The following is a 72089-nucleotide window of genomic DNA, read 5'->3' on the forward strand; positions in this document are numbered from 1 at the left end:
CTGCTTTGCAGAAGCGGCAAGAAAAGCAACAACAACGTCGGACGATGATGCGGAGAGCAGTATTTATGTTTGACAATATGGAAAAGATTGTGTTTTTAAGGTTGGGAAAGATCGCCCCGGCACTACAATCCTTGTGTACTTCTGTCAACACAGAGCATGCCAGCTTGTGACGTCATTGCATCCTCTACATGCGGGACACTTGCGTTGCATATATCTGGAAATGTGAACGACAACACAAAAAAATTGGATTTTACAAAAAAATCGGAATTGGGCTTTAAGGCCTGCAGTAACGTAGCCTGAAGGCTGGTTTATACTCAGAAACCAGGTCCTCTGCGTGTGTGTCACAGTGAACGCAAATGTGCACCCGCCCCTTCCGCAGACACAAACTTGCCCCTTGCGTTTTTCAACTTCCTCACCATCTCGGCTGTATCTAGATTCACAGCTAGTTCGTGATTGTCCCTCCTGTGTTGTGGTGTGGAATAACATAGCGCAGACCATGCTTCAAAATTGGCTATAAATCTAAAATATCTGCGACAAGCCAGCACTTTAGGCTCTCGATTTGACGTTATCCGCTGTGAGTACCAGATCTGCTTGGGTGCTCAGGTCTGCCTCTTCCGATGATGTTAAAATATAACAACGCAACTGGGACAAACTGTATTGAACCAGAATGCAATCTTCTCCGTCATCTCTATTTATCATCGTGATCATTTGTACAAGCAGCAGTCAGGAGTTATATATTATAGAAAAAATATTTTAATTTAGAGTGGAAATAAAAACTTTGAATTGTCTTAAAATGAAATACCCTAACAAAAAATATTTAAAAATGGCAATTATCAAACTTGCAGTGTACAGCTCCTGCAGTAGGATACCTCTACATTTCTCAGCCTTGCTTTCACCTATATTTTTTCATCTGTAATTTGGCGTTACCTCTAAAACACCTTTATTTACACAATCAGGACTTTCTATACTCTTCTGTTGTATTCTATTTTATTCTATTGAGCTTATGGTCCCTAACTTAAAAATAGCTGATTAGCAGCCCTTTTAGGTTTTAATGATTAGGATTTTTATACTACGTACTCTGTTTCTTTGTTTTTGTTCCTGTTTCATCTTTTTTAGGTCAACATAAAACCTGACATCCACCAGTGGAAAAATGTTAATAGTTTTAATGTCCTCCCCAACTGTAGAGCTTGATCAAGTGTTTACTAAGAGATAAGTGATGTCTATAAATATATTATAATAGTACTGTGGTCCTAAAGAATAATGTAAAACTTAACAATGTCTGCTGCATTTAATGAAAAGTCTGTTCAGCAAGAAATATTAAATGCATCATTATCTATACCTAAAATTAATTAAAAAAAAATAATAATTTTCTTTGCGATCACTGAGTCTGGGAGCGGATATTTTTGCCCAAATATAGTAATAATGTAACAACTAGCTGACGTAATACATCACCTCCCCCCTGCCATCTTCCTGCAGTGACGTCACGGTGCGGTAAGCCTAGCGCCATTCTCCCCGCTTTACAAGCTAAATCAATGGGAACTACTAGACACATCTGCAATCAACAACAATTATTGAAGATTTCCAGAGGACTTCACTATTGAAATTCACCAGAGCTATAGTGAAACTGACAATGCCCACGTGCATGGCAGCTGGATGCTGGAATACATCGGATAAAAGAGAAAAATAAAAACAAAAAGAGTTATTTCACCTTTCTGATTCCTGATCCTCCACGGACGGGTTCGTTGTTGGATTACCAACTTGAAAAAGGAGGATTTGCTATTGAACTTCTGGCCAGAGACAACACACATAATATGTAGCCAACATTTGGAAGAAGAATGTTTTCAAGATGACTTGGATAATAGCGCGTTGTGACAAACACCAGATACAGCACTGGGACTTGATCAACAGCCGATACCGCACCGTGACATCACAAACCAGTAGGTGGCAGTAGTGTTCTTTGACAAACATGGAAAAGCACATTCAGATGAAAATTACTCTTAATTAAAAACACTGATCATTTATTCAACAGTATGTAATAATTTCATATTTAACGTACTTTCAGAAGTTTGAATTCTAAATATGACCGGACTTTTCTTTTAAAACCACCGCATTATATAAGCATTAGATTAATTTCATGCAGCCATTGTTTTTTTGCAGCATTTCTGTTTCAAATAGAAAAGGTTTGATTTGGAAAAGAAACTGATGACTACATTTGTCATGTACAGCTGATGACTATTTTATATATCTGTTACTGTTAGCATGACATTATTATTATTATTTAGCATGGATGTTAATGAAACAAACAAATAAATTACATGCATTTTTTTAAATCAGCTTCATATTTTTCCCGGATGTTTTTTTTAATGCTTTTTTAATTCATTGTCAATGTTTGGTTGACAGTGCTAATGTGACATTTAACCCACATTTGAATTGTGAAATATGCGTCACACATGTAATGAACAATGATGCATTGTCACATGAAGACCAATCCCTGGATGACCAGCAAACCTTAGCTAAGAAAGAAGTCTTCTAATGTCTATTTTGAGGTATGAAATATAATGCTGTGTTGTAAGCAGCCGCACAAGCAGGTCGAGACAAAATCTTCTTTGCTGAGGTTGTGGGTTAGAGTCCACAACTAGCTGATCAAGTACTCACCAGCTTTTACTTTTTTTTTTTTACATTTTATAAAATTGCCACAAACTTGAATGTATTTTCTTCACTTAATGTGACAGATAAACGAAAAGTAAATGTGTTATGTGTGGCAGAAAACTATGGAGCTAAGTAGGGGTCATTATTCTGTTAAAAACAACTTATTTTGAAAATAAATAAAATAAAAACATGAGAAAGGATTTAAAAGTAAAAAGATTTAAAACAAAGAGAGTAGATTGAAATTGAAAATAATTCAACTTAAAAAAAAATAAGGATTAAACTCTCTCGCCCTCTCTTGGCATAGCCATGTATGAAGCACTGCAGACTCTGAAAGTGGTATTTTATTTTTTTTGGCAAAATGTTTGTTTTGTTTGCGTTTATCTGACTGTGTTTATCATTACTTCCCAATAAATGAAAAAGGGTTAATTTATTACTATCTCAGACATCCGAAGTTCCAAAAACTCATTTCAGGAAGAAATTACTTTCACAGGATGCAAAGCTTTGAGTGGTAACTAGGTGACTGTCAGCGATTAAACCAACAATTATTGGCTTTTTATTCTGACTAAACCAATCAGTGCTTTTTTACAACCAGTTGCCTGGAACACTTGTTGAACAGAGCATCACTTTGCACAGGTTTCACAAGCAACCTCCTCCCCACACCTGCTCTCTCTTGTTGTCCCTGCACAATCGAAGTTGTTCTAATCCACATATTATGCATGAATTATTGTATTTCATGCACGCTCTCAATCATATTAAAAAAACACCACCTCGCCTAGTCTAAAATCAGGGATAACTTTCGGCCAATTTATGCAGCTCTTTTAGGCCCCGTCCACACGAAGTCAAAACAAACACGAAACGCTGATATTTTCCAAAACGTTTGCCGTAAAGACGGAGACGTAAAATAAATGTGAGCGTCCACACGAATGCATGAAAACGCTGCAAAATGTATGCCAGGCCTGTAAGTGGCCCTGTGGTGCCAAAGCAAAAATAGGCGACGAAATGTTGGGCATGCGCACTAATATTTATACATGGTTGCCCTGCGGGTCCATTTTCGTGGTTCAGTCAAATTCAGGTGCTGAACTATGTCGTCGATATTGCTCTGTTCTTCCTGGAGATATTCCAGAAGAAGAAGATTCTGTTATAAGCCAGACAGCAGGGTGAGTAGCATGAGCAGCAACGGCGCCATTGTTGTTGTGATACTGGTCGCGCATGCGTGTTTAGAGGCGACGCTATGACGCATGCGTGTAAAAAAAAATATGCGGTTAGAGCGTAAAGATGGAAACGCGAAAACGGCGTTTCGAAATCTTCCCACTCTGAAGGCTGAATAAAAAAAAGATCGTTTACAGACCCCCGAAACGCCGGCTTCGTATGGATGAGAGGCTGGTTTGGTGAAAAATTTGTGCGTTTAGGCCAGGGTTCGCCTTCGTGTGGACGGGGCCTTAGTCTGGGTCCCATGTTCTCAATGCAAAGCAGAAGAACCACCAGGCTGCAACAGCAGCAACTCAAACAGAACCATAATCTAAAAAATGAAAAATTCTAATCTGAAAATACATTTAAACATTTCTTTTCAGACTTTTTTTTGTAATTTCATAAACACTTAAATTTTAATGCTTTTTTTCTCCTCCAGTTTTCAAATGGTTAGTTTATGTGAAATAACCTTTTTTCTGTCAGTCTTTTTTTTTTTTCCTGTTTCAATGTTATTTTTTCACTTTCAAAAAATGTTTTTGATCAAACTACTTGGCCCCTATTTGGCTCCGTAGAACAAACCATACATGTCCCAGAACACATCATTTTCCAGGACGTAACATGGTGGTGGCTGAATGATGATGATGTGCTAAAGCTTTACATCAGTCATAGGGATGTAAATCACCAACCTATCATGATACAACATTATATTGATTTGCTTGAGGAGCAAAAAAGATGCTTTGAAATATCACAAAGTCTGTCACAATACAATATTGGTAAGTCTGAATTTGATTAGAGGGGATATCAAAAGTTGATTTAACCCCTAACAACATCCCGTAAGTTGACGTCAATTAGGGGCTTCTTTTGGATTCGCCCGTTTTATGATGGAATTTTACAATTGTGAGATTTGCAGAGAAAGGAGGTGTTGATGGGGTTTGAACTTCTCTCTACATTCATTTCACCCACTGAACTATTGTTATTCATCTATGACAATGGAAACTTGGTTTTGCATTCTATGACCCCTACAGATTGTAATAGTTACAGGGACTAAATGACAGAAATTCAATTATTATCCATATGTATTTTATTTCTTATCATCAGCAAACTGAAAGTCTACCTTCGAAATTGCTATTTATAAACACATAGGAACGGGTCTCACATACGTAAACCGAGGCAGACGTATTTTTGCTTTGCTAGTTCAGAGCTGACAAACTACTCAATAATGAGATTGCCATTAGGCTTAAATGTGACAGCGGCAAGTATATAAAATCTATATCCTATGCAGACCATTGAAATACTTTTTATAAAATTGTATTTGTAAATGAACCTTGTTATCACTTCACAAAAGGGTGTGAAAGACATTTTGCTAAATGTCAGCTTCTATGGACATAGGTCTCCATATTGTTGGAGGGAGAGAAGCAGTGGGAGTGGTTCATGACGCTGCAGTCCACAGTCTGACCATTAAATGACACTGAAAATTACACACTGTACCTTTAAATGTGGCAGTCAAAGTACCGACTTGCATTCTTCTGTGGCAAGGCTTAAAACACAGATTCTGAAAAAACAGTCTGAACATTGTTTAGAAGAAGAAGGGACTAACTTTTTTGTCTCTAGGGGCCTGATCTTTAGAGATTCCATATAAGATATCTTAAATTGTGTGGGCCATTTTTTTTTAGTACGTGCATTAAGTGGTGTATGGTGGTGATCTACAAAGCTTGCTGTTCAAATATTAAAACGTGCAAACTAATATGGTTCCTCCCAATAAAATGAGCAGATTGTGGTTTTTCAGGCAGTATGAGTCTGGCAGTAAAAGAAAGATGAGGTCCTAAGCCATGTAGTTGGAGATAATGATAGAAATAGTTTAAAAACTAATCATGATAATACCACATAATATTTCTAGAGCACTTTACATAGGTAACCTATCTTTAAGTGCTATGAACAAAAGTCAAACATAAAATAATAAAAATAACCAAAGCTAGATATAAAAAGATAAACAATTTTAATATAGGAAAACAGTTATCTTTGCCTGCTGATTGCCCCCAAGGTTTGCATGTCCTAAAACAGGTGCAAAAATATAAAACTCCGTGCTTCGTGTTAAATCACTGTTATTATATTTGCTTACCTATATCACGATACCCCCCGGGAGTGAGTGAAAAAGGACGACACAAAGGAGGTAGATTCAAAACCTTCTTTACACTTCTGATACTGAGAGCAATCGTACAGTTAAACACCTGAATATACACTACCAAAGAAATATAGGTTAGAACTTTTCCCCTGAGTGACAGTGGAGCCCCCTAGTGGTCTGCCACATGACCCCCCCCCCTCCAGAACACTCAGTAGGGTTAAAAAAAAGAACAAAAAAAAAAACAGATCTTTGGTTTTTAACAAATGTCCAAAGCGGCTGAACTTGGGCTCTGTAGAATGATCCTGGAACATCTGTGCCAGAGGTTGGACTGCAGAGGGATTGAGCCCCAATGAATGAGGATCCCTGGAGGGACGACAGCGGTCCATTAAAACAGTGGAGGGAGGTTTTCCTCTACAAGTAGCGTGGGCTGTTACCACCTGATCGTCCACTAGGACATGAGCGGGTTTGAGCGTGCTAATACAGATACTTTCTCTACGCCCCCTAGTGGTCCCCCATACCACAATTATTAATTTATGTAATTAGTTATCGTTTTCTTGCATTAATTTTGTGCCGGTGTTACATTATGCTCTGAGATCTTTCCAGCTGTTGTGGATTCTACTCAGCAGTCTTCTATCTACTAACCCTTATATCCCAGGATTTATAACTTAACCAATGTCACAAGAATAATACCTGAAACCCACAGAAGTCTCTGAAATGCTCTTGGGTCACAGTCTATGATAGGTCACAGAACTTGTTGTTAAACCAGTCTGCATGGATGTTTCCCTTCATTATTTTCATTCCACTGTTATTATTTTATTTGTCTAAATCTGTCTACATGTGCACTGACTCCCTCTCCTCATCTAGTCACCAATGCCTCTTTTATGGCAACAGTAACTGCAGATATTTTTGCATGTCAGTTTGTACCTGACTTTAAAAAGTACTAAAAAAGACATAAAAACTACAACAGTTGAGTTTTAGATTTGGAAAATCGCTTTACACGTGGTGAAAGTTTACATTTTCAAATCTTCCACCCATGGATAACTGGCTCATTGAAACATGATATGCTGAAAATAAACAATTAAAAAAGAAGGTTTACACATGCAGTCTGCTGAATTGCTAACAGAGATTACTCTGCTCCGCTTTGCTCCTTTTAAAACATGTTTGGATATAAGATGCTTCTAAATATCAGGCTCTAAATGGACAGGTATTCCTTGAAACTGCAGGTGTAGTCAAATATGGCTCAACAAAGGAGCTTAATAGAAGCGCATACCACAGCTGTCAGAAATGTATTTGTGAAAAACTTTAACCCACTTTGCATTTCACAGCTACACTGCAAAAATGTAAAAGTACATTTTTTTTCTTGAATTGAGGAGGTAAGTGAGACACTTTACCTATGAAACGAGACAATTTACATTTAAAATAAGACAAAACATCTGTATTGTCTTATTTGAAGTGCATATTATATAACTATCTTATTCTAAGAGTAATACGCATTATCACTCTCTTATTTTCTGCTCAAATTAAGAGTATTTCAATTCTCCAATTTTCCAGTGTATGGCCTGTAATGTTACCAACTGTTATAAAAAAAAAAAAAAACAATGTTTACATCATCATCTATCCCTGTTATGTATTACTTATCTTCCTGGTATCAGATTTGAATTCTAAATATCTCCAAGAAAAAACAAGTGTTCTTTGAATGTAGCAGCAATATCTCATCGTCACTGATTTATTTACTCTAGCGTTCCCTCGGCTTCCTCTGTTCTCTTTGTTAACGAGTTGCAATGCCTATAGAGAAAAAAAAAGGTCAATTTACCGGCAAGTTAAAAATATCCGTCAATCGATTATTACCTTCAATAAATCACACAAGAAATGACACAAATGAGTTCTTGGAAAGCACCGTCAGCCTGCTGTGCTCTGCAAACATTTGTCATGATTATATCTCACACAGACTCAGAATAACTGCTACAGCTAGTAATCATTCATTAACTAAACTGCATTTGTTAAAAACTTGTGGAAAAATACATGTTTCAGGACCAAATCACTTGTGGGAGCCAGGAGTCCTCATATGAAACAATCATGTTCACACACACTTCATGATGAGCCTTGACATTTATGTTAATATTAAATGGTTATAATGTGTATTGAGAAAAAATGTTTGTAAAATGAGAACTCCAACTTTAGGTCCCACCTACTTTATCGATGTAGTTTTCAGAGTGGGGGCCACTAGGTGCCTCAGAAAATTGTAGAAAATATTACTTTAAAAAATAGCTAGGTATAAAAAAAGATAGTATATTGCATTTAACATGAAAAAAATGGGATTAAGAGCTAAATATAGAGACTCTTCCCCAGTGTCACCATCTAAGAAAAAAACAACCTTTCTGACAGGTTATATAAAAGCTTTTTCCTTGTGTGAATAAATTATTCTAGCCTTAAAGGAATTCAAAACAAAACACAGAGCATGTCTACAAGGGGTAAATGACATCTGCACGGCGCTGACAGACATTTAACACAGCCCTCCGTTTACACACACACTTGAAAGAGGTTTGATATATTCCTTTTTCCTGTTCAGGGTCACAATTTGGCAAAACCAGGCCGTTTGCTGGGGGACTCTGAGTTTCTGAGGGGTCCATAAAACTCCTCATACGACATGTTTAATGCAATTATTACTTGTTTGCATGTGTTGTTGATTAAAATACTTTTGTTAAAATGCCATCAGAATGCTTATTGTTATTGTTATGCTCAAAGGATCCAGGAGGAAAACAAAAAGCTGGTCTCCAAATTACTGACAGTAACTTGCTTCCTTACTGCGGCAGCAGCTAGAAACAGCAGCCCACATCTGGCAGCAAATGCAGCGATAACGTCAGTTCAATTCAGTTTATTTATTTGTTTTGTTATTTACAAGGCATGTCATCTCAAGGCACTTTACAGTTCACAGATCATACAGTCATATTAATAAAAATGTTCTATCTAAGTAAAAGCAGTTGATTGCATCGACTCATTGACTCAAAGGCAATCCCTCACATTAAGCATGCTTGTAGCGACAGTGGAGAGGAAAAACTCCCTTTGAACAGGAAGAAACCTCCAGCAGAACCAGGCTCAGTGTGAGCGGCCATCTGCTGAGGCCGACTGGGGTTCAAGGAGACAGAAGCAGAGATACAAAAGGCAGCTGTAAAAGGCGGCCCCGTCCAGGAAACACACAGCCAAGCAGACGAGCTAAGAGCCAGCTCCCATGTCCCAATACACTGGAAAACAGGTTGATCTCTAATATCTATAAACAAAGGTGTTGATGGCAGCAGCACAGCTGATATTTCTCTCCAGGATGATGTCACAGCCAAACAGGAACAGACCAGATGAAGCTACTATGAGAAACAGCAGAGAGAGCAGAATATTAGACTTTCAGTTTGCTGATGATAAGAAATATTAGAATATTGAACTAACAGATTCTGCAGAGTGGGAGAATAGAGATAAAATGAAGCAGAATGACGAAAAAGATGGGAAAAATTATGGGTCATTTTAAATGAGAACTACTCCTCCACCCGTGAACATCTATGGACGCGCCCAGAACTGTTGATAAACTTCCATCTCATCAAGGACAATGGACTGTGGACAGCATTCATGGACATATTGAACGCACTCATCATACACACACAACGAATGTCTCAAATGTCAGATTGACGTCATGTGACTTCGGCTCTGATGTGTTTTTTTCCCTCTACTTCCCCAATGTGGTTCCTGAGATTGAGGCAGCTCTATAGGGAACCGCCTACGAGCTGGGGCCCTCGGCACCCCCCCATCCCAATGTATGTCATGTAATTTGATGAATGGTTTGTAACGGTTTGAAAAACAGTTGATTGAAATGATTAGCGAATTTTGTTTGTTGTTTTGTTTGCTACAGACAGAAAAATTTGAGAAGTTATTTGGTTTTATTATTTTTTTTAGGTTAGGAGACTTGAGTTGAACTTTTAAGAAAACTCCAGGCTCTTTCTTAACAGTTCGAAAAATACGATTTAAAGGATATAAAGAAGCAAAAAGAAAGATGGACAAAGAGAAACACATGGAGAGGAATATAAACTGAAAAAGAAACATGGAGAAATGTGAAGGGGAAGAGGAATAAAGAAATAAAAGGACGAATGGGGAAAAATATAAACACTGAAAAAAGGGAGAAGTAGGGAGAGAGAAAATACAAAAAAAATGGACAGACAGAGGGGGATAAACGGTAAAACAAATAATGCATGTGCATTCTGTTAAAATATCTGTATGATTGACCAACTGCAGTGCAAGAGCAGTGATCCAAGTCAACTACTATGTAGTCTTCCCTTGGCTCTCTAATGTGCAGATATTTTCATATCTAAGGAAAAGATATTCCAGGAAATTACTTTTTTCTTTATTTTTTCTTTATGCTCTTTTGTACTATACACACTGTTTTCATATTGTTGTATTTTTATTATTGATGGCATTTTGCGTTAACTCTTTGTACTCTATATAAGCCAGTGGAACCAGAATTTCCCTGAAGTTGAGTCTACAGTGTTAAACAAAACAAAAAATGTCAGTAGATATTTTAAAAGTATTCATTACTAATTTACTAATAGAAATTTGACAAAATAAAAAAAATTCTAAAAGTTGATTTGTCTTTAAACATGTTGCATTGAAAAGTTTGCTTCATTAGACCGACAGTGACACCAGTTAACTAAAGTTACCTCGGTATCAGGGATGATGAGCAGAGGTAGCAGCTATATCATCATCCTGTGGTGATTATATGCTGACAATGTGACCACATCTGCATGAAATCCCTCCCTGTTTGTAAGCTGTTATTAAATGTAGATGTCATTGACCAAAATGAGCTCTGTGCGCCACACGTCAGCAGAAGGGAGTATTAGGCTGTGCTGAAGGCACCCTGACACAAACCACGGTTCACATGTCACAATTATTTTATTTATAAAATGTCATTTCTATGCAAGAGGAGGAGGAGAGGAGTCATAGAAACTTTATTTAGGTGCACATATAAACTCTGTTAATAGAAGAACTAGATGACCTGATAATGTTGTGTAATCTCTCAGCATTGGTCATCATATTCCTGTTTAAGAGGCTTGGTAATAGAAGCGGTCAGAAACCACAAAGGGAGGGTCGAAGCAGGTGATAGGTAGGAGGAGGGCCAATAAAACAAACCTGCAGAGGGGATTCAGTTTTCCTGTTTTAAAGTTTTAACAGAGAGGACATGAGGGAATACGGCTGGAAAGGTTTCAAGGATTTAATTCTGAGGAATCCTGCCGTCGTTGATCAGGTAAGTTTTTTTTCTTTGACCTTTTCTTTTGTTAATGGTGGGTAAAAAATGAAATGGGAGACATTCTGCCTTTATTTTCACTTTAAATCCAATTTAAATCATAAGTATTATTTTTTATCCTAAAGGACAATATGCTGGCTACAAATGTTCTGGTTCTTTGGATTGATTTTTACTGTTGGTCATTTTTTATTAGAACTAAGCTTCATAGTAATTATAATAACCAATTTGTTGCATTTTAAACTCTACATCAAGCAGGATCCACATGTAGATCCTGGGGATGAAAATGCTGAGCGTGGAAACTGGTCAAGCAAGAGGGATTACATCCTCTCCATGATCGGCTATGCTGTTGGACTGGGGAATATTTGGAGGTTTCCATACCTGGCCTACAAGAATGGCGGGGGTATATTGGTATTATCTGATCCACTATCCCATCCAGTGGTGTTCCTTTTCAGTTTTGTTATTAATTCTTATCTGTTGCCATCAAACAGGAGCCTTTCTTATCCCGTACTTCACAATGCTAGTGGTGACTGGGATTCCTCTGTTCTACCTTGAAAGCGCCTTTGGTCAGTTCTGCAGCCAGGGTCCGATCAATGTTTGGAGAGCGTTGCCGATCCTGCAGGGTGAGACTTTAAAAAAAGAATGTCATTTATGTCAGTGAGATGATAGACAGCTGTGGTTTTGGTGGTTAATGGTCAACCGTGTAACTCTGAATGATTGCTATCTGCTATTTAATGAGACTTGCTGTTAATGAATAATCCTCTTAGCAAAAATTAACTGGAGTTCAGCCGCTGATTGCTTCCTACTTTCTTTAAAGACATATGCAGTTAAATCTTGAGCTGAAGAAAAAGGAAAGGTAATAATACTAGAGCTATAAAACAGAAGTATTCTGTTAGGTACCAAGCAGTTAAAGTCAGATTCAATCGTCTAACAAAAAAATAAATCTTGGTTGCAAAGTTCGTCAGCCTCCCTGGTTTGAAGCTGAGCGTACGCTTGTTCTTCTTTGTGGAGTCTGTATGTTCTCACCATGCATGAGATCCCCAAAGATAGTTGGGTATTAACACCAGATAGCCTTATGGCTAATAGACCTTTCAGTGAATGAGGGAGACACAATGGACTTTAAAGCTTTTTCCTAACTAAATTTGATTGCAGGTGTGTTCGCATTTCTGGTCTCAGACTGGTTTTAATTTCATTAAGAACAGAATACATTGGTATTTAATATGTACTGTAATCTAGGTCTTAAATCGATAAGCTCTATGCTTCCTCTGTGGTCGTTGGTATGTGTAAAATATGCAATTACAGGCATTAGTGGTATGTTTATATCTTCTTGGTTGTGCAGAGGTTTGCATTCTTTTTATGTTTATTTACTAATTGCATTGTTGCAACAAAAGGCTAAAAAAAAAGTAAAATAATGAAAGATTGGCTCGAACAGTTATACCCAAGCAGTTCCACATATTGTCTCATTGCAAACACAAAATATATTGTAGGTATTTTAGGTCTTTTGTGCTTAACGCTCATGCAGAACAATAGAGATTAGACTTTGTTCCCTACTCCAGAGGAAAACCTGTCCCAAGGAGCAGAGAGATTTTGGATCTGTAAAAGATAGATTTCTAAAACTCAAACTGAAAGAGACAAATCTGAAAAATAAGACGTAAAAATGATTAAATCTGTTAAACAATTAAAATGTATAGAAATGAAAAATGGAAAAAAAGGATGAAACAATTGTTGGAAAAATTCTATCTGAGCAAATAGAAACATCACTCTCAACACAAAAGTTTCATTTCTGGATTGCAATTGTTTCAAATTTCAATTTGCAAAATTAGAAAATTTTTAAGTTCTATTTACAAAATTTGTTTGTCAAGTTTCATGTCACAAAAGAATTCCATTCAAAAAAGTGTTCTGTGCTTGCACCAATAATAGAAAAAGATTTACACTATAAATTGGCGTATTCAGTTTAAAAAAAAACAGAGATTGGTTTCAGCTACACACGTTTAGGCATATAGACTAAGCCAAAAAAAAATCTACCGGTATATGTTCTTATTTTGAAATCTGGAGTCAATCGGCTACACTGGATTTTATTCATCTGAAAAAAAGAAAAAAAAACAACTCCTAAAGCATTTTGCAATCACACTTTCATATTTAACTACTGAAAAAAAAAATTGTTTTGATTTTTCTTCCACATTGCAATATCCAAAATCGTTGTTCTTAACTTAAGGAAAATATAATATACAATCTTGATAATGAAACTATTGAAATCGCTCTTTTTGTAAGTTGGTTTAGGTTTTGAAGCCCCTTAAAATGCCTTGAGGGGCCACAGAGGAATGGAGGCGATTGACAGAAGAGTAGAAATGTGACGAAGTGATGGTTTGGTTGGTGGAAGTCTATGGAAGAGTTTGGCACAGCGGCTTGGCGGTTCCACTCCAACTTTTCGCATAGTTCAGATAAAACTAGGGGAGAAAGGAGTGTGGCATTAGAGAGAAGAATCTCCTTTAGTTCGCCAACCGCTCTCACCCTCTTCCAAGGTGGGCTGAGAGTGGCAATGGTGTCCAGAGCATTGTTTAGGTTAAAAAATAAGTTTGTCAGGGTGTCCAAGCCGGGCTCTGCTGGGTCCATAATGGCTGGTTCCTACGGTCAGCAGGCATGGACTGGTAATCGGGCGTACTGGGCATTTGCCCGGTGGGCCGACAGGCTGTTTGGGCCGGCAGACCAGACATGTATATTATTATTATTATTATTATTATTATTATTATTATTATTATTATTATTATTATTATTATTATTATTATTATTATTATTATTATTATTATTATTATTATTATATAACGGCTTCGTTATATTTGCATAATGCATGAAGAAAAATAAAATCAGCAGCGCAAGAGTCTGTTCTGATCATCCGGCCCTTACCACAGGCTCCTGCAGCAAATTGGTTATTATTCCTGACAGTCTAAAGGCATAGGCCAATCAGAAAGTAGAGAAACAACTTCACTCTCCATTGGAACTTTGTGCAGCGATGTTCACAGTAGTAATGGGAGGCACAGAGAAACTGCGCGGGAAAAAAAAAGTTCAATATGGGTTTCCGTTAGTGCCAAAAATATGTTTATGTGTCTTCTGGTGTGTCCATGTATTGTGCTTATGTAATGGAAGTTGTATATGTACAATATGTACGCTACATATACAGCTTCCATTACATAAGCACGATACATGCACACCTTACATAGACACATGGACACACCAGAAGACACATAAACATATTTTTGGCACTAACGGAACCCCATACTTCAAACGGACGCTGCGAAATGTGTCAAACTGACTGACATGTTCCCAACAGCAGGCCCTTCATCTGCTCCGGTGTCTGATGTTAAATATAATGGTGGTGGTGGTTGCAGACATCCCAAATCTCCCGGAAGTTCCGGGAGTCTCCCTGATATCGATAGTTGTTCACGGATGCCCGCGAGTCGGATAAATTATCCTGGATTTTAGACTATGGGAGGTGAAGTTTTTTAATGCCAGTGAGAGCGAACAGGCAATACAATAATTCATGCATCATGTGCGGATTAGAACTACTGTGATTGCTGGTGAAACCTGTGCAGCGTATCTGTCCAAAGCGATGCTCTGTTCAACTAGCGATCCAGGCGACTGGTTGATCAGAGAGCTGATTGGATCAGTCAGAAAAATAAGCCAATAAGTTTCAGTTTACTTTTTTACAGTCACCTCAGCAGGAGGAAATAGATCACTTTGCCCGTCCTGAACCTTGTCTTTTACAAAACTTTTTGAATCACCGCCCACAACAAAGCACAAAAAATCGAGTTATTCACCACTAAAAATGCAACCAACAGGAGGTGGCTCACATATTGTGAGAAACGTCATGCTTTATTTTGTTTTGTATGTATTGCATTTGGAAAGACTTCTGATGGAAGCTCATTTATTACTGGGATGTCTGATTGGAGGCATGTGCACCAGCGCACAGAAGAGCATGAGAAGCGTAGAGTAATTTGTGTGGTTGTCTGTGAATTTTCTCTCTCTCTCTCTCTCTCTCTCTCTCTCTCTCTCTCTCTCTCACCCTGATCTAAGAATTTTTGCTGTGGTGGAGTTTACATTTTACAGTTTTAATAAATTAAGTTTTTCGAAGTATTTTAAGTGTCCACTCTCACTAATTTCCATGAACCTGGCCTCAAAGTATTGCACAGTTGGTATACACATTCAGTACACCAAAAAAAAAATGTGGTGGGTCAGTCTAGTCCAAAATGCCAGGGCGGTCAGGGTTTGGTTTAGGTTTTGAGGACCCAAATGCAGAAGTGAGGAGGCAGAGTTCTTGTAGATTTAATTAAATAACTGAGAGAAAAATCCTAAAACCAAAGTACACAATACATGGAATGGAGCCAAAAAACAGACAACTTCATGGGAAAACTCATGTGGGGAGCCAGGGAAAGACGAGGAACCAGCCCTGAAGAACTGCACAGAGTATACACTCACCGGCCACTTTATTAGGTACACCTGTCCAACTGCTCGTTAACACTTAATTTCTAAGCAGCCAATCACATGGCGGCAACTCAGTGCATTTAGGCATGTAGACATGGTCAAGACAGTCTCCTGCAGTTCAAACCGAGCATCAGTATGGGGAAGAAAGGTGATTTGAGTGACTTTGAATGTGGCATGATTGTTGATGCCAGAAGGGCTGGTCTGAGTATTTCAGAAACTGCTGATCTACTGGGATTTTCACGCACAACCATCTCTAGGGTTTACAGGGAATGGTCCAAAAAAGAAAAAACATCCAGTGAGCGGCAGTTCTGTGGGCGGAAATGCCTTGTTGATGCCAGAGGTCAGAGGAGAATGGCCAGACTTGTTCGAGCTGATAGAAGGGCATCAGTGACTCAAATAACCACCCGTTACAACCAAGGTGGGCAGAAGAGCATCTCTGAACGCACAGTACGTCGAACTTTGAGGCAGATGGGCTACAGCAGCAGAAGACCACACCGGGTGCCACTCCTTTCAGCTAAGAACAGGAAACTGAGGCCACAATTTGCACAAGCTCATCGAAATTGGACAATAGAAGATTGGAAAAACGTTGCCTGGTCTGATGAGTCTCGATTTCTGCTGCGACATTCGGATGGTAGGGTCAGAATTTGGCGTCTACAACATGAAAGCATGGATCCATCCTGCCTTGTATCAACGGTTCAGGCTGGTGGTGGTGGTGTCATGGTGTGGGGAATATTTTCTTGGCACTCTTTGGGCCCCTTGGTACCAATTGAGCATCGTTGCAACGCCACAGCCTACCTGAGTATTGCTGCTGACCATGTCCATCCCTTTATGACCACAATGTACCCAACGTCTGATGGCTACTTTCAGCAGGATAATGCGCCATGTCATAAAGCTGGAATCATCTCAGACTGGTTTCTTGAACATGACAATGAGTTCACTGTACTCAAATGGCCTCCAAAGTCACCAGATCTCAATCCAATAGAGCATCTTTGGGATGTGGTGGAACGGGAGATTTGCATCATGGATGTGCAGCCGACAAATCTGCGGCAACTGTGTGATGCCATCATGTCAATATGGACCAAACTCCCTGAGGAATGCTTCCAGCACCTTGTTGAATCTATGCCACCAAGAATTGAGGCAGTTCTGAAGGCAAAAGGGGGTCCAACCCGTTACTAGCATGGGGTACCTAATAAAGTGGCCGATGAGTGTATATGGGACGCCTGAACAAAGACAGGACTAATGAGCTGATTGGGAGCAGGTGTGAACAGAGGGTTCTAGAAAGAGTTAGGGGAAAGAAGAACAACACAAGAGGACAACAGAGGGCCACCAATACATACCTAAGAACTCAAATATATCCAGAAAACACCACAAAATAGGAATTAAACCAACAAAACCAGAAGACAACAAAAAACATGGATCAAAGTGAAACTGAAAACTCAAAAGAAAACAAGAACCAAGACAGTGAAACTTTTCTAATCCTTTATATTCTTGCCTCTCTTTCCAGGTGTTGGCATAGGGATGGTGATAGTGACCCTCATAGTCTCCATTTACTACAATGTCATCATTGCCTACAGCCTGTACTACATGTTTGCCTCCATGCAGTCGGCTCTTCCCTGGTCCAGCTGCCCCAACAGGACGGACAACACCTGCAGTGACACACCTATAGGTACTTATCTGCTTCCTGCTAAAAGGTTTTAAGCCTTTTGGAAAGATAATCAGATATCTAATGGTTGCATCGGGACAAATTAATTGATACAATCGAAGGAAATTTCATTCATTGATTGGTTGTTGGGTTTTTGTTTAGTACATTGTAACATTAGTGGTGTTTTGGTGGCCAACTGGACCCAAGAAAACAACACTTGTGATTCATCCAACATAATCACAACGGTGGTCCAGAGCCCAAGCGAATACTACTGGGAGTAAGGACAGCATTTCCAATGAGCAAGCTAAACAATATGTAGACCTAAATGCATGCTAAGGATGTCTTCTTGTGTTTAGCAATGTGGCTCTGCAGAGATCCAGCGGCATGGATGAAACAGGACCGGTGGTTTGGCATCTTGCTCTCTGTCTGCTGTTAAGCTCCATCCTTGTAGCTGCAGCTCTGATCAAAGGCATCAAGTCATCAGGAAAAGTATGTCAACTCACTCCTCATGTCTAAAGCTTATGGATAAGGTTGTCCATCATTGCAGGAGTTAAAATTAAAATGTAATGTATGCTAAAAAAAAAAGAAAGACAAATCCGTTTCATATTTTTATAAATCTGATTTAGAAAATCATCAATATGCTCATAAGCACATAATTTTCCTCTACCTCAGCATTCATATGGAGTAAATTTTGTTTCACTATTGTTGCACACATAGAACATGATTTGTAGATAGAAATTAAAAAAAACATTTTGTTAATTAGAATAAAAAGATGCATTCAAGGAATGAAACTTTACAAAATAACTTTGCTGTTTTTAGTATAATTTTTATTTTTTTTTTACAGATTTTATACTTTAAATTTAAAGAATTTAAATTTAAAGATTTTCATTCGTTTGAAATTGTCTTTCACAGATCACATTCTCCTCACTTCACGTCCAAAACCAACGCTCATTCTAGACGTGCAAATTGACCAATAAAATACTGCAGACCAACAGAAATGAGTTTGCTTCTCATTCCAGTTGAAAGCCTGCCACCACAAGTGAAGAGAAATTGATCAATAAAATGCTATTTAAAAAGAATATGATTCGTAAAACCAAATCTGAAAAATATAGATTTGAAATAAATATTGAATGTAAAATTTGTGAAGCAAAATCGGATAAACAGAATGTGAAAAACAAAAATATGAAAATTTATTTAAAACAAATACTGTTCTTTGCTTGAAACAATAATGGGATAAAATTCACTCCATACCACTCCAAAATTTCAAGCCAACAGTGTTATTGGAATCCAGGACAAGACCTTTATTACCTTTGTAACATTAAGAAAAAATTTATATTTTGATGGCAAAAATTTATATCAGTGTTATAACAAGAAATACCAACTTTAGAAATATATTGAGAAAAATAACAAATTCAAGAAAAACACTGAGAGTGAAAGAAACACATTTTGTTTGTACAACATAAACTTAGAGGCATTAATGCTGATACTGGTTCTTACATTTTTTAGTTTATAAACCTAAATATAATTATTAACTGCTCTTATTAACTTTTAAATTTTTCAATTAGCTTTTTACCTTTTTTCTTGACTATAATTTTTTTTCAACTTAATTTATAGTAGGTAATATATCATTCAAGGGCTAATGGTTAAAGTGGGCTAAATGGTTAATCTTGTATTTTAACCAAAGAAAGACAAATTACTGCAGTTTGGCATTTAAAATCAGCCCCTAGCAGGTTATGAGCATTTAAATTAACACAATGAAGAGCTGTAAAGGGAATTATTACTGTTCAAAACCCCAGAAAGGATTTTTGTTAATGAACCAGACAAATCAAACTCTAAATAACTTCAAAACATGGTACAACAGTATAAATATATGAAAGAAGGTAAATTCAGCAGTAAATTTACTTTATTTCACTTTATAAGGCCTAAAATATTAACTTTATAAGAAATACAAATAGCAAAATGGAAAATAGTAATCCTTTAATATTATAAAATACATTAAAATGAAATAAGAAACATATCATTGTGTAATTCATGGCACTATTAAAACTTTTATTTAAGATTACTTGGGCTGTACTCACTACTTAACTAATTTTCTTTCTGTGAAGGTTGTATATTTCACAGCTACGTTTCCTTATGTGGTGATTTTGATCCTGCTGATCAGAGGTGTGACACTAGAGGGCGCCAAAGATGGGATAGAGTTCTACATTGGCAGCCAGTCCAATCTCTCAAAGCTGTCTGATGCTCAGGTAAGGGTCCGAAAGGTTATTGTTTTCATGGGGGGCACAGAAAAGCATTAAGCAAAAGAAATGGGCAAGGGATTCAAATACATTAAGAAATCTGCATGAAGTGAAATTTCCATTCAGTTAGGTTTAATTAAAATTATGTCTACCCACTAAAAATATTTATTTTTGGCTTGAAAATGTTAATTTGGATTATCGTTTAAACAAAATAAAAATCCCTAAGCATAGCAAAAAAGCAACTCAGCTATATAAATATCTAAAAGATCAAATAAAGCTATTATTTTTGAATATACATTTATAATTTAAGAATTTAACATATTTATAACTTTATTAAAGTTAAAATTAAAGTTTTCTTTAAATACTTTAAATACTGATAAATTCAGCTGTAAAAGTGTATTTTTTTCATTGTTTTGAAAAAAAACTTTTAGCAGATGAAAACTGGGATTCTATCTCAATAAAACAGAAGCTATCACCTTATTGTCTTTAAATAATTAGTTAAACAGAATTTTTTAAAGAAATAAAAGCAGTAACCATATCAGTTCATATCATCATTATGACAATTTCTTTTCGTATTATGTCTTCAGTACTGGGGCCATAACAGGGGCCCAGACAGGATCCACAGGGGCACTGGCCCCCGTTGGCCCCAGTCTAGAACCGCCCATGTTACCATGCAACACTAGTTCTCTCGTTTTGGACTGTGTCTGTGTGTGTGTGTGTGTGTTATAGGTGTGGAAAGACGCTGCAACCCAGACCTTCTACTCCCTCTCTATCGGCTGGGGAGGACTCATGACTCTGGCCTCCTATAACAACTTCCACAACAATGTGTTCAAAGACTCCTTTGTTGTGACAGTTACTAATGCTGGTAGGGGCTCAGCTTATTTCTTTATTTGTCAAAAAAAAAAATTACTTTTCAGAATTTGTTTTTCTGTCTTTAAAGGGACCAGTGTGTTTGCTGGCTTTGCAATATTCTCCATACTGGGTCATATGGCTCACGTCTACAAAATACCAGTGGAGGAACTGGTGAAGGAAGGTCAGGCATTTGAAGTGCTTTGCCAACCCTGATGACTGGATTACTATTAAACTATGGAGTGAATTTTGTTCCCTTATTGTTTTAAGTAAAGAAATTTAATGCATGATCCAGAAATGAAACTTTCATTAATCCAAAATTATGAATCCATAAAAGGTTATGAGAATACTTTTGCCTTTTTATATTTTATTTTAAAATATTTATGGTTTTATTTTCGTTGATATATTTATTTCAATTTTACTTTTTTCAAGTTTAGTTTTTTGAAATTTGCCTTTTTTTTCCTGACTTTTTCCCAAATTTCTTCTAGATAACTCCAGTAAAGATAATGTGATCTGTAAAATCCTACTTGGAAATAACACAATTCATAAAACCTAATCTGAAAGACAAAAAATAGAAAAAAAAAATCAAATTTAAAACATGAAATTGGAGAAACAAAAGGGAAATAAAAATAAAAGAAAGGATTGATTATGAAGAAACTTTTTGAAATAATAAAATCCAAGCAAAAAGTTAATATTAAAATAATTTTTTAATCAAGCAGTTTTTTTAAGTTTTCTTACTTACTTAGTTTTCTTACTTACGCACCAAATTGCCCCATAATGAACCAACAGCCCCGATGTCATTTTGTTTTGCTGCAGGATTTGGTCTGGCCTTTATTGCATATCCACAAGCTCTCTCAAAGATTCCCGTTTCCCAACTCTGGTCCATTTTGTTCTTCTTCATGCTTCTGACTGTTGGTCTGGACTCTCAGTTTGCAGGAATAGGTAAGATACCTCATACTAGATTTCCGGAACCTTACCTCCTTCCAAGCTCGGACTGGGAACGATTTCCATTAATTTTCCATCATTTCCACTTATGGAAAAAAAGTCTAATGATCTCTTAGTCCATTAATCTAAAGAAAAGCATTTTTTACCCAGAGACGGCCATCCTAAACTGCCAGATTGGGAAACATCCCAACCTGGCAACAATGCAAGTAAGATGGGAAACATTAGCCTTTAGATTCAAAACCCCATCATGCACCGCAACATATTTTTGCAAAATATTCGAACATAAATATAAGACGAACATCGTAGTTTGATTTAAAGAAAGCATTTTAGTTCTACTATTATTTAGTTTGTTACAAGGATTTTACAGTTTGAAGAAATAGAAAATTACACCATAAGCCAACCGTCACTAGGATGTGCATGGAGAGGAAGTGCTATATATACTGCATGCATTATTTAGGGAGTTAACATTGGATTACTTCTTGAGCTCCTTGAGTTATTTACCGTCGCAGGTAGGAGCTTCAGCTGGAGAGTAAGTGTTGGGGTCGGTATGATTTAAGGAGGGCCCTGAAATTAGGACCGGCCCACTGGGCAAATGTCCGGTGTCACAGATTACCAGTCCGAGCCTGCCTGCTTCCCTGTTAGATCTTTGTTTTACCTAAAGCCTATGCTTGTGTCTCTAGAGGTTTTAACCACCTGCCTGCTGGATGCTTTCCCCAAAACATTTAAATCTAAGCGGGCCTTACTGACGATAACGATTTGTTCTGTCCTCTACCTTCTGGGCTTACCCTGCGTCACAAAAGTAAGTCTGTCTAACCACAGCTTTCTTCTGCCGTTCCCTGATTTAAAAACCTCATGGTGTTCTATCGGCTGGTCTGCAGGCTGGAATATACTGGGTGACGCTCATTGACCAGTTTGTGGCCAGCTGGGTGCTGCTAATTCTGGTTCTCTTAGAGATAATCGGAATCGCCTACATATACGGTAAATATACACTGGAAAAAATCGAAATCTAAATTCATCTAGAGTATTTTTTCTTGAAATAAGTGCATTTGTTCTGGGATTGAGGAGGTAAAAGAGACATTTTGCAAATGGAACAACACAATTTACATTTAAATTAAGAAAACACAATTGCATTGTCTTATTTCAAGTGCATACAGTATTATCTAATTGTCTTATTTTAAGAGTAAAAATACTCATTCCGTTGGCAAACTACTTCATTTACCTAATCAAATTAAGGGTAAATACGCTTAATTTAAGAAAGTTTAACTTATTTCTAGATCGTTTTTCCAGTGTGAACACTTAGAGACAGGTATAGGTATTCATAAAAAGTGAGGGAGAGCCTGAAACCTCCTCTGATGTGTTTGTCTCAGGTGGGAACCGGTTTATCAAAGACATTGAGATGATGCTTGGAAAAAAATCCTTCGGTTTCTGGCTGTGGTGGAGGGCATGTTGGTTTTTCATCAGCCCCTGCATCATACTGGTAATAAACACACATTCACACACTGTTTCTATTTCCTTGCCTTCCATGCCTTTTTGCACAGTTTATGTGCAAAAAGGTATTTATTCCAAAAATCATTTAACAAAATAATATAAATCTAAACAAGTTTCTTGACTAACTAAGGGATTATGATGAGTGTAAGTTAACAAGCTGCAGACAAACTGCAGACGTATTTGTAGCCATAAGTCCTATTTTCTTCAAAATAAGTGCATTTTGTCTTGAATTGAGGAGGAAAGTGAGACACTTTGCGAATGGAACGAGACAATTTACATTTAGAATAAGACAAAATAATTACAACGTCTTATTTTAAGAGCATGTTATCTAATTATCTTTATTGTAAGAGTAAAAATACTCATTCCATTGGCAAATCATTTTATTTACCTACTCAAAGTAAGGGTATCACTGTCCCCCAGACATCCCCAGTTATATCTTTTATATTTACAGTATATATTTTTTTAAAATAAAGCGGCGCGGTCGACGTCATTCTTCGTCAGTCTTCCTGTCCGCTGAACTGCTGCTAGTTTTACTCACATGCCTGGAAGATGTCTAGTGCTATTACCACAGATGATCTTGCTGTCCAAATGGAATTGAACGATTCAGATTAGCTAGTTGAATGAATAGAAGGGGCAGAGCGTAGTGCCTGAAACAACTCCAGTCCGGCGCGCGGATGACGTCATACACACTCCTCTTTGTTTAAAAAAAATATAAATATAAAAAATATAACCGTGGATGTCTGGGGGACAGTGATTCGATATTTAGATGATCTACCTGGAAGTTAAAAAATTGTCCTCTATGTCTTTATTCAATTAAATTCAGTTTATTTCTGTAGCACCAATTCACAACACAGGTCATCTCAAGGCACTTTACAGTTCACCAGATCATCCAGTCAGATTGATCCAGAGTGTTCTATCTAAGGAAAACCAGTTGATTGCATTGACTCATTGACTCGAAGGCAATCTCTCACACTAAGCATGCTTGTAGCGACAGTGGAGAGGAAAAACTCCCCTTTAACAGGAAGAAACCTCCAGCAGAACCAGGCTCACTGTGAGCGGCCATCTGCCGAGGTGGACTGGGGTTCAAGGAGACAGAAGCAGAGATACAAAAAGCAGCTGTAAAAGACGGCCCCAACCAGGAAACACACAGCCAGGCAGACGAGCTCCGAGCCAGCTCCCATGTCAGAGGAGGAAGAGAACACATCCAGTTAGTCACAGTCAGAGAAACAGGACTACACTGAAAAACAGGCCGATCTCAAACATCCATAAACAAAGGTGTTGATGGAACCAGCACAGCTGAGATTTGTGTCACAGCCAAACAGCAACAGACAAACTGCTGGAAATGCTTATAAAGAAACAGCGGATCCACTATTGGTCTCATTTTTTTTTTTGTTTAGGTCATCTTGGGATGGTCTGTGGCCACCTTTGAACACCCAAAGTATGGAAATGTAGAGTACCCGTCATGGGGCTTGGCTCTTGGATGGTGCATGGTTGTTTTCGTTCTGATCTGGATCCCTGTTGTTGCCGTTTATAAGCTGATAACAGCTACAGGAAATCCCTGGAAGGTGTGTAAGCATGCGTTCATTTGAAGTCCTGTGCGTCCTTTGTGTTTTTATTCCAATTTTCCATGTTTCGTTCTCTTCAGCGTCTGAAATCGCTGTGCTCCCCATCCGAGGAGTGGCATCCCTACCTGGAAATCCATCGAGGAGAGCGCTACTCCAAAGAGCGATGCATCCATAAGAAGGGTGCTAAAAGAGGCCCTGAGGTTAATGTGATCTCCAGCTCATGGCTTTAATGAGTCTGTTAATCTGTTTACCTGTTGATCTCTTGGTCTAAATTCTTTGACAATCTATCGAAATCATTTTAACAACTTTTATTTAGGAAAACATAGATCTCTAACATGTTATTAACTTTAATTTGAAGGCATAGGGGGGAGTTTTAAGGTATGTTCACACTGAAAGCCAATTTTGCACCTGGAGTGAAGGATTCCCTGGTTATCTCTAGCCTGACGTAGTCCGACTCAATTCTAGGCAGAATATGAGTCTGATACTGCTCCATAGAGCTGTGATTATGGGGCGTGTTTTGAACGAACCAGGAAAAAAAATGCCTCTGTACTCAATTGGATAGACCTACAACCAATAAGAGCAACAGAGTGCGTGACGTATGTTAAGCGAGGCATAGTTGTTGTCAACAAAAATCAAAGCGTGCAGTTTCACGCCTAGAATAAGAAGATGAGACTTGATCGAGTTTCTCTGTTCCTCTTTTAAAATTAATTTGCTGTCGATATCTTCTAGAACAGACCTAATAGCAGAATCTACACACCTCAGCTCTCCAGCGGCAGCCATTGTTGTTGTCTCCCATGTGCGCTTTGGTCACGTGGTTGATTACGTTACTGTTGATCACCTGTCCATCATCGTATAAAGCCCGCCCTGACAATTTGATTGGATCGCCAGATATTGTGCTAGCATACTCGCGCTACTATGGAGCAATGCCAGACCGAACTTCCCGACCTCAATTGTTGTGGGCGGGACTAAGTTCGGAATGGCACCCAGGCTAGGTTATCTCCATGTAGAAGGCAAATCTGTACCGAAACGATGCAAAGCTGAGCGAGGCGAAGGTGGAGCAGCGGAGACAAGCTTCCTTTTATTAAAAATGTAAGATCGAGAAAATTGACAGAGGGTGAAGTACGGATACTCTTAAGAGGATTTAAGGTGGCTTTTTAAAAAGCTGTTTTAATTTAGCCCTAGAAGAAATGTTTGTCATTTAACCTCCAGCGCAGACGGAGGCCTTCTCTCCCCAACTCCACCGCTATCTGCCTTTATGATCCTCTGTGGTACTCCTTTCTGCAAGTAGCAAAGCAGCTACCTCCAGCCCTGGCCTCTCCTAGCTCTGCTTCCCTGGCTGAGGAGGGACAATCAGGAACTAGCTGTGGGTCTAGATACGGCCGAGGCGGTGAGGAAGTGGGGGCAAGTTTGTACGACAACTGAGGGACATGAGGGCGAAAAAGAGCGGGGATCTAGGAGGTAAAAGGGTCACAGCGTTCTAACGCACCTCGCTCTTCTAGCGGGCCCATTATCACGAGTCTTTTTCCCCAATGGCGGTCATACAAACAAAACAAGCCGGTAAGATACCAAACAGGAAATACGCATAGTGTAGAGCGGATGTATATTAGCCCAATCAGAAACCTCCTGTCTGCTGTTACCTACATTTTTGGAATGGTGCAGCAGAGTGTCTGCGGAGGGGAATGGCATATCTGCATTAACTACAACAGATCCTCAGATCTTCTGCCGTGGTTCCCCAGTTCTAGAGGCTGACACGGCCAGCATACTGGTCCCAGTTCAGTTTTTTTCTCTGCCCGTTTTTTCGCACAGCCACAGAATGCCGACACACCTAACCATTTGTTGTCCTGGTGATTCGTCCCTGAATGCAGAACAGCAGGATCCCAAACTGAGTCACAGATAGGCAGAAGTAACGCTGAAAGCGACCGTCATTCAGACGTTGTTGCTTGAGGGGGTGATGGTGGTATCCCCCCCATGCTGGTTCCCTCTCTGGTAATCTGGTTAAGCCAGGAATACCGCCAGTTTTTTTTTTTTTGCTTTCTAAAGTAAAGACTTCCAGTCGCTTTTTAAACCCGTGTCTGCCATGCTGGGTTGACACCAACGACCAGCATGCTCCATGATGTACGAGGCTTTGACTCGCTGTGTGAATCCCTGTGGCATGCAAAATGCCAGGCAAATATCAAGAAAAGAGCTGATGAAACAGGCAAAATTTTCTCAGGTATCCCGTTTGGTGAGAACGCACCTTTGACAACTTTTTTTCCAAATAGCCTTTTTAACCAAAAGCTAAACTAACCAAACAATCTTTATTAGTAGTAGTATTATATTTATATCCCTATTACCTTCCTTTATATTGTTTTTTAAAAGTAAGAACTCCTCTTTGTACGTCTTTATTCCTCTAATTTTTCCTGCATAACTGAGATCATTTATATCAGAAATGTTGTGATTTTTCTGTTGAGAAACAGATATACAGTAATCCTAGGGTTCAAGATTTAAAAAACACATATGGCCTCCAAGCACAGAAAAATCAGAGCATTGGTTGGCTGCCATTGGATGTTTAGATATATACCAGCTTAAAAATTTTTTTCTTCCTGTGGAGCTAAATCAATGAGTAAAACCTGTAAAAAAAATCAGAGTGTGACTAAGACTCACCTTATAATGAGAAAAGGACCTTTAACATTAATTCCAGCTACAGAATGAAGGCTGTTTATCTGTTAAGTTGGCCTAGTTAAAGTACAGAGTCAATTTGAACACTTTAATGTTGTTGTACTTTGTTAGTATGGAGTGAGTTCTGTTCCATTATTGTTACAAGCTAACAACATCGTGTTTAAATAGAATAATTTTTTTTTATCACATTTTGCAAATAGAAATTTTATAAAATGCAATCCAGAAATAAAACTTTAGATTTTTTCTTTTCTATATTTTTTCTACATTTCTTTTCAAAGTTGTATTTTTCACATAAAATTGTAATTTTCGTTTTTAGAAATTTTTGTTTTTCAGATTGATTTTTTTTCAAATTGCGTTCAACAAATCTTAATCTCTTCACTTTATGCAAATACAAATGCTTGCTTTTTATGCCGAATAAAAAGGTTATCATGTTCGTGCTGAACAATTGAAATGCAACTTTATGCTCCTCACTACAGTGGATAGAAGTGAAGATGATGCAATCTGTGAACTTGATCTAAAAAATACAAAATTTGAAACAAAAAAAATTAAAATATTGAATTTTTACAAAAATATTAAAGATTAATAAAATTTGTTTTTTGTTTTTTTGAAAAAACAAAATATAAGAAAACAGCAAACTAACCCTCAACTCTTTTTTTATTGAAACATTTTTCAAAGTTCAATTTAAAAAAATGTTTCCATTTACAAAAAATGTTATTTTACTGCAAAAGCAATGGAAGAAAATTCACTTGAAATTGTTATTCTGTCACATAGAACAAATTTTAGTTTCTAGATGTAAACAAATCGCAGAAAGATTTCTAGTCTCAGCTTGTAGGTTTGCAGTCCTTTTCACGCTTTGCAGTAAACCCCCTCATATGCAAGAACACCAGCCTTGTTCCGACTCTTTTTTTTTTAGGCCTGTAGTTAAAAATCGCTTTTAGACTGAACTATACCAACCTTCTTTGTCATTGTCTGACTCATAATTTGGTTTTATTGTTTCATCAAGCTCCACAGCGATGAAAGAAAAAAAAAAAACAAGACAATATTTGTTCTTTTTTTTTTTTTTCACCACTTCTGAGCGGTCAGATAACCATTATCCAGGGAGCTGCAGGGTCTGTTTTTAAGCCACCTAATTTGGTTGGTAGGCATTCAGCTCCCAGCTTTACTCACTCTCACACACACACACACACCTGCTCTGTTTCAGAACAACATCATCACCCCCAGGTTAACCATGACTTTAGCCGGATCAGACATGATACTGTTGTTTATGATTCATTCTGAGTGCACTCCTCTCACCAAGGTGTCACTGCACATCAAAGACACACGGCCGATAAACAGCACTGACTAACCCAAAGTCAGGTTCTATTTATAAAAGTCATTCTTTGGAGCCTTTAATTTATTACACCACAATGTTTTTATGTTGGATTTTTTTTTTCTAATTCTATTGTTTACAAGTTAAACAGTAAATGTGAATGTTTTAAATTTGACTTTTATAGATTTCAATCAAAGTAGAATTTTTAGCAACTTTAATATTTGTAAATGAATCAGGTTCTTTGTTTTATTTAAAATGTTGATCAAATGAGCATCAATTGCATAATGCAAAGATTGATGTGGGGGAAAAAACACTCCTTTGTTTGCTGTATTTTATTGCTTTAAATAAAGTTTAAATTTGTGTTCATATTCTTAGACAATCTTATACTTCTCTAAAAATAGTCAGTCAATAGACAGGAAGGATCTTCTGTAGAGGTCTGTCTTCTGTCGGATCTGGATATGCCTCTCACTGAACACACTTTGTTGCTGTTTAAAACTAATCGGAAGAGGATGCTCACTGTTTTCCATAATGTTCTTCACTTTATGAAGAATTCTTCTTTGTAAAATAATCTCCAGAGGTTCTAGAGGAGTTCCTAGAACAGAGCTAACCTGATTAATTAGCTTGTTGACCTTTTTTTTAAGTCATTAGCTCTGGTACTGTTATCCCAGCAGAGGATGGAAGAGGAAATATTACACTCTTTACAACAACCTTATAGAAGACATCTTGGTTCACGGCATCTTGCTGCCTAGCTGAAGGACCTAAGCTTCCTTGGGAAGTCCAGTCTGCTCTGTCCCTTCTTGTAGACAGCTTCACAGTTATTTCTCCAGTTTGTTGTCCAAGTGAACACCAAGGTATGTATACTCCTCAACCACCTCATCTTCTTCTCCCATGATGTTAAGAAGTTTCAACTTATTTCTGTTTCTTCTGAAATATACAATTATCTTCATTGTTTTGTTGACATTGAGGATCATATGATTGTTTCCAATGACATCCAATGACAGCAGAGTCATCCAAGTATTACTGCAGATGGTAGGACTCTGTCTGGAACTGGAAGTCAGAGGTGTACAGAGTAAAAAGGAATGGAGAGAGTACCATCCCATGTGGTGCTCCTGTGCTGATGACAACTTGATTAGACAGTTGACCCTTCAGTCTGACAAACTGTGGTCTGTTTGTCAGGTAGTCTTTGATCCAGGTGTTTGCTGAAGCCTCTACTTGAGTCTTTTAAAGTCTTTCAAAAAGTAAATCAGGCTGAATTGTGTTAAATGCCCTGGAGAAATCAAAGAACATGATCCTCACAGTGCCCTGCCTTGTCTAAATGACAGTGGGTTTGTTGAAGCAGGTGTATGATGGCATCTTTAACTCCAACTCTAGTGCAATAAATAAACTGCAGGGGTCTTGATATCTGCTTGTTTGTTTGTTGAGGTGAACCAACAGAAGTCTCTCCAGGACCTTCTTGATGTGGGATGTCAGAGCAACAGGTCTATAGTCACTTGGCTGAGTCTTATTTGGAACTGGAACAAAGCAGGAGGTCTTCCACGTGACTTGAACTGTCTCCAGGGTCAGACTAAGGCTGAAGAGGTGCAATGAAAACCTTCTCCTCTGCACCTTCAGGACTCTGGGGCTATCATATATGCATTGGTCTTTGCCATAGAGGGAGTGAAGAATATGGGAAACAAGAATGATGTCCATATTTGTTTTTTAAAGTAACACCATGGCTCTAACATGCGTCATATTATCAACATGCTTCAAAAACACACACGTATATGGAAAACAAAGAACACTGTTAAGGATTATGCTACAAAATGTATGTTCCATATCTCAAGTTTCTACTCAGCTACAAGACTTTTTTAGTCAACCCAAATTCTAAATTACACATTCTGTCATATTACATTTTAGTGATGAAAAGCTTCCCTTTAAAAATCCAATCTAAACAAACGGCAGTTGTTATTTTCCTTTAGTCTTTTCTCTGGGCTGCTCAGTTCAGCAGTGGGTAGCACTGCTGCCTTGCAGCAAGAAGGTTCCGGGTTCGATTCCTGGCCCTGGGCCTTTCTGCATGGAGTTTGCATGTTCTCCCTGAGCATGTGTGGGTTCTCTCAGGGAACTCCAGCCTAAGAGGACTGTTAGGTTGATTGGCTTCTCTAAATTCATCTTAGGTGAATGGTTGTTTGTCTCTGTGTTGCCCTGCAATAGACTGGCGACCTGTCCAGGGTGTACCCGTCTCTTGCCCATAGACAGCTGGAGATAGGCACCAGCACCCCTCGCAACCCTGCTTGAGATAAGCATGACGGAAATTGGATGGATACTCTTTTCTCCGCTGTCAGGGATGTGCAGTGTTTTTGCGGTTGGTTGGTTTTTGGGACCCCAGGTTTTTCACCACCATTGGATCAAGATATTGGAATCAATCTGCTGCTGTATATCAGGAACTGGCTACCAGTAATTATTCTCTCATTGTAGTAAACAAAGTATATTTAACCGAACTCCGTTTCTTTAGTTGAAGTGAACCTTTATGCTTTCTCCTTCCAAGGAAACCTCTGATTTGAGAGTAAATTCTTCCTTACTTTATGTCCCTGGATCTCAGGTCACATTACCTCCTGGAGTAACCTGTCCCATCGCTGATATCCCAACAACCGCTGCCATCAAAATAACTGGTCATTGATATTATTGTCTCACAATAAACGATTTCTGAGATCATTTGTGCATCTGGGTCAGGCTTTGTCTTTATTTCACTTTTCACCAGTTGATCTTTAAGCACCATGTCCTGAATTTGTTTTTGTTTGTTTGTTTTATTGGGACAGAGGAAGCATCCTGAGGCACAGGGGAGTGGCGGCCTAGTGGTTAAGGCTAGAGCTTGGAATCCTGAGGTTCTGGGTTTGGGCCCCACTCCCACAGACTGACATTCTGGTTTCCTGAGAAAAGTCCCCTAACCCCCGATTGCTCCCTGAGCGCTGCAAAATGGCAGCCCATTGCTCCTCAAGGGGATGAGTTAAATCCAGAGTGGATTTCGTTGTTCTGTACTTGTGACAGTGTAATGACAATAAAAAGCTTAAAAAAAAACAAAAAAAAAACAAGCCTAAGTGAAACCTCCAGGGTTCTGGATCCTCTTTTCTTCATTCACCCTGCAGATTTTCAGATTTTTGTTTTGGAGATAGAAAACCAGGTGGTTTTGTATGTTTGGTCAACCATTTAAGCTCATTTGCATGTTTTCTAAGCCAAAACAAGGTTTTGTTTTTGATCCACTCTGTAAAGCCTCGAACTCAACGCTAATTCAGACATTTTGAATTGTAAATGCTTCCTGGATGGGAAGCAAAATGTCTTTAAACTTGGAAACTAAGTCCAGTGGATTGTTTTTCAACTTTTTGGGAAAAATCAGATTCTTGTTCAGTTCCATTTGATTAAAATCACTTTATTTTTTCTGAAGGAAAATTTAATTTTCTAATATTTTTTTTTTTCAAGGGGTTGTTATAGGTGTTAGGTGCTGTCTTGCAGCAGATCAGGGTAAACCTCTGACTGAAGACACTTTGTTGTCCTACAGTCTGTTAAAGTGGATGCTCTGGCTGGTCCTTAATGTTCTTCATTTTGTGTAGATTGCTCCCACAACAGGGCTGGACTTTCTGAAGATTTATTTACTTTGAAAGATTCCAATCAAAAAGTTTAACTTACAGACTCCTTTAATACAATATGGGTTTGGGATTATTTAAAAAAAACTTTTCCATATTTCTGTCTTATTCTGGTAAAGATTTTAGTCAAATTTTAGTCATACCAATTTCTGTATTGCTGATGTTCTTTTTACACATCTTTAACCTGCTTGTCCTTTTATTAGAAACTACTGTAGCAATCAAACTGTTTTTCATGACTGCGTGGTCTCATCTCACCACAAGATGGAGCTAAACAGTCACGAGGAGATCAATTCTATTTTATGTAAGATGCTCTTTTAACAACAGATTCTCATTATGCCCACTCATAAGATGTTTGGCTATTTACTCTAAGAAATGTTCGGTATATGTGTGTGAACTGCATGCAGAACAGATCCTTACCTTAAAAAATGTAATGTTTTTAAAAAGAAATGTTCTTTTTTCCTTTGGGGAAATTAAATTACATTGCATTTACTCAACCTCAAGCCAAACTCTCTTAATCTTTCCCTCCATGGCAACAACAACGTGCAGGGAGACAAAGGATGCAAAGTAACCTGTTGATATCATGTTATAAAAACATGATATAAATGACAGTGAAAAGTGTTTTAATGGTTTTTAATGCAATGTCAAAGAGGAAAATGATTCAAATGGCCCATTAATTGTATCCGAATTAAATCTGAATACTGTGGGTGAACCTGAGCTTCAATTCTGTTTTCCATCTCCGTCCACGTTCACATGCTTCCCCCCTCCACACCTTCCCACGCGCCCACTCATAAGTCAGCTTCTCAACAGCCTGTTGCTATTAGATACAGCTGAGCTTGTCACCATAGCAGCAAATGCTCCATCATTTTTTCCCCATCTGTTCTACTGATGCCTACTTTCACGTACACAGCCGATCAGCAGAGGGGTGGGAGGGTTGTCCTTGAGTTGCTGAGTCTTCTCAGGTCCAGCTGGGTGTGTGTGTGTGTGTGTGTGTGTGTGTGTGTGTGTGTGTGTGTGTGTGTGTGTGTGTGTGTGTGTGTGTGTGTGTCCACATGTCCTGACAGAAGACAGGATGCATGCATGCTTATTGGTATGCATGTCCTATCATCACTTTAGATGCCTTATTTATGATGTTAAAACTACCACCAGAGAACACAACATTTTCCACATAATCTTTAAAAACATTTTAAAAAGCCTCTGTTCACAGCAGACATTCAGACTCTGAATATCACTTGTTGTGCTGACATGAGGAGATTGAACCTCCAGACGTGACTTGAATGCTCACGTAGTGTGCAGATGTCCCATGAGGCTGACGTCAGATTAACAGAAAACACACTGAGATGGAGAGGTAGTGGTGGTGGGGGAACGGGGTTAAGGAGAAGAAGCAGGAGACATGAGAATGAGAAAAGGGAGATGTGGGGATAGTCAAAGCTGATTCTCTGAGGCCAGTGAAAGCAACCCCCCCATACACACACACACTCACAGGTTGCCATGGAGACCTGCTCTCGCTACCCTCTCCTCTGCGAGCTACCACTTATCCTTGCTGCCTTTCAGTCAGCAGGACATGTGGGTGTGTGTGCTTTTGTGTGTTGGCCCTTCAGGGAATTACAAAATGATAGGGTGAATATTTAGGGAGCCGCGTTTGCAGTCTCTTTAGTTCGGTTATCTAACTTTTCTTTTCCTTTATGTTTTTCTTATATTAATTTACATTTTTTGTTTCCATCATCCATGGAAACATCTCCACAGGACATGTTTACATGTAGATTCAATCTACTGTTGTTGGTTTGTGTAAACACAAAATAGATGAGTACAGGCACAGTCAGAAAGTGCTGATGTTTTTTAAATGATTTAAGCTACAGATCCTCAGAAAAGTTATAGAATGTTTACTCATGCATCGGAAACTTTATGATTACTAGTCCTAATCAAAGGATAAGGAACAGAATATCAGGATTGCTAGCATTGAAAAGAAGAGTACATGATTATTGAGCCATTTTCTGAAACTGTGCTATTTATTTTTGCTGATTTTTTAAAAATTATTTTCATTATTTCCTTTCTCTTTTACTGCCGTTCACTGGGAACTCGCCCGCTATTGGACACAAAAGTCAACAGTCAGTTTTTCATAACACCAATGAACTAATATTCTGTTTTGCCACCTTACCTTATCATATTAGTTTTGGACTCTGAGAATCAATGTACATACTGATATTTAACATAAACATGGGGTTAGGAGGATTGTTTTGCTTTTGTGATCACCAGCTCCTCCAACCAATCCTTCATGCATCCCACAAACATCCAAAACACCCCCACAGTACATGAAGTCCTGCCCCCCACTGTGTTTGGAAAGAAAACACTTAACCCCCAGGAATCCTGTGTTTAGTGACTCACAAAAGGCTAAGTGGACCCGTTGGCTGACATCAGAACCAAATTGCTGCAAAACAAGCAGCTTAATACATTTGTCTTTGAGTTACAGGACTTTCCGATGGCTGAAGGAGGCTGCTGGTGTGAAGTTCCCTGATGTTTGACACCATCCATCCATCATCCTCTGCTTATCCAGGGTTGGGTCTCAGGGGTAGCAGCTTCAGCAGGGAAGCCCAAACGTCCCTCTCCCCAGCCACTTGAGCCAGTTCCTCTGGGGGAATCCCAAGATGTTCCCAGGCCAGCCGAGAAACATAGTCCCCCCAGCATGTCTTGGGTCTCTCTCTGTGTCTCGTCCTTGTGGAACGTGCCCGGAACACCTTACCAGGGAGGCGTCCAGGAGGAATCCTAACCAGATGAATGAGCCACCTTAACTGGCTTCTCTCAATGTGGAGGAGCCGCCATTTTACTCAGAAACCTCCCGGATGACTGAGCTCCTCACCCTATCTCTAAGCGAAAGCCCAGACACACTACGAACAAAATTAATTTCGGCCGCTTGTATCCTGGATCTTTTTCTTTCTGTCATGAGCCAAAGATCATGACCATAGATGAGGGTAGAAAGATAGATCAACCTGTAAATCGAGAATTTTGCATTTTGACTCAGCTTTCTCTCCACCACAACAGACTGGTACAGCGCCTGCTTCACAACAGACGGCGCACCAATCCCCCTATCGATCTCCCACTCCATCTTCCCCTCATTCGTGAACAAGACCACAAGATACTTTAACTCCTCCACTAGGGGCAGTATATCTTCCCCAACACAGAGAAGGCCCTCTACCCTTTTCCAGCTCTAGACTATGGTCTCGGATTTAGAGGCACTGATCCTCATCCCAACTGCTTTACACTCGGCTGCGAACTGCTCTAGTGAGAGCTGTAGATCAATGATGAAGCCAATAGAACTACGTCATCCAAGAATAATGAATAATAATCCTAAGGCCACCAAAATCGATCCCTTCAACACTTTGCTTGTGCCTTGAAATTCTGTCCATAAAAGTTATGAACAGAAGAAGAGACAAAGGGTAACCTTGGCAGAGTCCAACTCTCACAAGTCTAACTTACTCCCGGCAATGCAGACCAGGCTCTGACACTGGTCATACAGAGACCTAACAGCCCTTATCAAAAGCCCTGTTACTCCATACTCCCAGATTACCTGCCACAGGATCCCCCGAGGGACAAGGTCGAAAGCCTTGTCAAGATCCACAGAACACATGAAGATTGGTTTAGCAAACTCCCATGCACCCTCAGGATCCTGCTGAGGGTGCAGAGCTGATCGAGTGTTCCAAGGCAAGGATGAAAACCACACCAGTAGTGTTGTTACTGCACTTCTTCCCCCTCCAGAGATGCCAGATTGTGGACCAGAATCACTTAGAAGCAGTATGGAAGTCTTATCCATGGACTCTCCGATCTTTTACTACGCCAGAGTTTTTGCCTCAGTGAATAACTGAGCCACGTGTTGCTTTGACTGCCTGTACACATCAGCCAATCAAGCCCGATAGGACTCCTTCTTCTGCAGCTTCCCTATCCGCTGGTGTCCACCAGTGTTTTCGAGGGTTGGTGCCGCTAGATGCACATGATAACCTTTTAGCCACAGCTCCAACTACAGTAGCCGCCTCAACAATAGTCTCGGATCATGGTCCACTCAGACAATCTCCCCCATCTCCCTCGGAATGTTTTCAAAACTCTCCTGGAAGTGAAAGTCAAGGCTCCATCTCACTGGGTACTCTGCCAGATGTTCTCAGCAAACCATCACAATACATTTGGGCCTACCAGGTCTGACCAGTGTCCCCCCCAACTATTGGAGCCAGCTCACCACCAGGTAGTGATAGGTGGAGCGCTCCGCCCCTCTCTTCACCCGAGTGTCCAAGACATGTGGTCACAGGTCAGATGAAACAACAACGAAGTCAATTATTGAACTATGGTGTAGGGTGTCCTGGTGCCAAGAGCACATATGGACATCCTTATGCTGTGTCACCTGGAACAAAAAAATCCCTGATGTGTGGCCATGCTTAGCTACTAACACTGGATATGTGATAGAGCTTGTAGTAGAGTTTTTGGGAGAGTTTCTAAGTAAATAATTAGTTTTTTTGATGATTTTTGTAATTTTATGTGATTAATGTTAGGTAAAGACATGTTAACAGAGTGAACAGCAGGGTACGCCATGCTTACATGTTTTAAGATAGGTGTGTTTTAAGGTGAAGATTCTCAGTCATCCATGTCATTCCAAAAAGTCAAAAAAACAATCAACTGGACTTGGTTTCCAAGTTTGATAAATGTCTTGCTTCTCATCCACGGAATTTTTTTGAATTTGCCATTTCAAAAATGTATTTTGATGTGCATGTTCTCATGTCAACTAAGTCCTCATTCACCAGTAACACAGAGGTTGAGGCTGCCTTTCGAGAGCTGAAACAGAGGTTCAAAGCCCCCATCTTGGTGCATCCCAATCCGCTTAAACAATTCACCCTCGAGATTGACGTTTCAGACACAGGGGTCGTGCCGTCCTCTCCCAACACTCAGATGACGACAGGCTCCACCTATGTGCCTTCTTCTCCCGCCGTCTGTCACCAGCTGAGCAAAATTATGATGTGGGACACAGGGAACTACTTGCCATCAAATTACTGCTGGAGGAGAAGCATCAATTGCTGAAGGGGACGGAAGAGCCCATAATAATTTCGACAGACCACAAGAACTTGCCTAGCTTCAGAGTGCCAAACGTCTGAATCACAGAAAAGACCATTGTTAATTGTTTTTCACGAGGTTCAATTTGTCTATCTCCTACAGAGCTGGTTCAAAAAAACTAAGCCCAACGCCCTCTCTCGACTCTACTCGCCCATCGACACCAATGAAGAACCTGCCCCATCCTCCTGCTCACCTGCACCTTCGGAGCCCTCCACTGGGAGGTGGGGAACCTCATCTTTGAGGCATCCTGCCTCCAGCCCAGTCCAGGAAACTGCCCTCCTAATAAGTTTTATGTGCCCAACTCTGTCTGTTCCCAGGTGATTCATTGGTGCAACACTGCCAAGTTCTCTGCTCACTCCGGGATCCATCCACTGGCCTTTCTCTCCTGCTTGTTCTGGTGGCCGTCCCTCCAAAGGGGATGTCCGTCAGTACGTCCTAGCATCCCCCACATGTGTCTAGTCGCAGGCCTCCTTCAACCCCTTCCCGAGCCCCTGGTCACACATTGCCCTGGACTTTGTCAATGGGTTACACCCCTCTCAAGGCATGACAAACAAACTCACGACAACTGATCGACAACCTCACGGCCTGTCACCTAGTTCCTAGAAAATGTTGAAATGTGAAATAATTTTAGGAAATGTTAAATATTATCTGCTGACAAAAAAGTAAAAGGTTAAAATTATGTCCTGACTAAAACTAGACTAAAATGTTGACGGTTTTTGTTGACTAAAACTAAACGAATGAAATTATGTTATCTTGGACTAAAAGAAAGACTAAAATGCTCAACTTATAGTCGACTAAAACTAGACTAAATAAAAATGGGATGATGTTGACTAAATGTGACAAAATTTAACAAGTGATGCTGAAACTGGACTAAAACTGAAACAAAATTTAAAAATGGCTGATAAAATTAACACTACATGCCTGCCAGTAGGTCTGGCTCTCCTCCCGCAGCTTCCCTTCAAGATCTTCACCCCGCAAACTGGCTCCCCCTTTCACTGGTCCCTACACCATTGTGTCAGTTATAAGTCCCACTGCAGTCTGTCTTCGACTCTCCATTTGTCTAAAATCAAGCCCGTTCTCTCCAGCTCCTTGTTCCCTCCAACCAACCCTGATCCAGCGGATCTTGGCCTCCCGTTGACGTGGTCAGGCTGGCAGTACTTCGTCGATTGGGAGGGTTGGGGTTCGGAAGATCGGATCTAGGTGACCGGTCCATTACTGATCCCTTCCTCATTAACTCACGTTTACCCCATTTACACTACCCTTGAAAAACCGTGCCGTGACCGGTCCCAGCTCAATAACTGGGATAACTTATCATGTGTAAATGGAAAGCAAACTGAACTGAACCGAGCTAGACACAACCGAACCGAGCTAACTGCAGACCAGTTCCAGAGGTGAGCTTAGGTTTTTTCCTTCCTCATCTTCTTCTTCTTGGCAAACAACTTTTGGTGCATTACAGCCACCAACTGCTTGATTTCCTCCTTCAATACTGGCAGTAATACCGCAGATCGTCACTAGGAGGCGAGGAATCTAGGAACCGAGATAGCGTGATGTGTAAACGGTCGTCAGAACCAAGCTCGGTCTGGTTAACTGATCCGAGCTCGGACCGGTCTCGGCATGGATCGGTTTTTCAAGGGTAGTGTAAATGGGGTAATTGTTTGATAGAAAAATAGTTAACCCAGATGTAAAATGAGCACTCAGGTATATTGTAGTTACACTTTCTGATAGATCCTTAAATTTTTTAAAAGGGCTGCAGAGTTGCAACATGGCATCCACACTGTTTTTTATTTGTTTTCACACTGTGAAGAAGCTTCATTATATCAGTGATTCAACACCAGTACTCAGGCATATTTTAATTGCCCCCAAAGCAGTGGGCTCCGTTTCATTTCACGTAGAGAACAGTTTCTTCCCCACTGCAATGCGTCTGCTGGATGGTGGGCCATCCACTCCATCGCCTGTATTACTTATCTGTTTGCACAAATGTAAAAAGTTTACTCATATAACTTTTCTATATTTGCACCATTTGATTTTCTGTTTATTGTTGTGATATTAAAACCACAATAATATCCTAATCCTGTCTAATGTATATTTTTTAGTGTTATGAAGTGTTTCTGTTGGGATCTGGAGGTCCCATTATGACAGTTTCTGATCATATACCCTTGAAGATAAGTGTTTGACTAATGCAACATAGGAGTCATCCAATATATTTAATGAATGTCACATTGTTGCTTAAACGTTAAGAAGCAGATGTTATAGATTTCTTTTTAATAAACGAAAGTAAAGATAAAACATAAAATTATCTGCAGCTTTTTACAGACTCTTTGTTCAACAGATCTACTGTAAAGTAGAAACTACTTGTTGCTGTTGCTGCAAAGTAGTTGTCCAACTTCCTTTCTGTTTTATGATGTTTTGGCCAGATACATGGCTAAAAAATGAAGCACTTTAAACTGATTGACTTTGTAGCCTGCATGATTAATCACATGCCAGTACCAGTCCTTGCCAACATCCATTAGTAATACCTGTTTTATTTTGTCGGGTGTCTCAGTAGGCTGTTGTTGCAGCTGCACGTTGAACCTCTGCTGTCAGATGGTTTTGTTGGCATTTTTATGGAAATAAGTCTACTTCATCATCAGCAGTTTTGTGTTGTTTCACACCTGTCACTTCACAGAAGTGGGACTTTAATGAGTTCCTGCTTACATGCTTGGGATAAAACATTGCATTTGTTGTAGAGAACCTTTTTCAAGACCTTTCTGCAGAAATTAGCTTTTATAAATTCTACAGTGACCTGCTTTAAGCTCAGGTTAATCTTTTTATATTATGTAACACCAAAGAAGAAAAACGTGTTTCCTATACTTTCTTTAGATGTACTGTAGTTGCACCAATTAAAACTATCTTCTCTTCAGTTTCAGGCTCTAATATTAATATTTTTCCAAATGTGCCGCTCTTACATCACATTCCCTATTCCTGCTTGTGGTGCGTTTAAGCAAGCAGGCAGCCACGTTCCAGGTGAACTACTTCAGGGTCATGATAAACTACCATTTTCAGGGTCTGTTTCATGGTCCTGAAGCAACACAGAGACACACAAAAACGCACAACCATGCAAACACACCCAAGGACAAATTAGACAATTCAATTAAAATAACAGTCATGTTTTTATTTTTGTTCAGTCATGTTTGCGACGCATCGCTACACTTAGTTGGGAAGATTTTTAGCCACCTTTCCCACAGTGAGAGACTAAAGGGCATCAACCAGACAGTTTCGTTCAATGGTTATTGTGTTTTGTACTAAATGGTGTTTTTGCATTAATTACTTTCTAAAAAAAGGAATCTGTATAATCATGCTATGGGCTTTTACGTCATTTTTCATGAGCTCAAACAATGTTTTATGAACTTGAGTACTTTCCTGAATTGCTACTTATTGCCTTAACTGAATCAGACATATGTTGAAGTACAGTAGGGCTACTTTTACTTGAGTACAACTTTCTGGTTGTCTATCCACCTCTGATCAGATGTTGTTGTAACCCCTTTAGGGATTTACTTAAGATGTTGATGTTGTTAGGCAGGGTGTCTTATAAAAACTCTGGACAAACTCAGTGTCATGATGGGTTCACTAAAAGCGACCCAAGAATGCAGAACACCACTGACGGACACAAGGATGAAAGTTCAACAGTTTATTTATGCACAAGCACACAGAATATACTGGTTCTGGTTCGGGGCCTGGATTCTGGTTCACCGGAGTCTGCGTGAGAGACAGTTCAGTTAGCGTTGCCAACAGAGGTTTGATTTCCTGAAGTTTACTGATTGTACCTTGAGGGTTCTTGAGGTTAGCTTTGGGAGAGTCTCTGTTGGTTCTGGAGAAGAGTTCATCAGCAGAGTCCGTTTGCTGCTTCAGCGTCTCACGTCTTACATGAGCAGACCTTGGCTTTGGGTTTCCCAGCTCTAGTCCAGAGCTGCTTGGAGGTTCTCTGTGAATCTTCAGGTTTGGCTCAGAGGGTCGGCTCGGCAGGTTAGCTCTTCCTGAGCTTTCACAGAGGAGGCACAGGTTTCCTGGAAAACAGAAACGAGGGTTAGAATCCAAGCTGGATTCAAAATTCATCGAATTACTCTGAGGATCTAGGCTTAAGCGCTGACCAACTGGAACAACACTGCGGCGTTGAGGCAAGGTCTGAAGACAGCTTAAGTAGTGGATCCTCTGATGATCTTGACGAGCTGCAGCTGTGCAGGAGGCTCCCTCAGAGGATCCACGGCGGACTCTGCTGGAGAAAGGTGGAATTTCTCCAGCTCCCAACACTCAGAGTGAAAAGTTAATTTTGTCAGAGTCTGATGAAGAGGATGCTTTATTTTAAAGAGCTCCTCCTTCTGTAATCACCATGAACATTTCCAGATGTAAAACACACTTTTCAGACTATATGGAGGAATTTTTTGTGTAGTAATTGTTACAAGCAGATAACATGTTTGTAAATGGCCTTTTGAAAAAAACTGCTATCCAGAAATAAAACTATGAAAAAACTTTTTCATCCAAAATTGTGAAAGAAATTTAGCTGTTTCCTAAGATCGCCTCCACAATTCTGTTTTCAATTTTTTTTTTTTCATATTTTATTTCTACAAATTTCATTATTAGTTTTGGCAGATGTTATATTTTCATATTCTATTTCGTTTGTTCACTTTATCAGATTCATGTTTAGCATTTGTTTTCTTTTTTAGCTGTGTTTTACAGATGATGCATTCGTCACTACACTTCTAGTGCGGGCTTTCGTCTTTCTATTGTTCTCCATAGACCTTAGCAACAACATTTTCATTAGTCAAGAGGGAGCGTTTGTTTTCAAGTTTAATTGAAGCGAATGTGATCTGTACACAACAAAATTTGAAAAACTCAATATAAAAAATTTGAGAATATTAAATCTGTTAAAAAAAGTTTTAAAATTAAAATCAGAAAGAACTAAATTTTTAAAATAAATCTAAGAAACAGCAAAGTTCCTTTAAAAAAAATTTCCTTGATTAAGAAGTTTTTTTTAAATTTCCATAATACATGCATGGCTTGCAATAATAGAGAAACCGAATTCCCTCCACAGACTTTGTATTTGTTTAAATGACTTTCATATGTATAAAGAGTCCTTTGGGCCCCTTCCTTATTCAGGGGTTGCCACAGCAAGTCATTAAAACCTGCTCACACACAGTCGTTTTTACCAATTCTGACTCAACCAGGATTTAAACCTAGCCCTCGCCAGAGCTACAATCAAAGACTTAAACCACTTGAATGTGTAAAACACTATATCCTTTTCTATTTTATAGTATTTATACTATTGCAGTGAGTCACTGGTGGAGATGTGGTAGAAAAAGAAAGTCCCAGTGGGTTTAAGAGCTGGTCATTAGACTGCAGATTGTGTTAGTCTTCTTCCAAAATGAGCAGTGCTGGACAATCATTATCTTTATGTTTTTCGGCCCTCTTGTGTTTTCAAAATGTTTACAAGTATTTAGCTGTAATCTTCAGATTTACTTCTAGACAATACTTCTATTGTCATGGTTTTGGTTCTGTTTAAGTTTTCAGTTTCACTTTGATCCATGTTCTTCTTTGTTTTCTAGTTTTATTGGTTTAATTCCAATTTTGTTGTGTTTTTCCGGATGTATTTGAGTTCTTAGGTGTTTATTGGTTGCCATCTGTTGCCCTCTTGTGTTGGTCTCCTTTTCCCTAGCCTAGCTCCTTCTAGAATCCTCTGTTCACACCTGCTCCCAATCAGCTCATTAGTCCAGTCTTTGTTCAGTCTCCCATATATACTCTCCCTGTGCAGTTCCTCAGTGCTGGTTCCTTGTCTTTTCTGGCTCCCCACACAAGTTTCCCCCTGTAGTAGTCTGGTTTTTGTGGTTCCTTGTATTTTGTACTTTGGTTTTTGGATTTTTGCCTCAGTTATTTAATTAAATCTTCAAGAACTCACTTCTGCCTCTTCTCCTCTGCATTTGGGTCCTCAAAACCTTAACCAAACCCTGACATCTATAATATCCAAACAATGTCAGTTAACAATCTCAGTGGAGACAGTCTGAAGACCAATATATTGCTGCGGTTGTCTCAAGTTTTCTTGGATATTATACAATGACTGTTCTGCTCAACAGAGGATTTTATCGCCTCAGGTAAGCAAATGCAATATTTTAAAACAAATCACTGCACCGTTTTTCTTGTAAAGGTGCATAATGATAATGCATAATTATAATAAAGCAATTTATATACATGTAACAAGTGGAGCGGTATGGCAATTGCGATACCGCTACACTTGTGAAAGTAAAATCTGTTGGGCAAATCTGTTGGGCTCCTTTTGGCATCAAGACAATTATTCTTATTGCCACCTTGCCAGACAGGACACTGTAAAAAAAAAAAAAAAAAAAAAAAAAAAAAAGGTGCATAATGAGATTCACTTTTCATCCTTTAGTCTGTCTGAAGAACAGATTGTGCTTCTGTGATTTACAACAAGTATGAAATAGAACTCACCTTTTAGGGAATGTTAATGCTCACTCGTTCATTTCATCCTCTTTAGGCCTTCAAATCTCCTATACTGTCATTTATTCTGTACATATTTTCCTGCTATAGATGCTGCAATTGTACAAAAGAAATCTCTCATTTCAAGGCTCCACATGCGCAGAATTGAAAGTGTTTACTGCAGATAAATGGTAGACTTTAATTTCCACAGGTGGCCATTTACTATTCTAAATGCAAACTGTTCATCATGTCTGAGCTGAACTGCTGATTCAGCTCCAAACCTTACAAAGTAAAAGTTGCTATGGTGTAAGATAATAGTCGATAAAACGTATCTGTACATGTCTGTATTTGTGAATGAAAGCCAATAATGTAAAGGAATTTAGGATGTGTGTGTTTGTTCCTTGAAACAAGCACAAATTTACAAGTTCATATTCGTAAGCTTGTGATTTGTAGTTATAATTTTGCAATTCATAATCATTTGGTTGTTATTTGCTTTTGTAAATTTGTGTGTCATATTCTTCAGTTTGTGATTTCTGTTGGTAAATTTCTAATTCATGGTAGTAAAACATCGATTGGTACTCACTCATACAGTATATCAGTGATTTGTGCTTGTGAACTTGTGATTTGATTTGTTTGCAATTCCAAACTTATTTGTAAAACTTGAATGCATAAAGTTGTGATTCTTACTATAGCTTCATTATTAGTACCTCTAAATTAGTGATCCATATGTAAAATGTTTTATTCTTTCTCATACATTTGTTATTTATATTTGTATTCATGAATTTGAGATTTTTATTTGGAAAGTTGTTATTTTTACTGGCTAATTCAATTGCTAATTTAATTTGAATGAATGAATAGGAATTTATTTCAGACAATATGATAAACAAATGGATGAACCAAATACACACCAAAAAGACTGAACATCAAACCAAACCAAACACCCATTTCCAAACCAACTAAATTCATCTAAACATATATAGAAACAAATCCATCACCAAATAGACCTGTCGGTATATGCAGCTAGAGAAGTGACATTGATTGATGTAAATTGTCTGAAAAGGGGTATGAAGAAGTAAAACTTAGATTTCATACCCCCTCTCCCTCTATTTGCACTTAAATTAACTTAAAATCCAAAAAGATCATAAGCACTCCTCTATCCGCGATTGTACCTGAGGTAGTCATGGAATCTGAACCGGGTTTAGACTGCTTTGATCCAGTTCAGAGTTTTCAGAGTTAGCAAAACTATTGTCTTCATCTAAGCCTTCAACTTGTATGTTAGATCCAGTTCCAACCAGGTTATTTAAGGAGGTATTCCCTTTGATCTCCTCCTCCATTTTAGATGTGATTAATCTATCTCTGTTACAGTGATATGTACCCAAAGCTTTTAAGGTTGCTGTAATTAAACCTCTGCTTAAGAAACCGTCTCTTGACCCAGATGACTTGGTCAATTATAGACCTATATCCAATCTTCCTTTCTTATCCAAAATTCTTGAGAAAGTAGTTGCCAAACAAGTTTGCGATCACTTCCACCATAATGAACTTTTTGAAGAGTTTCAGTCTGGCTTTAGAGCTCATCATAGCACTGAAACAGCTCTGGTGAAAGTCACTAATGATATTCTCATGGCCTCAGATAATGGACTTGTATCTGTGCTCGTCCTGTTGGATCTTAGTGCTGCATTTGATACAATTGACCATAATATTCTTTTAGAAAGACTTGAATATTTTGTTGGAATTAAAGGAACAGCACTAGACTGGTTTAAATCTTATCTATCTGATCGAATTCAGTTTGTTCATGTTAATGATAGATCTTCAACACGCTCAAAGGTTACCTGTGGAGTACCACAGGGATCAGTGCTAGGACCAATTCTCTTTACTTTATACATGCTCCCAATCGGTAGAGTTATTAGACAGCATGGGATTAATTTCCACTGTTATGCTGATGATACCCAGCTATATCTGTCTATAAATCCAGATGAAGCTAACCCATTACATAGATTACAGGCATGTCTATAAGACATAAAAACCTGGATGACTCTTAACTTTCTGCTTCTGAATGCAGACAAAACAGAAGTTATAGTCTTTGGACCAGAGTCTCTGAAAAAGAAACGGATTAGCCAGTCAATTCATTTGGATGGAATTAAACTGATTTCAGATAATAAAGTAAAAAATCTTGGTGTTGTTTTTGATCAGGACCTGTCATTTGTATGTATGACGTCACAGCCAAACAGGAACAGACGAGGCAAAGCTACTCTGAGGAAAAGCAGAGAGAGCAGAAGGTTAGAGATTGAACTAACAGATTCTGCAGAATAGGAGAACAGAGAGAGAATGAAGCAGAATGATGAAATGGGGATCCCTATGTCCTCCAAAAGTCTAAGCCTATAGCAGCATAACTATCGAGATAGCTCAGGATAACCTGAGCCACTCTAACTATACGCTTTATCAAAAAGGAAAGTTTTAAGCCTAGCCTTAAAAGTAGACAGGGTGTCTGCCTCACGGACTAAAACTGGTAGTTGGTTCCACAGGAGAGGAGCCTGATAACTAAAAGATCTGCCTCCCATTCTACTTTTAGAAATTCTAGGAACCACTAGTAAACCTACAGATTGAGAGCGAAGTGCTCTGTTAGGAACATAAGGAACAATCAGATCTCTGATATAAGATGGAGCTTGGCCATTTAAGGCTTTATATGTGAGAAGGAGGATTTTAAATTCTATTCTTGATTTAACAGGAAGCCAATGAAGAGAAGCCAGGATAGGCGAGATATGATCTCTCTTTTTAATTTTCATTAGAACTCTGGCTGCAGCATTTTGGATCAGCTGAAGGCTTTTAACTACAGTTTGTGGACTTCCTGATAGTAAAGAATTACAATAGTCCAGCCTTGAAGTAACAAATGCATGGACTAGTTTCTCAGCATCACCCCTGGACAGGAGATTTCTAATTTTTGCAATGTTCCTCAGATGAAAGAAGGAAATTCTAGAAACCTCTTTGATATGGGATTTAAATGACAGGTCCTGATCAAAAATAACACCAAGATTTTTTACTTTATTATCTGAAATCAGTTTAATCCCATCCAAATGAAGTGACTGGCTAATCAGCTTCTTTTTCAGAGAATCTGGTCCAAAGACTATAACTTCTGTTTTGTCTGCATTCAGAAGCAGAAAGTTAAGAGTCATCCAGGTTTTTATGTCTTCAAGACATGCCTGTAATCTATGTAATGGGTTAGCTTCATCTGGATTTATAGACAGATATAGCTGGGTATCATCAGCATAACAGTGGAAATTAATCCCATGCTGTCTAATAACTCTACCAATTGGGAGCATGTATAAAGTAAAGAGAATTGGTCCTAGCACTGATCCCTGTGGTACTCCACAGGTAACCTGTGAGCATGTGGAAGATTTGTCATTAACATGAACAAACTGAATTCGATCAGATAGATAAGATTTAAACCAGTCTAGTGCTGTTCCTTTAATTCCAACAAAATATTCCAGTCTTTCTAAAAGAATATTATGGTCAACTGTATCAAATGCAGCACTAAGATCTAACAGGACGAGCACAGATACAAGTCCATTATCTGAGGCCATGAGAATATCATTAGTGACTTTCACCAGAGCTGTTTCAGTGCTATGATGAGCTCTAAAGCCAGACTGAAACTCTTCAAAAAGTTCATTATGGTGTAAGTGATCGCAAACTTGTTTGGCAACTACTTTCTCAAGAATTTTGGATAAGAAAGGAAGATTGGATATAGGTCTATAATTGACCAAGTCATCTGGGTCAAGAGACGGTTTCTTAAGCAGAGGTTTAATTACAGCAACCTTAAAAGCTTTAGGTACATATCCCTGTAACAGAGATAGATTAATCACATCTAAAATGGAGGAGGAGATCAAAGGGAATACCTCCTTAAATAACCTGGTTGGAACTGGATCTAACATACAAGTTGAAGGCTTAGATGAAGACAATAATTTTGCTAATTCAGAAAGTTCAACTGGATCAAAGCAGTCTAAACCCGGTTCAGATTCCATGACTACCTCAGGTACAATCGCGGATAGAGGAGTGCTTATGATCTTATTTTTAATAAGATCAATCTTATTTATAAAGAATCCCATAAAATCATTGCTGCTAAGAGCAGGTGGAATGGACGGTTCAACAGAGCTATGGCTCTGGGTGAGTTTGGCAACTGTATTAAAAAGAAATCTAGGATTATTCTTATTCTCCTCTATTAATGAGGAGAAGTATGCTGCTCTTGCTTTACAAAGGGTCCTCTTATACAGCAGTAAACCATTTTTCCAGACTTGGAAGGACTCCCGCAGGCCTGTGGAGCGATATTTTCTCTCCAGTTTCCTAGCATTTTGCTTCAAAGTACGCAGCTCTGCATTAAACCAAGGAGCAAGCTTTCTATTTTTAACGGTTTTCATTTTCAAAGGAGCTGCGTTGTCTAAGGCAGTACGTAGAGAACTAGCAACCCCATCAACAAAATCATCAACCTGTGAAGGGGAATAAGCTATGCTTTTGCACTCTGCAGCACTGCTCAGTGACACAGAGGAGAGAGAAAGTGAAGCAGATTCTTTAAAATTTATAACTGCACTATCTGATAAAGATCTACTAAAATTGAACCTTCTTTTGGGGGAGGAGAACTCTGTTAAAGTAATCCTGAAGGTTATTAGAAAGTGGTCAGAGAGGACAGGGTTGTGAGGAAATACTGTTATTTCTTCACATTCTATGCCGTATGTCAGCACAAGATCCAAAGTATGAAGATGAGAATGTGTGGGACTATTCACATTTTGAACAAAGCCAATAGTGTCTAAGATAGCATTAAAGGCTGCTCTTAAGCTATCGCCTTCAATGTCAGCATGGATGTTAAAATCTCCCACTATGATGACCCTGTCAGTATTTAATACCAAATCAGAAAGGAACTCTGAAAACTCATCTAAAAATTCAGAGTAGGGACCTGGTGGATGATACAAAGTTACAAAAAGAAGAGGTTTTCTTGCCTTGAAATTTGGATCAGGGAAATTAAGGGTTAAATGTTCAAAAGAGTTGTAGGTATTAACTGTTTTGGGAGTAATCAGTAAGTCAGACTGGAAGATTGTTGCTACTCCTCCTCCTCGCCCAGAACTTCTGGGTATGTGAAAATTTAAATAGCTTGAAGGAGTTGCCTCATTTATGCTCACATAATCCTCTTGCTGCAGCCAGGTTTCAGTAAGGCAAAACAAGTCAATGTGATTATCACAAATCAAGTCATTAACTAGCAGACTTTTAGAGGAAAGCGATCTTATGTTAAACAGACCGCATTTAATTGTTTTTACTTTTTCCCCAATTGAAGTTATTTTGATTTTAATTAGATTATCATGATTTACTCCTTTGGGAATCTTTGCTAATTTATTAGATTTTGGTCGTGGGCAAGACACTGTCTGGATGGAGTAAAGAGTGGGTAACAGTAGAGAAGCTGCAGAGATGTGTGTTAAACTACAACTCTGCTTCCTGGTCTGGACCCTGGGTGGTCAGGGTTTTGGAGGACTAATAAATGTGGCCAGATTCCTAGAAAGAAGAGCTGCACCATCCAAAGTGGGATGGATGCCGTCTCTCCGAATCAGACCAGGCTTTCCCCAAAAGGATTGCCAATTATTAATGTAGCCCACGTTGTTTTCAGGACACCACCTAGACAACCAGCGGTTGAATGACGACATGCGGCTAAACATGTCATCACTGGTCAGATCAGGGAGGGGACCAGAGAAAATTACGGAGTCCGACATTTTTTTGGCAAACTTACACACCGAAGCAACACTAATTTTAGTGACCTCCGATCGGCGTAACCGGGTGTCATTACCACCAGCGTGAATAACAATCTTACTGTATTTAACCTTATCCTTAGCCAGTAGTTTCAGGTAGGATTTGATGTCGCCCGTTCTGGCCCCCGGCAAACATTTGACTATGGTCCCTGGTGTCTCTAATGCCACGTTTCTGACTATGGAGCTGCCAATCACCAGAGTGGGCTTCTCAGTGGGTGTGTCACTGAGTGGGGAAAACCGGTTAGAAACGTGAACGGGTTGGTGGTGACCAGTGGGCAGAGATCCACGACTACGCTTTCTGCGTACAGTTACCCAATCGCCTGGCTGCTCAGGCACTTTTGGAGGACAGCTACGTGGGGGGCCTACTTTAACTCCTGGATGTTCAACAGCCTGAAGCCTGGATTCTAACTCTGACACCCTCGCCTCCAAAGCTACAAAAATACTACACTTATTACACATCCCATTATCACTAAAGGAGGCAGAGGAATAACTGAACATCTGACACAGAGAGCAGGAGAGAGGAGAGGAAGAAGGAAGAGTTGGAAAAGAGTCAAGGGAGGGAGAGAGAGAAGCCATAGCAATGCTAAGCTAGCCTAGGCTAGCTACTCCTTGCTATCAGAAATAAAACCGTGTGAAACTGACAAGCGCTCAGTAGAAAAGTGCAGCAGAAGGTGCTATGTTTTAAAGTAGTCAGTTAGAGTTACTCAGATACAGAGATATCACAGAGAAAATAACTTAACTTCAGATGGGGTTCCTCTGGACAGCTGCAACAGCTCCACACTCAGTTAATCCAAACAGGAAGTGAACAGGTCCAAACAGGAAGCCAAAGTAAATCCATACCACCCAAACCAGTTAAGATGTTTTCCAGTGTAGTCCTGTTTCTCTGACCGTGACTGAGTGGATGTGCTCTCTTCGTCCTCTGGCATGGGAGCTGCCTTGGAGCTTGTCTGCCTGGCTGTGTGTTTCCTGGACGGGGCCGCCTTTTACAGCTGCTTTTTGTATCTCTGCTTCTGTCTCCTTGAACCCCAGTCGGCCTCGGCAGATGGCCGCTCACACTGAGCCTGGTTCTGCTGGAGGTTTCTTCCTGTTAAAAGGGAGTTTTTCCTCTCCACTGTCGCTACAAGCATGCTTAGTGTGAGGGATTGTATTTGAGTCAATGCAATCAACTGGTTTTCCTTAGATAGAAAACTTTGTATCAATTTGACTGTATGATCTGGTTGAACTGTAAAGTGCCTTGAGATGACATGTGTTGTGAATTTGGCGCTATATAAATAAACTGAATTGAATTGAATTGAATTTAAATCCCATATCAGAGAAGTTTCTAGAATTTCCTTCTTTCATCTGAGGAATATTGCAAAAATTAGAAATATCCTGTCCAGGGGTGATGCTGAGAAACTAGTCCATGCATTTGTTACTTCAAGGCTGGACTATTGTAATTCTTTACTATCAGGAAGTCCACAAACTGTAGTTAAAAGCCTTCAGCTGATCCAAAATGCTGCAGCCAGAGTTCTAATGAAAATTAAAAAGAGAGATCATATCTCTCCTATCCTGGCTTCTCTTCATTGGCTTCCTGTTAAATCTAGAATAGAATTTAAAATCCTCCTTCTCACATATAAAGCCTTAAATGGCCAAGCTCCATCTTATATCAGAGATCTGATTGTTCCTTATGTTCCTAACAGAGCACTTCGCTCTCAATCTGCAGGTTTACTAGTGGTTCCTAGAATTTCTAAAAGTAGAATGGGAGGCAGATCTTTTAGTTATCAGGCTCCTCTCCTGTGGAACCAACTACCAGTTTTAGTCCGTGAGGCAGAAACCCTGTCTATTTTTAAGGCTAGGCTTAAAACTTTCCTTTTTGATAACGCTTATAGTTAGAGTGGCTCAGGTTATCCTGAGCTATCTCTATAGTTATGCTGCTATAGGCTTAGACTGCTGGAGGACATAGGGACCCCCATTTCATCATTCTGCTTCATTCTCTCTCTGTTCTCCTATTCTGCAGAATCTGTTAGTTCAATCTCTAACCTTCTGCTCTCTCTGCTTTTCCTCAGAGTAGCTTTGCCTCGTCTGTTCCTGTTTGGCTGTGACGTCATCCTGGAAAGAAACATCAGCTGTGCTGCTTCCATCAACACCCTTGTTTATAGATGTTGGAGATCAGCCTGTTTTCCAGTGTGGTCCTGTTTCTCTGACCGTGACTGAGTGGATGTGCTCTCTTCGTCCTCTGGCATGGGAACTGGCTCGGAGCTCGTCTGCCTGGCTGTGTGTTTCCTGGACGGGGCCGCCTTTTACAGCTGCTTTTTGTATCTCTGCTTCTGTCTCCTTGAACCCCAGTCGGCCTCGGCAGATGGCCGCTCACACTGAGCCTGGTTCTGCTGGAGGTTTCTTCCTGTTAAAAGGGAGTTTTTCCTCTCCACTGTCGCTACAAGTATGCTTAGTGTGAGGGATTGTATTTGAGTCAATGAGTCAATGCAATCAACTGGTTTTCCTTAGATAGAAAACTTTGTATCAATTTGACTGTATGATCTGGTTGAACTGTAAAGTGCCTTGGGATGACATGTGTTGTGAATTTGGCGCTATAGAAATAAACTGAATTGAATTGAATTGAAAATAGAGTAATCTCACTAGAGTAACCTTAGCGTTGGTTTGTTAGCCAATCAAAATCACTGTTGCCAGTCATTAAAGCAGGCTTTAATAGTTTTGGCTGTCAAGCCGGTAACAGGTTCTGCTGAATAATGAAATCAGCATCTCCATAAAGCTTGTCAGCACGGTGAAGAATTAAGTGCTCTCAAATTGTTGGTGGATGGCTGTGCTGACTTTAGACTTAATAAAACACAATGGATCAACACCAGCAGATGACACGGTCCCCGCAATCGTCACAGACTTCAAACAATGTCGGTTCAGTGGCTCTCCTCTCTCCCTTTAGACTCTGGGATATTGATTTCTATCTGAAAAACAGACTTTGGACCACTAAGCAAAAGTCCATTCTTTTTTCTACTTGGCTTAAATAAAACTTTTATTTTGTTCACAAATCTTTCTGTTTTTGTAAGGTATAAAGAGGTTAATCATTTAAAAAAAAAAAGGTTATTCAAATAAAATTGTTGGGACTATGTTATTGTTATATTTTATTCATTAAATTTATGAATTGAAGTTAAAAATATAATTGTGACTTCATCTTTACAAAATAAATGTGTTTTTATTTAGTTGGTTTGTTCACTCATTTTTTGATTCTGTCGCTGTAGCTTACTCATGAGTTTTTACGCATGTTTTATATGAGGGGGGGGGGGCCTCAGCTGAAAATGTACTAGTGTAGGGGGGCCTTGGCAAGGTAAAGTTTGGGGATTCTTGCTCTAGCGATCCTGAGTGTTTCTTATTGCCTGATCCGGACCCGTTCTACCTCTGAGCCTGCCTGTCCCCATTCTGATCTGTTTGCCTTACCTGTCTTAGGACCCCTGCTGGATTTCTTCATGCCTCTTCATGCTCTCTGTACTAGATTTCCCCATTGCATCTCTTCGGACCTCTGATTTCTTGGTTCTGACTACGGAGCATGTCTTCGACATCAGCTTTGGCCTTAACCTCTGGATTTGACAGCTTTCCTTCGTCTGCTCGCTTCTGGTCTCCTGCCTGTTCTCCGACCTCTGGGAGCCACAAGCTGGGCTCCTACTGTCAAAATCCTCCATTATGGATCATAAAGTTGGGCCTATTTTTCAGTGCTTGGTCCCGTTTCTCTCCTAGACATAGCTATGGGCTCAGCATTTACTGTGATTAACTGGATTTTCTCTCCTTCATCCCTTTGACATGAAAATCGGCTCATACATAGGTCATCTGCTTAACTATTTCTTTGTTAAACAGAGAGACCTGTGGAGCTAGTTTAACATTACCTTCTCTACCGTAGAAAATATTTATGGATCTGCCCTTTTTTGCTGTATGCCTGATTTTCTTGGAGGTTTCTTCCTGTTAAAATGTTTTTTCTCTCCACCATCACTGCATGCATGTTCAATGAGAGGGATTGCTCCAGAGTCGATGACACAGTAAGAGCAAATGTCCACTGTCACCACATGTTCATCCAAGAGAAGCGAATCCTGCAAAGTCATGACTCGATTCAGTCAGCTGGCTTTCTTTTGAAAACTTGTAACCATTCTGTCTGTATGATCTGACTGAATTGTCTCTGTAAAGTGCCTTGACATTGAATGTTCTTGATTTGAGCGATATGAATAAAATAAATTGCATTGAATTAATATTTTAATCTCTGTGGGAAAAATCGTGCTTTCAACTGTTAGATAGAAAAATGCTTAGAATACACCACTTTGTGAATAATGAAACTATCTGTAAGCTTCTGTTTATTTGGGATTACTAGAAAAAAAATAACTTTTGGATTGTATTCTGATTTGCGTTTTAGAAATACTGTTTTTTTCCACTATTTTCATAAGCAAGACCAAGCACTGTGGTTTGGCTTGCAGTTTATATCCAGTAGTCTATCAGGAGCCCAAGTGAACCTTTCATCCAACAAAAAGAAAAAAGAAAGAAATCAAACAAACAGCATGTTGTTACCAAAACAAGAGGTTTTCTATTGGCTTGTGAGATTCGAAAATATAAAGAGGTTGAGAGTCAGGCAGGCAGCAAGAGAGAAAGAGAGAGAGAAGGAGGGATGAGAAGTGCTGCTGCAGAACACACCTCATCTCCTCTTTAGCTGGAGGGATAGAGGGAGAAAGAGACTGTGCCAATTTTCTCCTCTGCTCCAGAGAGAGAGGGGGAGCCGGGGAAGTGATATTTTAGAAACCTTATCAGATAAACAAACATCAGACAGAGACAGATAGAGGAGAAAGGAAGAGAAGAGGCTTGGCGTACAAAGCATCCAAAAAGAGAACAAACGAAGACAGGAGGAGCGGCAGAGAGAGATGTAGTCAATGCTTCTGTTGCGGTAAGAGGCTTGAATGTTGTTGATATTCTTTGAGCTAGGAGGACATCCTAGCACACGCAGAGACATGCACACATGCAGCACTGAATGCATGCGCAACCACTTAAAGGGGATGACAGCAGGTGTGTGTGCGTGAGTTAAATAGAGAGGATTGTAGGGAAATACATGTTTGTGTCAGAGGATGTCAGCGTGCATGTTGGAACAGATGCAGAGGAATGCATCTTTCTTTAAGGAATCTTCTTATTTTTGATCTGCATCCAACACGTCTGTCTCTGTCATAACAACCCCCCACCACCCAGCTCTCCATCCTGCCCTGTTGCTTGGGCTCTCTGTACTGGGGAACATCTCATACATACAACCCAGATTTACAGAGAAAGAACAAAAAGGAGAAAATGTGTCAATATTCAGAATTTATTCTTAGTTCTCATGTAGTTTCAGCCGACAGCTTTTCTCGTAGGTTTCTGTTAGAGCTGGGGGATTACAGCGGATTATCGTAGAATTATCCCACTTCTGATCTTAATGTAGAGTTCAGAGCGAAAGGTTAGAAAGAACCAGGTGTCTGTAAGGGTTAGCTTATCTAATCAAGAGTCTACATATTGCTCAGGCAGATATTTATGCATTATCTTTTCATATTTTGTTTTATATCATCCTTAACAACCATAAAAAAATAAATTTGTGTGAGGAATGATTCAAACCAACCCACATGAAAAACAAGAAGAAACAAGAGAAAGAAGGAACAACAAAATGGTTATCCCATTTGAATAAATGAATAGTAATTCATATTTCAGACAGACAATTTGACAAAAAACAATAAATGAATCAACTAAATACACACAAAAAAGACTAATTGACATCAACCAAACCAAACACCAATTTTCAAGCTAACTAAATTCACCTAGACATATATAGAAACAAATCCATCACCAAAATAGACCTGTCAGTATATGCAGCTAGAGAAGTGACATTGATTGATGTAAATTGTCTGAAAAGGGGTATGAAGAAGTAAAACTTAGATTTCATACACACACACACACACACACACACACACACACACACATTTAAATCTCTTTTACTACAATTATATCTGTATTAATAATTTTAGGCCATGACCCAGGCTCTGGGGAATTTGGGAATTAGCAGGTCATGAGAAAGTCTTGTCCTCAGCTCTCTTGGTTGCTCTTTGCTTTTGATCTACGGGGAGCCAACACACTGTTGCCTTGTAGATCAGGCAATGTTCAAAAGCTTACAGCCTAAAAAAGCTTTTAGCATCTCCAAAACCCCCCACAAGATTTAGCAAAAGCAACTTTTGCTAAATAGCAATTTGAGTTTGGTTCTGTCAAGATTTGATTATGGATTGAGGACCCAAGAGCAGAGGCAGGAAGGCACATGTGAATTGTAAGTAAATTTAATGATGAATTTAAAGAACGGAAAACAGAGGCAGGTTATCAAAAAAATCCAAAATGTAAAACAAAGTCCAAATTAACAGGAAACCAGGAGATCCAAAAATCAAAAAGAAAAAGAGGTCCAAACAAAACAAGAAAACAGGAGTCCAAAATTCAAAGATCTAAAAAGGAAAAAAAACAAAAAAAAAAAACAAGAAAACACAAGTCAAACGTTACCCAAAAAACATGGAGTCATCAGGGGAAGAACTGTAACCAGGAGGAAGGCTCAGAGAGACGAGTTGGAGGAAGACAGATGAGATTAGACGAGGACCCAGCAAACAAAAACTGAAGAGGGAGAGCATTTTAAGGAGACTGAGACAAAGAGAAGAATAATGAGCAGATTGGGAACAGGTGAGCATAGGGCAGGAGAGGAAAAGAGCTAGGGAAAAAAGGAGAACACAAGAGGGCAGCAGAGGGACACAACAGAACTAAGACTGAGACAGTAACTGAGAAAAATCCAAAGAACACAACAAAATAAGAATGAAATCATAAACAAACTATAAAACAAAGAGCAAAGCAAAACTGAACATCAAAAGAAAAACATAACAGAAACAGAAACCGAACAGGTTCATTTAAGTAGAGAAGTCCTGCCATTGACAGACTTTTTCCTGCTGCATCTAAAGTTTCTACAGAACATCTGCAGAATACTAATGGCCCCTGAGAGCAGAAATATGCTGCATTTAGCCAAACTTTAAAAGATTGCACAGAGTTACGATGGTATCTAGGGATTCATACACATCTACTTTGTTCTACATTTATGAACAATTGAAATGACAAGGCAACGCTTTACTGGCACTTATCAGCACATGATTCTGCTGAAAAGGCTGTAAACGCTATGAGCTTTCCAGGACAAGCGATAAAAGCAGAGGAGATCAAAATTAAATGATGAATCCATTATTGAGCAGGTTGCATGTAAAAGGAAGAATGAGCTAAAATTAAAGCAAATGGATGATGGAGGGGTATGATGAGTCCTAAGAGGATAGAAATGCTCCTTTTTAGTGTTACTGCTGCTATAAACTGACTTATGTGCAGCAGTCACAACAACTCCTACCTTTAGCCTAAATTATATTTGTTTTTTTGAAAATATGTCTTTATAAAGCTTTAAATCATTTTCTACCTTGACAGACGGATAAACTCTGACATTTTTTCTCAAACTCTACAAAACACCTAACAAAAGCTGTAAAGCTTTTTTGCATTTTCTTCAAAGTAGGAGCATAAACTACATCATCTACCAGGATGAGAAGAGTTATGAAAAGCCAAGAGAGGTTATGGAATAGTTTAGTTTAAAAATCCAATAATAGTAATAATTAGACTGGCGGCTTTTATTGCAGTGGAAATAGATGTTTAAAACAACGTTGACCAAATGGAGTCTCAATCTGAATGAATTCAGATTTACTCTGTGGGATTCTATAGCTCAGGTTTTACAGAAATATCTTGTCAGGATAAATGCAGTAGGGACATTTTTTAACATGGATGCTGAGTCAGCAAATAGAGATAACAATGACATTTAATTCAAATTCATAACCAGAACATGCTAAATATTTGCAAACTTGGTGTTTGGTTAATAATTTCCAAAAGTGAATGTAGCTTACAGTAAGTCTTTGTTACTGTTTTCCTATTTTCTCTTGGTCATTAATTCCTTAATCTTACATTTAACCCTTTATAGGGTAATCAGTGAAATACTTTGAAAATTAAAATTTCAAGCCAATAGTGTTATTGGAATCCAGGGTAAGACCTTATTACCTTTGTAACATTAAAAAAATATGGATATCTTGATGGATAAAAATGAATGTCAATGTAGTAACAAGAAACGCCAACTTGCCCAAATATATTAAGAAAAATAACAAAAATGCTTCTATAAGAGATTAATTAAAAAGTCTCTGAGAGCGAAAGAAACATAGTTTTTTTTCTACAACATATACTTAGAAGCATTAATGCTGATACTGGCACCCTTTTCACATTGCGTTTTCACATTCTCTTCATTTAAAGTATTAATAAAAACATTTACTCTTGACCATTAAAAATGTTGTCGCTAAAGTCCAGCAGACCAATTGAATTGCCCCCTCGCTCCACGGGGAAGCCCGCCCCCAGAAGTGAAGAGAGCAGCTCAATCTGAATTCCTCCCACTTTAGCTCCTTCCTCCTATTCCTTTTCCTGATTTCCTGATAACCGCCACAATGGTTATGTTTCAGTGGTCCATCCCGTGTAGGGGCTTATCCTTCTATGACGGATATCTTGGAGATCAACAATGCCCTTTTAATTTTACGACTAAACTCATAATGTTACATCTTTAACACTGTAATATCCTGACTTTAATCTCCTAATATTATGACTTTATTCTCATGATACTAGCCTTTTATCCCATAATATTACAACATGTTTTTATAATATGCAGAGTTTATAATGATCTGTCTTTATCCTCATAAAATTACAGCCTATGAAAGACAGAATTCACCTTAGTCAGGCCCTGATACTCAATCGTAGGGTCGTGGTCCTAGTTCCTGTCAGCACTATTGTGACGGCACTTATTGTGGCGAATGCAGACTCTCTTCCACCGTGGGTTTGATGTCCTTACCTATTAGAAGTATCCAGATGGAGCCAGAGTAATCTGTAAAACACAACTTGAAAAGAACGCAATTCCTAAAACTGAATCTCAAAAAGGAGAAATTTGAAAAATAAAAGTTGAACTGACCAAAAAGTACTTATGAACAAATGCAAACAACTGAAATGTGGAAAAAAAATATTTTGATCAAATAAAATCTGAGAAAACAGCAAAGTTACTCTTAAGAGTTCTTAAAAGTCTTATTACTGGGTCGCATCTTTTGCAGATTTCCAATTCCAAAATGGGCTCTTTCCTTCAACAATAATAAAGCAAAATTCACATCATAACATTTGAGTTTATTGGAATCTCAGTTGGAACAAAGTGAGGGAGACACACATTAGTGTTGTTCTAGTTTACAGCGCAGAAAACAACAGATGGGCTTTACAAATTTTGCCTGCGTCTTATCTCTTTACAAAAAATCTCTGAATATCCACCTCATATATAACGCTTTTTAAACATGCCTAATGTATAAAATATATTAAGTTTTTTTTATTATTTATCAAAAAATGTCTACTAGTAGATGGAATGTAAAAAAAAAAAACTTCTGCAAAATCTGAGGTTTAGTTTGCACATGCCTTTAAGACATTAATGTGGAGAGATCTGTTATTTAATGCGAGCAGGTAATAGTAGACTCACCTTCCAGTCATGAGTCAAACAGAAACACATACACTCAAATATAAACGCAACAATTTTGGTTTTGCTCTCATTTTCTATGAGATGAACTCAAAGATCTAAAACTTTTTGCACATACTCAATATCACAATTTCCCTCAAATATTGTTCACAAACCAGTATAACACTGAGTTTGATTTCAGGGGCTGCATCCTCAGAAGGCCAGATTCATAGGCCGATGACGTCATAGCGCGGTGCCGAGGTCTGTTCGGATTGCAAGGCTCCTCGTTATGCGGCACATAATACAAGTTTGTGAATAGTTATGTCTGAAATTAATGAAAATATATTTTTTGAATGGTTATTGAGTCAGATATGTGGCGGTTAACGTTTGATTTATCCATCCATCCATTTTCTATCACGCCTATCCCAACCGGGGTGGTGGTGCCTATCACCAGCTGTACACGGGCGAGAGGCGGGGAACACCCTGGACAGGTCGCCAGTCCATCACAGGGCAACACAGAGAAAAACAGGACAAACAACCATTCACGCACACACTCACACCTAAGCAGAATTTAGAGAAGCCAATTAACCTATTAGTCATGTTTTTGGACTGTGGGAGGAAACTGGAGTACCCGGAGAAAACCCACGCATGCTCAGGGAGAACATGCTAACTCCATGCATAAAGACCCTGGGCAGAAGTCGAGCCCAGAACATTCTTGCTGCAAGGCAGCAGTGCTACCCCCTGCGCCACTGAGAAGCCATGAATGATTAATCTAAAAGTTTTTACCTGTCACTGTGTAAATGGGTTTGGTTGATATTAAAGGACAGATTCTAATATAGAGTGTTATAAATCTGATACAGTGCTGCTTTTAAAGCTTCTTGAAAATTGAAAAAGTTCTGTATTTATTCTTTTTCTGCTTTGCCTGTCAATTCTCACAGCTGCTAGGCGACAGAGCATACAGGTGGTGAAAGCTGTGGAAGGCTAGACTTGTTTGAATTCACTGCCAAAACTCTTCCGGTTTCTTTATTTTCACGGACCTCGAAGGTCTAGTCCATATAGACCGGGTCCTTGGAGGATGCAGCTTTTGAAATCAAACCTACCCTAAATCTGTGATAGTTAGCACTTCTTCTTTGCAGAGATAATCCATCCCACCTCACATGTGTGGCATATCAAGATGCCGATTACACACCATGGCTCTGTTCGAAAACCTAGGACGCATCCTTAGAAGACCGGATTCGAAGGCCGATTACGTCATAGCGCGGCGCCGAGGTCTGGTCGGATTCCAAGAGTCCTCGTTATGCGGCCTTAAAATGCGTCCTTCTTTTTGCCCGATTTGAAGGACGGGTCCGATGTATCCTCGGTATTCTTGGATATCCCAGGATTCATTGCGAGACCAAGCAAGCTGTGATCAGAGGAAAGGTTACAGTGGTGAAAATTGGAAGTTCAGTTTATTATAATACAACTCTGTGAATAGTTCCGTCTGAAATGAATGAAAATAGTTGTTTTAATGGTTATTGAGTCAGATATGTGGCGATAATGTTTGGTCTATCTAAAGGTTTTTATCTGTTACTGTGTAAATGGGTTTGGCTGGAATTTAAGGACAGATTCTAATATATTTGCAGGGTGGGGACTATAAATCTGATAGGATTTTTATCTTTTTATTGCTATTTTGCACAATATGCTTAACCTTGTATTTTTTGTTGTTGAATATTAGAGATTTTGCAGATATATTTTTTGTAAATATATTGTTTAGATTTACTTATATCTTTCTACCCCTTTTATAGAATAGAATAGAAAATCCCTTTATTGTCCCACAATGGGCAGATTTACAGCAGCAGAAAGATTATTGAAAATGGTCACACAAGAGAGAAGAATGTATAAGAATAACATAATAGGGAAGAGTTAAAATATAAACAATAAAATACTGTAAAGTGTTTTAACAATAAAACTGGGGAATAAATAACCAATATGCAGCTATGGACATTTTTACAGTAATGGATATTTGAAAATAGCAGCAACATCAGAGATGTGCAGAATGACAGCAGCAGGTTATTTAACTGACTAAGGTTTCTATCATTACATTTGATTTGATTTGTTCCTGCTCCCGGTGGTTGGAACATTTATTCCATTCTGGATTCTTGTGAGTGTAGTCTTTGTTCACTTCACAATAAAAAAGAAATAAATAAACAGTTTTGAAAACTTCTGTATTCATTCTTTTCCTGCTTTGTGTGTCAGCGTTCACGGTTGCTAAGCAACAGAGCATACGGCGGTAAAACCCGCCAAAGGGTAGACCTGGTCGAATTTACAGCCAAAACTCTTCCGGTCTCCTTATTTTCAAGGACTTCGAAGGATCCAGTCTAGGTAGACCGCGTCCTTGGAGGACCCGTCCTAGGTTTTCGAACAGAGCCCATGACTAAGACATAAGACCGGCAGTCAATCATCAGCAGTAAGGCCCATCCACCTGTACGTAATAAGTCTCCATGGTAACCGACTGTCATACAGGTGGTGTTAGTCTCAGCTACTTCCATTACATCTTTGGATTTTTTAGGATATATATATATATATATATATATATATATATATATATGTATATTAGACTAGATATCTGTTTGTTTTCACGTTCTGTTCCACTCTATTTCATTCTATTTTATTCCTTTCACTATTCCATCACCTAAAGAGGAAACATTAGATTACTGAAGTGCTGTCAAAGGTGAAAAGTCCTCAGTCAAAAGCAGGATGAGAGCACAGAGTCTGTCAATGTCAGTGTTTGCTCTGACTTTACACTTTCATACCCAAAGGGGAGGTGGATGGCAAATTGTTTACAACACTAGCAGTGGGAAAATGGTTTCTCAGTGAGTTATCATGAGATCAGACTTTGTGTTTCTCTGCAGCTGCATGAAAGCCAGCTCTGTTAGATGTCCATCCGTGTGGCAAAGGACAGAAGCCTGTCTCACCAAGACTACATGACAACATAAAGACATCACATAAACCAAGCAGTCATAGTATATAAAGCTAAGGTTACCATAGTTTCCATCACATACCCGATTTATATTCACATATTAACATTTCATCCCATAATCATTTTTTTTGTTTGTTTTTTGGTTAAATCCAATTGAACCATTCCCTTTGACTCAGCTTTTCTTGGTTTCTGATGTATTATATGAGCTTTTTAAAGATAAATTTATTGTTGCTGTTTTTTATTTTACACATTTTCTCTGTCAACTTTTTTTTTTACTAGCCAGTTGACCCCAAGACATAGAGTGAATTTTATTTCATTATTGTCACAAAAAAAAGTTATTTAAATTAAAATGTAAAATAACTTTTATTCAAAACAAATTTGAGAGTAACTTTGCTGGGTTTTTCAGATTGTATTTCTACTGCTTTTCTTTATTTTTAAATATGTTTAACTTTATCATTTTTAATATATTTTTTCTGCTTCTCAGATTGAGTTTTTGAAATGAATTAGACAAGAATGTAGGAAGTGAATTCTTTTCTAATTGTGTTTTATAAATCAAATTTTTTTCACATATCCCCAATACAAACACTCGGTGAAAGGCATTTTAGAAAGAATGCAACTCATAAAACTCAATCTCAAAATGTGAAATTTGATGGAAAAAGAAGGTTAAAAAAAAGTTTTTTAAGGTTTTTTTCTGGATTTTATTTTCTTTCAAATAATAAAAAAAAACAAATTTCACTTCCATCTATAAAACCTGTTCTTTTTTGCAACAAGCTTTAATTGTGATTGCATAACCACATTTTCTTACAGTTAAGGAGGCATGGAAATTACAACCAATTCTTAGTTCTCAAAGCAGGCGGAAATGTCTGTTTAAGATCTGTACAACAAATTTAATAGAACACAGAGCCTTTGTATAACTATAATATATGTAGAGAAAATGGTGACAAAACTGGTGTAAACTCACCAACACTTAATCCAGCTGCTTTGGATCTATTTCTATAAAAATGTAAAACAAAAAAAACCCAAAAAACATAAACCCTTTATTCCCATAAAATTGCTTATGCAAATACTTTATTATTTAAGTGTTGAAAATTAGAAGAAAATGCAGTTAAACTTTATTCCCATTGATAAAAAAAGGGCAAATGGTCATAAATGAAACACAGAATAATGATAATTTATTGGCTGGTGTCCATAAATCTGCAGATGGATACATACCCTTGCAGTGCACGACCAAACCTGCAGTGCTTCAGTGTTTTTTAAAGTATGTGATGATACATATGTTTGATTTAACAGGAAACACCAAAGATAAAGCTTTGCAAAATATGTATACAAAGAATGACTAAAAATGCAGCACTACTAAAAAAAGAACATGTTACTTCTTTTAGATAGCCTTTGCATCATGTCATATATTTTCTTTTTGTTTTGCAGATAAAATCTGGTGTTGAGATAAGGTGGGTTGAATAAAAAAGATTGAGTTTTTCTTTAACTAATTTATTCAATTAGTGGTCTGCTTTGACTGCTGCCAAACATCTATGATGTTAGAATGATAATTACGTAATATGAATACTAAGTTGTTCCTGATACGGAGGCCCGAGATGATGAAAACCTATTAATGTGTGTGTCTCTTTTTAAGTTTGTTTCAGCAGCAACTCCTGCTGTACCCATTAGAGTCTTAACTACAGAAGACTGATGATATAAAAGATCCTTGGGGTCTAATTTAAATGTTTCATAATGAACAACATCTGTGGGAGGCAACACTCTGACTACGTTATGTGAAGTAGTTCCATGAAATATTGATGCACATGTTGCATGATTTCATCACTCCTGCCTGAGAATAACAGCAAAAATCCCAACAGAACATAATTTGTTCTGTTCTTAATAGGATAGAATCAAATCAAATACAATAGAACAAAACAGACTTTATTGTTACCTATGTTATGGACTCTTGGATGCATAGTGAATAGAAATAGCTGCTCTTACAAAAAATTTATATACCTAATTATACCATCATTATTCTCTTAAATGGATCCATGACTAGTTGAACATATTGGCCTAACTATATTTCCAAATTAACGTTAAAATTACAGTTTTGACACAAAGAAACTCATACATACTTAGAAAAAAAATGGCATTGGCACTTAAATGCTTAATTCAAGAAAAAATGCTATTATTTTAAACTTAATTAGGTTTCATATTTTTGCAGTGTGATTTTTAACCTGTTTTACAGTTTTTTAACCTGTGCGATGCATACTGGGATGATGACACAGTTAGCTATTATTGGACTGGAACCTACAGACTGAACACAGAAATATTAAGCTTTGTGTAAAATTTCACACAGCAGCCGGAAGTGACCCATATCCATTCTTTTCCCATATGTGACCTGTATCTGATCTTTTCATAATAGTCTGAACAACACAGATCCGATTTTATCCAATGCGACCCAGGCCACTTGGCTATGTGGTCCTGAATCCGATATGAATCTGATCTTTTCAAATGCGACCTGCGTCTGAACAGTTATCACAGTAATACGTGACAAAGTGCGCTCCTTTTCCACTACAGTAAATATGGGACAGGTACTTCTATTTCTAAACACGTGACGATTCCATTTTTCAAGGCACGGTTGGCAACCCTAGTATAGACAGAGCTAGTGCTACAGGAACTAGCCTACATCATTTACCTTTATCATTTAAATGTATTTAAACTAAAAAGCTTACAGTATTTTCACTGTGTTGCATTTAAAATAAATATTTCTCAAATAAAATCCACTATTAAAACAAATCACAGATCCTTTTAAATTATGCTTTTAACTCATACAATCATTGTCATTTATTTTACAGGCAGTTTTCCGGAATTTTTAATGTCAAAAATGGGAAAATACAAAAACTGCAGTTTTTAAAGGATTTCATTAATTGGAAAAAAATCTGTTAAAACAAGGTTGAATCTATGTGAAGAAGTAGTTGCCAATCTGAAACTAATAATTGGCTATCTTTGGCAGCCAGGACGACGGAGTATTAAGGCCAGGCTAAAGACATTTTTTTTCCTTCTATTTTGACAATAAAGTCGTAAATTATGATAATAAAGTCGTAAAATTACGAGAAAAAAGTTGCAATGAGAATATTCATAAAATAACAAGAATAAAGTCGTAACACTATGGAATAAGGTAATAAAATTACAAGAATAAAGTCGTAGTATTAGGAGAATAAAGTCCTAAAATTAGGAGAAACAAGTTATAATTTATGACAACTGTTACACGAAGCACTGTCTTCTCTAAAATGAGGAATATCGAGCATCATGTGAAGTTTTTACGTTGGCTCTGGTTTGACAAATAAGGAAATCTTTTTGCACCAGCATCAAATTGGACAGGATGTCAAAGTGGACTCAGGTTGCTGTTTGGTGGAGCTGGTCTTTGATGTATGATCACTTCATTCTTGTAATACTACAACTTTATTCTCGCAATATGACCTTATTCTAGTGCTTTTATGACTTTATTCTCATAATATTACGACTTTATTCTGGAAATAGAAAAAATATCTAGCCTGGCCCCAATACTCTGTCATGCAGCCAGAACCATCAATAATAATTTGAGACTTTAAATAGACCACTGCAGACCATTAATTTTTGCATCATAAGGCTGCTGATGGCTGGGTGGGATTTTTTTTTAGAGAGCAGAATTTATGGTTTCATCAATGGCAACTAGTTTTATAGGTCCAAAATCAGCTAAGCAGCTGTAGACCATCCATCCATCCATTCATCCATCCATCAGGCGGGGTACACCCTGGACAGGTCCCCAGTCCATCGCAGGACCAGCTATAGACCCTCCAAATTAAAGTCCTAATTCAGAGGACTAATAAACCAAACTATATATGACAGACACATTCCACATTCCCTTCTTTTTATATAACTCTACAGAAATAAATTCCTTTCTTTATTTATAATTGAGGTTTTATTTTTGGTATAGAGTATAGGTGTTCATGTTATTTTTGGTCTGCAGTGGTTTTGGACTTAGATCTCTCCCATGAATTATTTTTTTTCCCAGTCTCTTCCTTATGATTGAAGCATAAACATAGTTCTGTAGTGCTTTGAACTTAATTTTCGATTCTTCTTCTGTCACCTTCTGACTGAGTTGTCAGTGTGTTCTTGGAGTAAGTTTGGTAGGCTGATCCCTCCTTGAAAGTTTCACCGCTGCTCAATATTTTCTCCATTTTTAGTTCATGACAATGACTGTTCTTCTGCAGTCTCAAGATTGCACTGTAATGCTTTGCAAATGCCATTTTTTCCCTAGTCTGTTTTTCTCCAGATAAGAGCATGATTGTTACTTTCAGAGATCTTTTATCCTTCTTGTTGTTATGCAAGTTTGATTTAATAATTGTAGTTGGTTCTACTACTGAGGCCTTTTTTGAGGTTTCTCAGTACAGTACTTCCAAATAGAAAAGCTCTGTTACTGAATCTGTTTCTTATCTTGTGTTTCTGAAAACAGTGACCAAAGGAATGAGTCATCCACCTGCAGCCAGATCTTCGCTCTGACAAGGGAACACTCTGATGCTCTGACAACGAACACCTTTGTCAGCCAGCAGCTTTACCACTGCAAAGTCGCACATTGTAAAGAAGAGTTATTAAAATTCGGAGATTCATTTCCATTTGTCATATCACTATAAAACCAATACCATTTTAACATTATGCTATGAGTAGTGAAAGCAAACCATCTGCTCTACTGTTACAGTCGGCTCACACGTCTCCACTTCAAATGATTCACCTCTCATCTCCATAACAAAGTCTTCCTCACCTTGTCTGAATCACCTCCTGAGAGGATTATGAGGCCAGCCTTAGCTCTCCTACAATCATATTGTCTCTTGTATGTGTTTAGCACTATGTGCGTGCCCGTTGTTGTGGGCTCGCTGCCACCGGCACTGCCGTGGTATGTTCCGTGCCCTGTGAGATGTGTGTGTCAGATCAAGCCATGGTTCTCCCTGGATTCCGTCTACCACGAAGCTCCCACAGTGGACTGTAACAATCTATTGTTGACAAAGCTGCCCTATCCCTTACCACTGAACACCCATACCCTTCGCCTTCAGAGTAACCTGCTATCAGCACTGGACACTGCCGTGCTACATGGACTCCCCAACCTCACCGACTTGGACCTTTCACAGAACCGCTTCAGTTATGTTAAAATGATTACTCAGAGTTCACCCCTGCCTTCTCTGCTCTCCATACACCTTGAGGAAAACCATCTCACTCACCTTCCAGAGGCCTCCTTCTCATTACTGTCAGCTTTACAAGAACTTTTTCTCAGTCATAACAACCTCCATTTAGTTGCACCCGGAGCCTTTAATGGTCTTAACTCCCTTCGCCGTCTTCACATCAATAACAACAGACTCACAACGATTGACCCCCGATGGTTCAGGGCTTTGCCTCAGCTGGAAGTTCTCATGCTTGGGGGTAATCCAGTCCAAGCTCTACCAGAAAGAGGCTTTGTGGCACTAAAGTCCCTTCGGAGCCTTGTGCTTGGCGGTATGGGTCTGAGAGGTTTGGCTGAGAAGGCACTTGAAGGGCTTGAAGAACTGGAAAGCCTTTCCTTCTTTGACAACCATCTTACTAAGGTACCCAGACAAGCCCTGAAAAGAGTTCCAGGACTCAAGTTCCTTGACCTCAACAAAAACCGTATCAAACTGATTGAGACTGGGGATTTTAAAGACATGGTGAATCTAAAAGAGCTAGGTCTGAACAACATGGAAGAGCTTGTATCAATAGATAAAGCCTCTCTAGAGAACTTACCAGAGCTTACAAAGCTAGAGATCACCAACAACCCCCGTTTGTCTTATGTTCATCCTCAGGCTTTTGTCAGGCTAAACAGACTGGAGAGTCTTATGCTAAACTCTAATTCTCTAAGTGCTCTCCACCAGAACATCATACTCTCTCTGCCAAGTCTTCAAGAGGTCAGTCTACACTCCAACCCACTGCGATGTGACTGCCTGTTCCACTGGGCCGCCAGGGACACCTCTCATCCTCGCGTTGAAAGGGTCACGCAAATGAAGGCAGAAGCAGCCCCGGTGGTTCGCTTCATCCAACCTGAGGCTACCTTGTGCTCTGCACCCTCAGAACTAAGAGCACGCAGAGTAAGAGAGGTCTCTTCAGGAGAGATGTCTACATCCTGTCTCCCAACTATTCCTGCTAGTTCTCTTCCCTCCTATGTTGGGGTTCAAGAAGGAGGTAAACTGGTTTTACACTGCCGGGCACTTGCGGAGCCAACTCCTGAACTGTACTGGGTGACCCCCTCTGGACTGAGACTCGGACCTTCAACAAACAGTACGTCCGGAGGTTTGTCAGCTTCGGCAGTCTGTATAAATGCAACTTCTGATGGCTTTAACAACAAATCTGCCACCAGTTACAAGCATATGCAAGCCCAAAATGATACTGTTTGCCAATTTTTCAAACACTACCAGCTACTGCCTGAGGGAAATCTAGAGATTAGCAGGATTACATTCAGAGAGGCAGGGCTGTATACCTGTGTGGCAGAGAATGGATTAGGAGCAGATACGCGGAGCGTTACGGTAGGAGTACACAACAGAGGGAAAAATAGAAAAAGGGTGGTGGTGACTAAACAGAAGAAACTTCAAGCCATCAATATAGATGCAAGGTTAGAGTTGAACAAGGTTGGAGAACACTACGCTATCTTGTCCTGGCAGAGCAGACAAAACCTCCCTTCTACTCGCCTATCTTGGCAGGCCGTGCACTCAAACACTGACTCCCACTCACCAACATACACCACACGGATTCTTGCAGGCACGCAGAGCTTCAACCTGACTCACCTGCAGGCGGATACAATTTACAGAGTGTGTCTACATCTAGGAATCAGTGAGGATGGCTTGTATGCCAACAGAGGTTCAGGGGAAAGCAAAAAACATTGTGTGTCATTCAGAACCCAGTCTGTGCCAGAGCCAAGGTCCGGTCTGCAGTTAAATCCAGAACTGACCTCCGTAGCGGTCACACTACTGCTTCTTGCGTACATACTGCTGCTATCGGTGCAAGGCTGGGACGCCCCACCTGTTGAGGAAGCAGGGAAGCATCACAATCCCCTCATTCTGGATGTTAAGGGTCCCAAGACTGTTATAATCACTCAGAAGAAAAAAGAAAATAATGAAGAACAAACAGATATGAAAGAAAAGCTGGCATCATATTATATCATTTGAGATATTTATACCCATTTTAATGCAGACATGTTAAATTGGGACATATCTATGACATGGAACATAAAATGAACACTTTAGCACTCACACAAATGAAGGAATCAGAGCATATGATGTAAGGAGAGATTTGTATTTATTTTATATAAACATAAAGTATATATTGACTTTGTTTCTCTGTTGAGATGTGTTGTACAGATTGCTTATCTCCCCTGGCCAGGGAAATAAGGCTGGACAATTCTGCTTCGGGTGAAACGAGAAGAAACAACTGAGCCTGATCTGCCTATGAATACTGGACTGAAACTAAAGTTGGCTTCATTTAGAAATGGATATTTACAGAAGAGAGCAGCTATGCCCTCTGGGATGTTGTCCTGTTTAAAGTTAACATGTGTCACGGACTTGAGCATACTTTCTCAAAGCTAATAAATCTGCTTAACGATGGGCGCTGAAGGAACTTTCTGCTTGTTTGGACGGTTTAAGGCAAACGGATGGATGTACACAGCGCTTTTTGCTTTGCTCTTGGACTGAGAAGTCCATCTTGCATCTGGTGAGCTCATCCCTGATACAACATCCCACATCTAAAAACATGTTTTGAAATAAAAGTGATTAAAAGTGGCTTTTTTGAGCTTTAAAAATTACTTCTTTTTTCTATCTTCTTATCAAAGATTGAGTTTTGATGCATTAAAAATCTTAATTTGACAGGGTATGGGATTTATAAAAAGAAATTAAATAAGTAATAATATTACATCATATCTGGAGAGCTTAGTTTTTCCACTAAACCAATAAGAATACCGGTACTAGTGGAGTTTAACATATGATGCCTTCTTAGCAACACAAGACACAGTATGTCCCCTGCTGGAGGAGGGATGCAACTGAGAGGCCTGATTAAAGCACTGGAAGATGTGATGGTTCCAAATCATGTATTCACTAATGTTGCATCACACTGGAACTGTTTTTAAGATTTCTAATGAATTTAATGCTGATAAGAAAAACTATTTGAAAGAAATTTGCATGTGACCTGTCCTGAGTGTAAGCTGCCTCTTCCCTTATTACCGCTGGTTGTCACCTATGGTCCCTCAACCCTACAAGAATGAGCAGGTAGGGACAAAAGATGGTTGGAATATATACATGAGGGAAAAAAATATGGATTGGATAAAGATCGCCCCTACGCTTTAGTTTAGTTTTTGGCACCTGAGGAAGGAGCTGATTGGCTGACCTGAGTGAACGGGAGGGTGCATGAAGGTGCAGCAACTCAGAAAGATAAGATGGAGCAAGACCATTGAGAGACTTAAAAACAAATAAAAGAACTTTAAAATTAATCCTAAAATGTACATGGAGCCAGTGTAATGATGCTAAAATTGGGGTAATGTGCTGATATTTACGATTAGGGCTGGGTATTTTCCCCAAAGTCCTGAATCGATTCAATTTTGATTCATACAGTTCTAAATCAATTAATTTCGATTTGATCTTTTTTACAATAATGAAGTGTTTCAAAAATACTCCTGTATTTTATTTTTTCCTGTCATATTAAACACAAAGTGCAAATTGTAAATCAGACAGTTTAAACATGAGATGTCAACAAAACTGTCTCAAAAGTGAAAAAGTGAAGCCTCAGTCGAGCAAGCAGACGTGACACAGCGGGGTCACAGAAGACATGCATGAGCTGCATTATTTTCAATGCACAAACCTTATTTGTAGTGTTGTCTGTAACAACTACAGAGTATTTGCTGGTCAGCCCCCATTTGTTAATGTTTTCAGGCAACCTATTGGCTATATTTGCAGCTGTCTGGCTTGAAGTAATCTTGAGTGCATCTTTCCTGCTCATTTGAATGTGAACGTCACGCGCGTCACTATAAAATGAATCGATCTCATTCCCTAGACATCGATTTTTTCAAAAATGTAAAGGAATCGATTAAATCGATTTTTTTACCCAGCCCTATTTATGAGCGCCAAATAAAAGACGTGCTGCAGAGTTTTGCATTCTCTGAAGTTGAGAGCACTAACCTCCAAATAAAGTGCGTTACAGTAATCCAGCCGGGTAGTGATAAAGGCATGGATTGGTATTTCTAAAAGATCTATGGAGAGAATGGGCTTTATTTTGGCCACCTGCCTTAAATGAAAAAAACTTTTTTTCACATTTGCCTTTATCTGGCTGTCGAATTTAAGATCAGTATCCACTTTGACACCAAAGTTTGTGATAACTGACTTCTATACAGGGCTAGGTAACCTAGCTCAGTGAAGGGAACCTCAGATGTGCTGCCAAAACCCATGGCGTCGGTCTTACCTCATTGATTTTCAAGAAGTTATGGGCCATCCAGGTCTTTAGGTCTTAGAGAAGAATAACTCATGAAACAGGTTTGGACAAAAATTATAGTACAGCTAAAAAGACTAAAAATAAAGCTACAAAAGGGACAGGTTGAATCAAATTGGGAATTGTGTAATTAGCACATGTGTCAACAAGCTTGTAATCAGTCAGTGGGCTTATATATAGGACTACAGGTCGTCACTGTGCTGTTTGGTAACATGGCGTGTACCACACTCAACAAGGACCAGCAGAAGGAAAGGAAAGAGTCGTCTCTGGAGATTATAAAAAAAATAACATACAGCTAAGCATGTAAAAGTTAAAAGCTATAAGACCATCTCTAAGCAGCTTGCTGTTCCTCTGATTACAGCTGCTCAAGAAATGTAAGATCCATGTTAATGTTGCCAAACTACCTGGATCTGGAAGCAGGAGGAAAACTATGACCTTCAAGCTTTAAGAACATCAGTGTAAGATCGCACCATCCGTGGTTGTTTGAGCCAAAGTGGACTTAACGGAAGACAACCAAGAAGGACAATATTCTTGGCAACAATTCATAAAAAAGCCAGACTAGAATTAACCAAACTACTTGTTGACAAGCCACAACGCTTCTGCACTGCAAAAACAATCTCAAAATGAGTAATAATGTCTTAAATTATGGGTATTTACCCTTAATTTGAGCATGTAAAAAACATCATTTGCCAATGGAATGAGTATTTTTACTCT

The 72089-nt window shown here is 38.8% G+C and overlaps 2 protein-coding genes across 3 annotated transcripts; both read left to right on the plus strand.

The window, feature by feature from the left end:
- The first annotated feature begins 11094 nt into the window (after positions 1–11094).
- slc6a14 (solute carrier family 6 member 14) lies at positions 11095–25001 on the plus strand. 2 transcript variants are annotated; one of them, XM_038298094.1, is made up of 15 exons: positions 11095–11240; positions 11493–11640; positions 11729–11860; positions 17221–17382; positions 17521–17635; positions 17715–17847; positions 19464–19604; positions 20325–20460; positions 20536–20628; positions 21261–21386; positions 22070–22188; positions 22268–22367; positions 22757–22866; positions 24275–24442; positions 24523–25001. In XM_038298094.1, the coding sequence occupies exons 1-15, from the start codon at positions 11175–11177 to the stop codon at positions 24670–24672; spliced, it is 1899 nt and encodes a 632-aa protein (XP_038154022.1). In that variant the 5' UTR covers positions 11095–11174; the 3' UTR covers positions 24673–25001. The 2 variants fall into 2 exon arrangements, with proteins under 2 accessions (XP_038154022.1, XP_038154023.1); XM_038298095.1 differs by having other exon boundaries at positions 11099–11240; positions 11496–11640.
- A 28991-nt stretch (positions 25002–53992) lies between these two features.
- On the plus strand, positions 53993–69680 carry LOC119791785 (leucine-rich repeat neuronal protein 2-like). The gene is made up of 2 exons (XM_038298093.1): positions 53993–54274; positions 66361–69680. The coding sequence occupies exon 2, from the start codon at positions 66695–66697 to the stop codon at positions 69068–69070; it is 2376 nt and encodes a 791-aa protein (XP_038154021.1). The 5' UTR covers positions 53993–54274; positions 66361–66694; the 3' UTR covers positions 69071–69680.
- The last annotated feature ends 2409 nt before the right edge of the window (positions 69681–72089 follow it).

This window comes from Cyprinodon tularosa, unplaced genomic scaffold (genome assembly GCF_016077235.1).
Source record: "Cyprinodon tularosa strain WSP-4 unplaced genomic scaffold, ASM1607723v1 ctg40, whole genome shotgun sequence".
Lineage (NCBI taxonomy): Eukaryota > Metazoa > Chordata > Actinopteri > Cyprinodontiformes > Cyprinodontidae > Cyprinodon > Cyprinodon tularosa.

Coding starts and splice junctions, on each gene's coding strand:
- slc6a14 (XM_038298094.1), top strand. CDS start 11,175: ATGAGGGAATACGGCTGGAAAGGTTTCAAGGATTTAATTCTGAGGAAT. Junction 17,636..17,714: donor CCAAGCGAATACTACTGGGA/GTAAGGACAGCA, acceptor TCTTGTGTTTAG/CAATGTGGCTCTGCAGAGAT. Junction 20,461..20,535: donor TGTGACAGTTACTAATGCTG/GTAGGGGCTCAG, acceptor CTGTCTTTAAAG/GGACCAGTGTGTTTGCTGGC.
- LOC119791785 (XM_038298093.1), top strand. CDS start 66,695: ATGAGGCCAGCCTTAGCTCTCCTACAATCATATTGTCTCTTGTATGTG.